The following is a 72,089-nucleotide window of genomic DNA, read 5'->3' as shown; positions in this document are numbered from 1 at the left end:
AGGGATTCTCTTGTGTCCTTTGATAAATTCCCAAAACACAATCAGCATAAATTTCTGAACTAACCTCTCGTGCTCTTCAATTTAATGAGCCCAACAGATATTGTGGAGAACCCCTGTTTTGACTGGCCCTTTCTTAGGACAGCCTGACCACAGTGTTGTCTATTTCTACTCCAGTGACCTTACGGAACGAAACACTGCCTGGTCCCGTGTCATCCTCACAACTATACTTAGGTTTGAGTTCATTAAATGCAGCCACGGTGCCAATCTATCTTGTTGGGGGTCTTCCTCATTTTTGCTGCCCCCCAGGAAGTGGTCTCTCCTGATTGTTGTTAGATGTCATTGAGTGGGTTTCTCTCATTGTTTGACTAGAGACACGAATCCAGAGACACTCAGGTAAGTGTATAGGAAAGAACCTTCTATCAAGAAGTACTTGTATACCAGTCTGGATCAGGTTCATAACTCCAATACTACTCCATGAGTTCAATACTCATCCATAAATCCCTCTTCAGATTCCTTCAGACACACACAATGATCCTGAATGTAGGAAGATCCCAGGCTGGTGGGTGCACAGTCTTGTTAATCCAATAGCTGTGGACGCATCTCCATAGCTCATGCAGGTCTCAGTGTGGCTGTGTCAACTCTCTGAGAGTCTCAACATCAGGCATATGCACAAATGTGCTGGATATAATTGATGTATGGATTGTTATAGGAGTGGAAGAGCCCCAGTAAAATGATTTTTAAAAAACATAAACAAAACAAAAAAGAGCAGGAAGCTGACGGCAGAAAGAGAGAGAGGAAGTTCCCAGTATCCTCTTTATAAGAAGGCCATGCCCACAAGGAAGCACCATCAGGTTGTAACTTGATTGACAGATTAGACTTTACTCACATCTTCTTAAGGGAGTCATGTAGGCACACACACACAAAAACACCAAACTATCACATCGCCCATAGCACCTGGATGGGAAAGGAATGAAGCACCCCCAGTCCTGTGTTGTCTTCACCATTGTTCCTTGCTTGAGCCCAGTGTTGAAGCCACTGTGTTAATCAATGTCCTTGAGGGTTTGCCTCTTTTTGGCTGTTCCTCTCCTTTACAAAACATGATGTCTTTCTCCAGGAACGGGCGCCTCTTGACATGTCTAAAGCATGTAGGAAGAACTCTAGCCATTCCTGCTCTGGCTGGACTTCTTCTGAGACAGATCGGTTTGTCTTTTTAGAAGGCCGTAGTCCTCAAAGTAGCATCCTGGCTTTTTAATACTCCAAAGAGGTCTTGTGCAGCAGATTTACCCAGTGCAATGTGTGTTTTTTTAATTTCTGGGCTGCTGCATTTATGAGCATTGATTTTGAGCCAAACAAGACAAAATCCTTGACAACTTCAACCTTTTATTCATTGATCAGATTACCGATGGGTCGAGCTGTGAAGATTTGGGTCTGCTTTACATTGACTCGCGAACCATACTCAAAGCTGCCATCGTTGGTCTTCGTCAGGTGCTTCACATCCTCCTTCCTTCAGTAAGCACGGGCGGTGTCATCTGCATGTCACAGGTTCTTAGTAAGCCTTCGACCAATCCTGATGCCACATTCTTCTACATATAATCCAGGTTCTCTGCTTGTTTGGTCATCATACAGTTTAAATAGTGTGATGAGAGTTACAACCTTCTCACACACTTTTCCCGATTTTAAATCGTGTTATGTTCTTTTGTTCTTTAGAAGGACTACCACTTGATCTGTGTACAGTATTGCATGTGCACAAGGAAATGTTGTATAATTCCCATTCTTGGTGTTACCCATAGTTCGTGATGATCCACACAATGTAGTGTCTTTGAAGAGTGAATAAGACACAAATAACATCTTTCTGGTATTCCTGGGTTTTAGCCAAGATCTCTCTGAAATCAGCCAAGATCCATCTAGCATCAGCAATGATAGCTCTTGTTCCACATCTTCTGAACCCAGTCTCAACTTCTGGCAGCTCCCTGTCAATGTATTGCTGCATCTGTTGCTGCATGCTCTTCAGCAAATTTTACTTGCAAGTAATACGATGTTCCTCTGTAATTTGCACATTCTGTTGGTCATCTTTCTTTGGAATGGCACAAATATGGATCTTTACACGTCCGTTTGCCAAGAGGGTGCCTATCACACTTCTTGGCATAGACAAGTGCTTGTCTGTATGTCTGTAATGATCTCTTACAACTCAGATGTGATTAGGTGTGGGGTTCACTCTACGCTGGTAGGCTCCCATTAATATAAGCCAAGAAAACACCTATCTTCAAACTCGATTATGCCCAGAGATTTCAAAGATAGGATTTCAACCTACATTCTCAGAGAGCATAATCCAATCTATAAAAAACAGATTACTGAAGTAGATTTGAACACGGCAACAAAAGAGGAACAAAAGACAAGTAGAAAATACATAGAAAGACAGTAAAATTAAACCCAATTCTTATGGATTGAGTCGAATGTTATGTATTGAATTGTAGCCCCCAAATAATGTCAATTAAGCTAGGCTATGATTCTCTGTGATATGTAATTATCCTTCATTTTGTGATGTGATGTAATTATTCTGTGTTGTAAATCCTAACCTCTATGTTGTTAATGAGGTAGGATTATTAGCAGTTACATGAATGGGGCAGGATGCAATCCATATTGTTAGGTTGTGGCTTGACTGCATCTCTTTTGAAATATAAAAGGGAAACTAGCAGAGAGTAGAGGGACCCACAATCGCTAAGAGGGAAAAGCTGGGATTGGAGCACAACCTAGACTCAAGGAAAGATTGTGACCAAGACCTCTGGAGATCGTCAAGGAATTCCTGGTCCATAGATGCTGATCAGAAACAAACATCATCCTCTTTATCTGCGAGTCAACAGAGAAAGCCTTCCTCTGCATGCTGAATCCAGACTTCTAGACTCCTAAACTGTGAGAAAATAAATTTCTGTTTGTTAATGTCACCCACTTTGGGTATTTGTTACCAAGCAGCACTAGATCATTAACACATCAACCTTATCAAACTTGACATTAATGTTAAAGAGCCATACCAGAAATAAAGAGCGGATTTTAGTCCTAGAATTGTTCATTCACTAGGAATACATAAGAATTCTAAAAGTATAGTCTCCCTTACAACAAATATTCAAAAAACACACAAAAATTAATGGACTGAAGAAGTACATATTAGAGTTTCCATAATTGTTTTTTGGTGACTAAATCTGCTTCACAGAATGTCTATAAAGTGTTGAAAAGCAAGGTTGTTACTTTGAGGACTAAGGTGTACCTGAACCACACCATGGTATTTTCAATCAACTCAGATGCATATGAAAGTTGGACACTGAATAAGGAAGACCAAAAACAAATGACATTACCAAGCACATCTGAATTAAGTGTATATTTTGGTTAATAATGATATAATTATATTTGTTCAATTATTTTGACAAACTGATCACACTGGGCAAAGGCTCATAGAGGAAACTAGCCATGGGGTATATAGGAACACTCTGTACTTTTTCCTTTAAATCTAAAACTATTCTAAAGTTAAAGTTTATTTATTTAATTTTTGCCATCTTCTTTTTTTGTAAATCATTTTATTGGGGACTCATACAACTTATCTGGGATTCAATTTAACCAACTCTAGAGAAAAATATAGCTTTAATTATAATATAATAATGTGTATATTAAGCTAACAAAAATTGAAATCAATGAACTTTTTATCAACCTTACGGAGCTAGATAAAGAACAAATTAACCCCCAGGTAAGAGGAATAGAGAAATACTTAAGGCAAATGTAGAAATCAAATTTTAAATTGGACAAATAAAAGAGGAATGAATCAAGTCAATGTGACAGTACCTAATACCACTACCAAATATTTAAAAGATAAATAATATTAATGTCACACAATTTTTTTCTCAGAAATTAGGATATCCATTTCCCAACTGATTTAGCTCAGCATGTATCTTTCATTTTAACATACTGTGGTGGCTTGCGTGTTACTATGACATGTCACCAATACTTCAAATAGTAGGGTAACCCGGTTTCAGCAGCGTTTTCAAACCAAGAACAGACTACAAAAGAGAAATAGGCTGTTCACATCGGAGGAATCAGCCACCAAGAACTGTATCAATATTACTTGAACACTGTTAGCGATAGCATTGGATGGTGAGCCCCAATGGATATAAGTCACTCAAAATAAGACTGGGCATGAGCTGCCACCTCAAAGTAGAGTGCACCTTCATGATGTGCATAAAGTTCCCCAGACCTTCCTTGGCTGATCGGGTATAAGTCAAAATGGAAGGAACCACTCAAATGCCCATTGATCACTGAATCATTGAACGCATGAATTATGAGTCAAAGAAAATTGAAACTTAAAAATCAGTATCCTAGGCACTCGTAAGATCAGATGCACTAGTATTAGCCAATCAGAATCAGAAAATCACATAGTTTACTGGAAGGACAAATTTAAAAGGAATGGCATCACATTTGTTGTCAAAACATGCATTTCTAGGCCTATCTAGAAACACGTGATAGAATAATTAATATTTATATCTCCACAAAGAAGCCCTGTTAATACAAGTATCTTCAAAATTACACACCAACCAATAAAGTCAGTGATGTAGAAAACAAATAATTCTACCAACATATTCAGTCTGAAATCAATCAAATGTACAATCAAGATATGTTTACAATAATTGATTATTGAAGTGTGAAAGTTGGGAACAAAAAAGAAGTAATAGTGGAAAAATATGACCTTGGTAATAGGAAGCTGGATATTGTATGATATAATTTACAAGACCAATGACTTCTTCATCACAAGTACCAATTTCAACAACATACAATTGTACATGTAGGCTTCATGGACTGTACTACACAGGAATCCAATTGACTATATCTTTGGGAAGACATGATGAAGTAGCTCAATATCATCAGCCACAATAAGCTGGGGGCAGACTGTGGAACCGATTATCAATTACTTATATCAGCGGTTCTCAACCTGTGGGTCACGACCCCTTTGGGGAATCAAATGACCCTTTCACAGGGGTCACCTAAAACCATTGGAAAATGCATATTTCCAATTGTCTTAGGAACCAAGGAACTGCTCCTCTATCCGTCTCAAGGTGGTCCGCCTACATACAGATATGCCCACATATAAGTATCAGGTGTGATGACATCATCGTGCCAACCCCATCACATACACCCCATACAAATACAAGTGTATGTGGCAGGGTTGGTGCCATAATGTATTTATACAGACCAGTCACACATGTGTAGAGAGCAGCTACTGTGTAGAAAGCAGCTGCTGTGTTGAAAGCAGCAGTATTGGAGGTTAAAACAACACTTCATGAATTATAATTACTGGGTAAATGTAAAATCATGTACTGTACAAATCAACTACTGCAAAAAAAATATCTGTACCATGGGAACTTCAGCTGTATGCTGATCGGTCTTGTTACATTGATCTGTGGTTGATGTGAATACTGCCCCTTCATGATAATAACAAATATGTTTAAAAAAACCCCATAGATAATGGTAAGTCACAGAAAACTTTAATTAACTGTATTGACTGAATTATACCATGTATCATCTTTTGTATTATTAAAGCTATTGTTATGTTTTATTTTCATTAGCAAACCATCCCATGATAATGGATCGTGTAGAGAAGAACGCTAAGAAAATATAATGAGGATTTTTTGCAGTATGGTTATACCTCAATAATTACAGCAGGACTTAAGAAACTGCAACGTGTTATTTGTTGTGAAATTCTATCAGCTGAATCTATGAAACCAAACAAACTGAAATGCCATTTCCATAGCAAGCTTCCAAGCCTTGCCGACAAGGATACCAACTATTTTAGAAGCAAAGCTGATGGACTCAAGAAAGCCAGACTAGACACTGGTGGCAAGCACCACAAACAAAACGAAGCAGCTATTGAAGCTTCTCAGAATCACCAGAGCTGTAAAACCTCACACCATTGCTGAGGATTGACTGTTGCCAGCGGCCAAAGACATTGTTTGAGTTATGATCAGAGACAAATTTGTTACTAAATGGAGTGCAATTTCCTTATCTAATGACACTGTCCACAGAATAGATGACATGTCTGCTGATATTCCTGATAGGTAATTCAGGAAATTGAATCTGTGCCACTTACAATATTAGCATCCAGTTTGATGAGTCTACAGACATTGCAAACTGTTCACAGTTACTGGTTTGCGTGAGGTGTATTAATGATGGCGACTTTAAAGATGAGTTTTTGTCCCAATGAACTCAATGTGTCAATTATTTTTATTTTTGTTCCATTAAAACACTTATATTGTACTTAAAAATAATTTAGAGAATTATAATATGTGATAGCTGCTTCTGTTGCTCTTGTTATTTCCTGTTCACTTTTCCCACTAACAAGTATTTCTTCCCCTTTATGTTTTACTTTTTAAAAAAAATCATTTCATCAGGGGCTCATACAGCTCTTAACACAATCCATACATACATCAATTGTATAAAGCACATTTGTACATTCCTTACCCTAATCATTCTCAAAATATTTGCTCTCCACATAGGCCCCTGACAGCGCCTCATTTTTTTATGAGTTTCTATTTTGCAAACCTCTTGAAATGACAACTACTGCATGTGATGTATTTGACACAGTTGGTTCTTATCTGAAAGAGCACAAGATCTCTTGGGAATAGGTTTGTGGTGTTTGCACAGATGGTGCTCCAGCTATGCTAGGATGTCAATCTGGATTTCAGCATTTTGTACTGAATGAGTCACCCAAAGTCATTGCAACTCACTGTATGATTCATCGGCAAATATTAGCAATGAAGACGCTGCCACAAGAGTTACAAGAAGTCATGAAAGCGTCATAAGTTCTGTCAATTTTGTAATGGCGCGCGCCTTAAACAGTTGACTGTTTTCACAACTGTGCAATGAGTTGGATGCGCCAAATAATGCTCTGATATTTCACACTAAAGTGCGATGATTGTCAAGAGGAAAGTTTTAAAATGTGCTTTTGAGCTTCGTGATGAACTCAAAACGTATTTTAATCAGAAAGCAAGACCGCAGTTCAAAGCACTTTTCAGCGATAAAAGTGAACTGCTGAAAATAGCTTACTTGGTTGACACCTTTGAATCTTGAATGAGTTAAATTTATCACTGCAAGGACCAAATGCAACATGTCTTGGTTTGTCTGAAAAGATCTGATCATTCCAAATTAAACTTCAACTTTGGCCAAAAAAAAGGATGAAACTAAAATTTACCCATTGCCTGCCTTTTCTGATTCCTTTGAGGACAAAAGAATTATGATGATAATTTCTGTGAAAGAACACTTGCACATGCTTGCAGATGAAATTTCATCATACTTTCCAAATCTCCCTGACACCCTATTTGTACTTGCCAGAATCCCACTCTCAGTCAAAGTTGAAGATGTTCCTGATACAGCACAAGAGGAGTTCATTGAACTTATTAACAGTGATGCAGCGAGTACTAATTTCTCTATAATGCCAGATACAAAATTCTGGATCAAGCGTTTACAGTCATATCCTGTTCTGCCTGAGACTGTGTTGTGCCTTCTTTTTCCATTTCCAACAATATATCTTTGTGAAACAGGGTTTTCCAACTCGTTGGTTATCAAGTCTAAGTACAGAAGTAGACTTGTTGTGGAAGATATCTTGATTGTGCTCTTGCAAAGTCTTCCCTGAGAATTTCTGGTCTTGTGAGAAAGAAGCTATCTCAACCTTCGCACTGATGTTGGATTTTTATCCATCTGGTCGCAAAATGTAGCAATGTAGTTTACTGTTATTCTTAAGACTGTTCCCCAAGCTACACCATGCTTCAAGACAAATTTTCATTTATTTGTGATTAGAAATAAATATTTCATGATATATAATTACATATTGTTTTTGTGATTAATCACAATGCCTTAATAATGTTCAATATGTAACCATGAAAATTCATCCTGCATATCAGATATTTACATTATGATTCACAACAGTAGCAAAATTACAGTTATGAAGTAACAACGAACATAATTTTATGATTGGGGGTTACCACAACATGAGGAAATGTGTTGAAGGATCACAGCATTAGGAAGGTTGAGAACCACTGCCTTATACTGAGATAAAATTAAATCAAGTACACAAGAGCCAAAATACAACCTAGAATACATAGTACTTGAATTTAGAGAACATTTCAAGAGCAGAATTGATACACTAAGGATAAAAGACCAGACAAACCCTGGGATGGCACCAAGAACACCATTCATGAAGAAAGAAAAAAATCAATTTAGAAGACAGTAAAGAGAGAAAAGAGTAAAGTGAGTGCCAGAAAATATCTGTAACCTGCTCTTGAACAATCTGTAACCTGCTCTTGAAAATAAATTAGCTAAAGCAAATGGAAGAAATGAGGCAGCAAAAGAATGAAACAGCAGATCACAAAGAGCGGCTTGAGAATACAAAACAGAATATTGTAGTGAAATGTGCAAAGATCCGGCATTAGAAAGCCAAAAAGGAAGAATATATTCAACATATCTCAAGCTGAAAAAATTTTTTTAAAAATTCAAGCCTCAAGTTTCAATATAAAAAATTCCAGGGACAAATTCTTAAAATACGAAGGAAGAATTGAAAAAAGATGGAAGGAATAATAAGAGTCACTTTACCCAACAGAATTGCTGTGTTCAATTCTTTCAAGAGGTAGCAGAAGATCACGACCCGGTGGTACTGAGGGAAGCCGTCCATGCTTCACTGAAGGCATTAGCTAAAACCAACGCTTCAGGAATAGCAATTGGAATGCTTCAACAAGCTGATGTAATACTAGAAGCACTCACTTGTCTCTGCCAAGAAATATGGAAGACAGTTAGTTGATCAACCAACTGGAAGAGATACTGTATTTGTGCCCCTGCCCATTATGGTAAACCAACAGAATAGGGAAATGATAAGACAATATCCTTCCTTCACATGCAAGTAAAATTTTGCTGAAGATCATTCAACAAGAGTTGCAGCATCACATCGACAGAGGGCTGCCAAATATTCAAGGCAGATTCAGAAGAGGAAGTGCTGATAATGAAATAATGAAAGATATCATTGCTGGGGCCAGAAGAATCTAGGGTGAAAGCAGAAAATACCAGAAAACTGTTTGTGTTTTAGTGACTGTGTAAAGGCATTCAATTGTGTGGATCATTACAAACTATGGATAGCATTGAAAGAAATGAACATTTCAGAGCACTTTGTTGTGCTTATGAGGAACCTGAACATAAACCAGGAGGCAGACGCTTGAACCGAATAAAGAGATGCTGCATCATTTGAAATCAGGAAAGGTGCACGTCAGCGTTGTGTGTTTTCACCATACTTATTCAATCTGTGTGTGGAGCAATCAATCCAAGATGCTACACTACATACATAAAGGCACGAAGGCGTATGAGCAATCTGTGATAAGCAGCTGACACGATCTTGCATTTTGAAAGCAAAAAGGGACTAAAAGATTTTGCTGAGGAAAAGGAAAGACTGTAGCTTCCATGAAATGTCGATGCAAGGAAAATGAAAATCTTCATAATCGGACCAATAGACAACATCATGATACATGAAGAAAAGATAACATTTGTCAAGGAATTCATTTTGCTTGGATACAAACCAACGCTCTTTGAAGCAGGAATCAGGGAATCAGATGATGTTTTGCATTGGATAAATCTGCTGCACAAGATACCTTTGAAGAGTACGAAAGCAAGGCTGTCAGTCTGAGGATGGCGGGGCGCCTGCCCTAGGCCAGGGTGTTTTCAGTGACCTCGTGTGCATGTAGGTAAAGATCTAATGCACTTGAATTCAGGTGCTGGTAGAGTGTACTGAAAGTACTGTGAATGGCCAGCATGTGATCATTAGATTTTGTGTCAACTTGGCTGGGCCAGGATCCTCATTAGTTTGCTACTAAGGCCTGTCCCACAGGATGTGGGGCACAGCCCAGAGATGTCTCCTTGGATGTGTGGTCTAATCTATATGTATGAGCACACTGGAGACCTAGCTCTCCCTTCTTCATCTTGCTGGCCTGGTTCCAGCGTCTGGTTCCTGGGAACCATGCAGCCTGCAGATGCTGCAACTGTCAGCTGACTGCCCTTTTGCCTGCTTCGGATTCCTTCAACTCTACCTTCACCGCCTGCGGTCTGCCTGGCTGCTTGTTTTTTCTCCCTGCTTCTGGGTTCATCAGCCAGCAGCTATGTGAGTCAGGAAATGCCATTAGGTTAGCATCTGACCCACAAATTTCAGTAGGGCTGGACTGCGGCCCTGTGGTTTTCGGAGCTGCTTTGGTGAGACAGCTAGAGGCAGACACCAGGGGTTGTCCCTCTGCATGCCAAGGCCTCTCTGGCCCTTACAGGAAGTTGGAAGCTGATAAAGGCTAGGGGGCTTGAGCAAAGTCAGGCCCTTGAGCCAGGAAACCAGTACACCTGGGTGGGCCCCCATCTAGGCCAGGTGGGCTTAATCCAGTCAATGGGATCAACTAATACTGTCAGCATGCCTCCCAGCGAGGGCCCTAAAAAGCCCACACCAGGTGCCCACTGTCCTCTTTTCCTTCTGTTCCTCGGCCTGCTGCGATTTCTCTGGCCTCAGCTCCCCAGATGGGGGTGTGAAGTGCCCCGAGGGCGCCTGTGTGAAACCAGAAACTTCTTCTGTCCTTTATAAGAACCCACTTAGATCACAAACCAGGCTTCAGCATGACTTTTTTCTCCCAAGGAGCCAAGGACCCATCCGAGGAATCTAACCCTTTCTTGATACAACTTGCTTTCTTGCTATAGATGTGTGGTCCGATACGTATATGAGCATCGTTGGTTTTGTTTCTCTAGAAAGCCTAGCCTAGCACACTTGGTGCCACAAGAATGGGATTCTAGGGAAATAAATCCTAAGGATTGGCAGCGGAGGCACGTCTGAGGGCAATCCTAGAGATGGTGTCTCCTTCTCCCTGTGTGGCCAGAGGAGCTCACATAGGACCTCTCTCACCTTTACTCATTTGGTGTCTGCACTGGGATTCACTGCAATGGCTCCAGGGCTTTTTTAAGATAAAGAAAGAAGGAGTTTGGAATGTGATTCTTTGATTGTCATTACCTGTGAGGACCCGAAAGGAATGTTTAAGATGTTAAAGTGCAGCTGAGGGGAGAAAAGCTGTTTACGATGTTCCTTGGGACAAAAGCCATGATGTTGAAACAAAAGGACCGATGGAACAGCAGGCCTGCTAGGGACACCCTGCCACAGGCCCAAGGCCAAATGGAAACGAATGGCCAAGTCTGGTGTGGGAAATAAAAGACTGAATTTCAGTGTTGTTTCCAAAAGGATTGTGTTTAGAAGTAGATTTTTAACATAATGTATTATGGATACTGTTTTCTCCTATCTACTACTATAAAATAAACTTATATGTGGTATCATTGAATATTGAGAATTATAGTTAGAGTGTTTTCCTATACTTAATTAGCATTAGAAATTTCCCAGAAGAACCAGGCTTTTGTTTTAAGCTCATGTAGGGAAAGAGTAAGGGGCTGAGCCTCACCCACAGCCTGGAATGTCAGGATATTCACATTTGAAAAGACATGCAGACCCTCCAGAACTGAAGACTGTAGGGAGAGGGTAGTGATTGTCCCATTTTTTAAAAATTTGAAGCCAGCAGTTTGGATTCACCTAGGTTGGAACAGCCTGTGCCCATCATAGAAAACTGTTTTTCTTTCTTTCTAGGATTGAAAGTTGAAGTGAGACAGCAACCAGCCTGGAATGCTTGCTAGGTGACCATGCAAGCTCAGTTGTCCAGTGGAAGTTGGGGGTTTGCAGCAATGAAGAAATGGTCTGAGTTTGGACATGTTACATTAAACTGTTCACCTGGTCCACAGACTAGAGGTGAAAGAGAAGGGAATGAGCTGGCTGGTCTGAAGTTGAAAATGTTTCTTAGAAGCTGAACCTATGAGCATGACCTAGTTTAAGAGGACTAGTGGTGAATAAAGAGTATCTGAAGGGGCTGGATGATCTATAGTGTAGGGAGGTGTGTGTGAACTCCTGAGCTTGCTACCAGTACCCAAGTGACCTAGTGGATGGCTAGGGTTGAGGTGGCCAGAATTCAACTGGAAGGAAGAAAGATGGTTGATCGTGTGAGCTGATATACTTTGCTGTGGTCTTGATGGATGGTCTTAGAATGGACTTTGTTTATGGATGCAGATGCTGAGAGTTCCCACTGGAATTAATATTGTTCAGATCAAAGAACTGGCGTGTTTTTCCAGAGTATTGGGCTTATCCAAAAAACAAAACCAAAAAACTCCAAACTCATTGTCATTAAGTTGACTGGGTTTGGAAGGATGAACAATGTAGAAATCGGATATCTAAAACAGGGAGTGATGACAGCACCAGGTGGCTGACTTAAAAACTTTCAGGGTGTGTTAGCCTCAAAATAAGTAGAACAAGGCAGCATCCCCAGGGAACAGTTTTCTCTTTTTCTGTTGGATCCTGGGGAAGAAAGAGTAAGGAAACAGTTGATGGGATTATAGGATTCTGATATATGTGTTAGTTTCCAGGATGCAATTTTTTAGGTATTAAATGTTTTGTTTTTGTGATAGGAATGGGGTTTGTGTGTTTTCATTTTTGTGAGTTTGTTGTAGCATGTTAGATAAAAGTGTGATTTTGTTATCGTCTTTGATTAAAGGTTATATATGATGAGATCTGTACAGGTATCCAGTTTATAAGGGCTGGACTGTAATAGGATTTGTGTCAGCTTGACGGGATCAGGACCTTTAGTACTTTGCTGTGAAAGCCCTCCCTCATAAAGTGAAAATCATAGTCTGTTGATATCTTTTTTGGGGAGGTGGCCTATTTCATATCTGTAAATAGAGTGAAGAACTGCTCTCTCTTCTCCATCCTGTTGCCTGGGATCTTGCATCTGGTTCTTTGGGAGTTGTGCTGCACGGGCACCATGTGGCCTGACAACCTTGGAAACTGTGGGTGGCTTGTCTGCTGTTGGTCTTGGATCCATTAGATTTTACCTTCATGAACCTGAGGTCTTCCTATCTCCTGACTCATCTTCCCACTTCCTGGTTGCAAAAATAGCTCAAGCTTTGGAGGCACGGATCTCAGAGAGAAACTTCATACATTCTGTTTGGCATAACTCTGTGCATGTAGGAACAGAAACCCTTATAGCAATGCTTTTTTACTTTCTCTCATATGAGCAACTCAGTAGATGCAGAAAAAACATTTGACAGTATCCAAGGCTATCTATGATCAAAATTCAAAGCTCGGTAACAAAAGAAATCTTCCTTTCGTTAATAACAGCAGCTCACAAATACACTACAAGTAACATTACACACAGTGATAAGTGCTTTCCCTTCCCCCTTTATATCAGAACAAAGCAAGGATTCTCCTTCTTATAACATACATGTTATATTGTTCTTGAGTTCTTAACCTCTGCAATAAAGCAAAAAACAAAATTAAAATTCATAAAGATTACAGAGAAAGCTGTATGCATTCTTATTTTCAGGTCTCATGAGTGTGTAAATAAAAATTCTAATACACAATCCTACTAGAGGTCACAAGCCAAATTAGGGCTGTGGGATACAGGTATGCAATCTACTGCCATATGCCAGCACTAAAAAATTAGAAAATTAAGTTTAAGCACAATAACATTTAAACGACACAAAGTATTAATTGCTTATGGATAATTTTTTAAATGTAAAATAATATTTGAAGACTAGGACAAGGCCAGGGGAGAGGAATAGCAGGGAGGGAACGGACAAGGCAGTAAGGAGGGTGAGTGGGTGAGAAAAGAAAAAAGAAGAAGGAGAAAAAGATGGAATGAATAAGAGGAAAAGAAGAGGAAGGAAAAAAAGAAGAGGAAGAGGAGGAGGAGAGAGAAGAAGAAAGAGACACATATGCAGGGATTTACTAGGATACTGTCACTGTTTTGATTCAAAGGGTTGGGCAACTACATAAAGCATGTTTTTCTTTATATATGCTATATTCTACAAATAAAAGGAAAATTATAATAAATTTATATATGTATATATATCCATCAAAATATTGTGGTGTCAAAGAAAAGAAGGTGTGGTAGTTACATAATCTGGTGTCAATTTGGGACTTGAGAGGATTAAGAATGAAGGGGTGGAGTCTAGTCTGTCAATTGGATCATAGCCAATGAGGCCTTTGGATCATAGCCAATGAGGCATGGCTTTTTCCTGAGAATTCTGGGAAATCTAGTTTTTCTACTTCCTGCAAGATATCCCTGAGGGAAAGCCACTGGGACCTACCCTGATGCAACTCTGAAAACTAGAGAAGCCACATCGATAACCCCGCCAGCACTGAAATGCTTACAACACCACTGGATCCAAAGACTTTCTACCCACTTGCCTGTGATTGTCCTGCATTACCATTGTTGCATGTGCTTCGTGAGTCTGAAGAGGACTTCATAGATTGGTATCAGACACATAGGCTAATATTGGATTTATGGGCTTGGACTGGATTGGGCTGGGATGCTTGCTCAATGTTCAATTACTCTTGTATATAAAGCTCTTCCTTATAAACATATGTGTGTCCATGTATTTGTTTCTCTAGTCCACCCAGACTAACACAGAAGGCATGAGTAAATTGGAACCTGTACTATATTAATGGATCAGAAGACTTAATTTTACTAAGATGGCAAATATGGCCAAGTTGATTTACAGGTTAACAAAATCTTAATACACATACCAGCAGTTTTTCTTGTAAAAATTGATAAAGTGATTCTAAAATCTATATAGAAATAGACCTGTGCATTTGGTCATGATGGAGTAGGATGGATCAGATTTTAATTAAAAAAATTTTTAATGTGTTTCTCAGACACTGCATATTAGGCAAAGAAAGAGAGTAATTCCTGAGACCTAAATGAAGTGAAGCATACAATTGCTACAGCTTATAGTTTTAAAATAATTTCCACTTTGTAGTGAACTCTGGCAAATGGCCCAACTTGCTTGTTGAAACATAAAAGGACCTGAAGCACTTACTGATAAAAATCTAAGATTGTGGCCTTCAGCATGGATCACAGTTCAACTTTGTAAGGACAACAATCCTTCCCACCTGGCCAACAGACAGCATGATGAACTGAGAAAAGATGGAAGCTATTGTTTGATTTTCCTTGGATCCATCATCACGACCCAAGGAAGCAGCAGCCAATAAATTAAAGGAAGTATTACACGGGACAAATGTCCTGAAAAGGACCTGTTTGAAGTGTGGAAGAGCAGACATCGCTTTGAGGACGAAGGTGCACCTGCTCCACGTAGTCACGGTGGTTTTCACTTCCTCAGGTGTATCAGACCATGAAAAGGAAATCCAGAGAAGAATGAGTGTATTTGGATTATGGCGATGGCAAAGAGTATCAAAAGAGCTAAGGACTGCCAAGAGGGCAAACTAATCCAATCTTGAAGCGCTGACAGCCAAAATGCTTCTTAGAAGTTAGGATGACAAGATTTTGGTTCAATGTACTTTGGGCATGTTATCAAGAGAGACCATGTTATCAAGAGGGAACAGACCCTGGAAAACGACATCCTGCTTGGTAACGTTGAGGGTCAATGGAAAAGAGGAGGACTCACGAAAAGGTGGATCGGCAGTGGCTTGCATAATGGGCTCCAACAGGGCACAGTTGTGAAGTTGGAACCATGCTTTGTTCTGTTGTTCTCATTGTCACTGTAAATCAGAGTCAACTGGATGCTACCTAACAACACACCTTGTCATCTAGGGGCATCTGAACACAGAGAGAAAGGCCTTCTAAATTGAAGATCTTGAGATAAGGGAAGTAGGGCAGCTGGAATTTGAAGAAAAGACACACAGAGGAGATATTAGCACAGAGATCCTAAAACGCTCCACCTCACTGCTATCCAGTCAATTCTGACTCATCATGACCCTATAGAGCAGGGTAGAACGGCCCCTAGGGTGTTCCAAGACTGTAGATATTCAAGGAGTAGGAAGTGTCATCTTTTCCTCAAACACAGAGATGTTCTTGTTAAGTGTCATTAAGTTGGTTCCAATGCCTAGTGATCTTATGCCCCAAAGAACAAAGCACTGTCTGGTCCTGCCCCATCCTCACAATTATCCTCAGCTAGAGTCCAGTGTTGCAGTCAGGGAGTCAATCCATCTCTTGGAGGGTCTTCTTCTTCTCCTTCTCCTTCTCCTTCTCCTCCTCCTCCTCCTCCTCCTTCTGCTGCTGCTGTCTTTCTACTTTACCACACATGATGTTCTTCTCCAGGGCCTGCTCTCTCCTGACATGTCCAAAGTCTGGAAGATGAAGCCTCACCTCTAAGAAACACCCTACATTGACTTCTTCCAAGACTGATGGGTCTGTTAGCAATCTGTGGTGCTTCCAATAGTCTTCTCCAGCACCACCATTCAAATACAACCCTAGAAACCTACAGAAGATTTCCCTCAAATATGTATCTCAGTACTTGGTCAGTGCATAGGTGTGAGAAAGCGACCCAAGGCTTGGGGGAAGACATTTGAGAGAAGTAGATACATTAGTAGCAAGTGTTTATGCAGGGTTAGGATTATTTCCTATTGTGATTGCTGGACTGGAACACCTCATAATTCACCGAGAACTTGCCACAGAGGTAGGGAATACTAGTGCCAATGGTTTATACTCGAAGTGTTTGGGTTGACTAGAGAAGCAAATTCAGTGACATACGTGTAAGAAAGAGCTTTTTATATCAAGAAGCTCTTATATCAGGAAAACATCCCAGCCCAGTCCAGCTCAAGTCCCTAAGTCTGATACTATATCCCTCTTCAGACTCAGGCAGTCATGTGTCATGATGCAAAAAGCAGGAATGTCACCAGCCTGTGGGTGCAAGGTTATCTGGATCCAATGGCAGTGGCCACATCACAGGACGCACAGCAACCAGGGTCTGCCAGCAGGTGAAGGCAAACACAGAGGGGCTGGGGTGGGGGGGGAGAGGTTCCTAGAGCCCTCCTTATAAGATGGCCATTTCCACAGTGAGTCACCATCCGGCTATGACCTGATTAACAGGCTAGACTCCACCACCACACTTTTATAAGTCAAATTGGCATTAAATTATGCAATTACCCCACTCAGCTACTATCCGAAAGGATGGCAGTTCAAATCTACCCAGGAGTGTTTTGGAAGAAAGTCCTGTCCATTGACTTCCATAAGATCACAGAAATGGGTGATCGTATAGCGGACACTTCAACTCTGACATGTGTAGGATCACCAGGAGTTGGAATCTACTCATTGGCAGTGGATTAGTCAGGGCTGGGGCTTGGGTGAAGAAAGTGACGCTGGGCACAGCATGCATTTGCATGACTCTGAGAACAAGTCCTATCTTAAATGTTGTGCCCTACACCCTCCACCCCCTGTTTTCTCACTATAATACCAGCCCTAGTTCTAGATTAAACACTGCTCTTATCTCACCTAACAAATCTTAAAAACAAGACTCAAAGGATCAAGCTGTTTCCAAGCAACTTAACTTCATCCCCGAACAAAACTAAGAGTATTCATAGCAATACAAAACCATTTCTCTGCCAACAAGATAAATTTTAAATTCTACAATGTGTGAAATCCATTCAAAGATTATTAGGCAAGTGAAGAAGCTGGAAATGTTCTAGAATGAGGAGAATCATCAATTCAACACCAAACCAGAACTGCCACACATGTTAGAATTTGGAGGCAGCTGGCATTAAAGCCGTGTTGCAAATGCATCCCATATGTTTAAAAAATTAACGACATCGAAACTAAACACACACAGTATTTAGAGTGGAAAACTAAACTATTTGTGGAGAACAATATACTGGGTGAGATTAACAGTGTATTAGACATTGCAGAAGAAAAGAAGTGTGAACTTGTAGGTAAGTCCATAGAACATATCTTAAATGAAACACATCGAAAAAACAATACATAGGAAGAACTCTGGAACAGAAAAACAATACATAGCACCCAATACACAGGGTGCTAGAGGATAACTTCAAGCGATAGAAAGATCATGGAATCGAGGTCCCTAAAAGAGTAAGTAATTCCTTTGGGGATTGTAAAGCTCAGTATTATTAACTTTAAAGGGACCTTGGTGAATCAGTTGTTAACCTATTGGCTGTTAACTGCAAGCTTGCTGGTTGATTCCTACCCACGCAGTGACTCTATGAGACAAAGATCTGCCTGCGAGGTGCTCCTATAAAGATTATAGTCTAAAAAATCTTATGGGATCAGTTAGGCTATCATATAATATTGCTATGACTTGACAGCACCTAACAGCAACAAAATCAATCGACAGATTCAATGACTTCCCATTAAAATCTCAACGAGCTTCTTGTTCGTTTGTTTTCTGTTTTGGTAGAACTTGAAGAACAGGTTCTAAAATTTATATGGAAATGTAGGGAAGCTGAGAGAACCAAACCAACCCTGGAACAGAAAATCCAAAGGAGGCAGGAAAGCTCAGCCTACTTGTCTTCAAGACTTATTAAAAGCTACAATGTGATTTGGGCTTGAGACTGGCAACAATGTCACTGCAGCCGAAAAGTACATTTTCAATTGGACCTACAAAGACCAAGAACTACTCATTTTAGACAAAAGTGAAACCACAATTTCCCGGGGGAATGGCTGTCTTTCCAGCCATTCCTCGGTGACTATTCATATCACATAAATTGAGCAGCAATATGGAATTGCCTATACATTTAACTAAAAATGGATTCTAGGCCCAAATGGAAAACCCCAAACTACAAATCATTTATAAGGGAACAGACAGGAAACTCTGAGTGACCTCGGTTCAGGTAAAAAAGTCCTTACATGTGTCACTAAAAGCATGATCCGTGGGTCATCCTGTCATCTACAGGATTACAATGAGTTGGAAGGCACTGGTGTAATCTAACCACCACATGAATGTTGCTGTTGGTAGTCGGTGCCTTCTTCATCAGTTACCATGCATGAAGACCCTGTGTACACCAGAAGGGAACCTTGCCTGATCCGGCGTCCTCCTCCCAAGGGTCGCTCTGTTGAGCCCTTTGTTGTCACCACCATGTCCACTCATCCTGTTGAGAGCCGTCTTCTTTTAGGACGACATTCTCTTTTCCTGAGCACGACGCCCTTTCCCGGGAATGGGTTCCTTCTAACATGTCTCAATTACCTGAACCAAGGTCTCCCATCATCTTTAAAGGAGCACTCTAGTCGTACTTCCTCCAAGACAGATGCTCCTGCTCCTGGCAGTCCAGAGTACTTTCAGTGTTATTTTCCAGCATCATAATTTGAATACACCAGTTCTGCCATCTATCTTACTCCTAGTCTACTTTTCATATACACATGAGACAATTGGGCCGACCAGGGTTTGGGTACCCAAAGTGTTATCTTTGGTCTCTAATACTTTAAAGAGGTCTTTTGTTTGTTTTTTAAGACATCCTTTGGTTTTATTTAATGCTGTTTCTATGGGCAGTAATTGTGGAAAAATCCATGACAACTTCTATTCTCCTCTGTTTATCATGCTAGTGTGTCTATTGGTCCACGTGTGAGGATCGATAGATTTATCATGATAAGCACAGCGTTGGAGCTTCATCAGACAGGCTTCCAGTGCAAGGTTGTGTCATCTGCATTTTGCACGTTATGGATGAGCCTTTCTCTTATGCTGATGCCACATTCTTCATATATTCCAGCTTCTCACATTCTTTGCTCAGCGAGCAGATTCAGGGTGGGGATAGGATATAACCTTAATATAACTCTATCCTGATTTTAAACCATGTAGTATCATTTTTTCTGTTTGAACACCCGCCTCTTGGTATATGTATAGGTTCTGCATAAGTACAATTCACTTCTGGAACTTTCTCTTTTCACAATGGTATCCAAAGTGTGTGTATGGATTAACTACATACATGAAGTGTGTGTTCTACTTGCATGAGGTCCTAATGCAGATGAAATGACATCATCTGGCACAGTGAGAATAGTAGCTGGAATGGGATCTCTGGTGTGATTTTAAAATGTCCCAAATCCATTGGGCCTCCACTCAAGTGCTCCCTCAATGCAAGAATACTTTCTTCTATTAAATTGGCATTCTTTGGTGCTCACCTTCCTGACACAACTGCTGAACACAAAGCCGGTGCATAAGCAAGTGTGGTGAAGAAAGCTGATGGTGCCCGGCTCTCAAAAGATATAGCGTCTGGGGTCATAAAGACTTGAAGGTAAACAAGTGGCCATCTAGCTCAGAAGCAACAAAGCCCACATGGAAGAAGCACACTAGTCTGTGGGATCACAAGGTGTTGAAGGGATCAGGTATCAGGCATCAAAGGAAAAAAAATCATATCATTGTGAATGAAGGGGGGGTGTGTGGCGTGGAGACCGAAAAGCCATTTGCAGACCAATGGAGATCCCCTTACAATGAGAAATACCTCTCTTACAACTTTATCCATTGACATATAAAGCAGCCAAAAATAAAGCAAAAATATAGGATATTGGAACCACATAATAAAATTCGGATTTATGGAAATTGAAATGGCAATAAAAGACATTCCCCTTGAAAAAAAATCCCAGATATTTTTGGATACGTGTTCTACAACATAATTAAGAATCAGATAAGTACTCTTAAGGAAGATGTCCCAGAAAATAGAATATGGGGGAAATCTGCGAAACTCATTTTAAGAGGTTAAAATAACTTTGGTCCTAAATTCAGATATAACAATTACAAGGGGTCCTCACAAAATCCATGAACAAAAATGGAATTAAAAGATAATGGGATTTTCCATAACTATTTGAAGCTCCCTCCAAACCAAAAAAACCTCATTGCCATCTGATTGGCTCTGACTCACAGAGACCCGTTGCTATAAGAAAGAAAGAAAGAAAGAAAGAAAGAAAGAAAGAAAGAAAGAGAGAGAGAGAGAGAGAGAGGGAGGGAGGGAGGGAGGGAGGGAGGGAGGGAGGGAGGGAGGGAGGAAGGAAGGAAGGATGAAAGAGCACACTGTCCTGATGAAATAGACACAAAGTTCCAGACAAACTGCTAGGTAAGTAACCCTGTAGTGTATTTTGAACAATGACTTAGTGGCATTTGTTCTAGAAGTGCTAGAACAGTTCAGGATCAGAAAATCGATTAATATTTGTTATAGATTTGTGTGTTCCCTTGTATTGAAGTCCTACCCCTATAATCTGTGGATGTGGTACCTCATCCCCAAAGGAAGGAGGGTATTTTGTCTTGTTCATTAGATCCTACGTCCACAGGGTGGGTTCTAAATCTAATCACTTCTGAGTTATAAGAAGAAAAGAATAGGCAACATACACATGCACAAGAAGAGGTAGGCAGATAGCGGAGAGGGATGTATATATAAGGCTTGCTAATGGTTATTGGACTAAACATGAATTTGGGCTTCAGACTTCCTGAACTGTGACTTCATCCTCTGCGCTGTTTGTGTTGTAGCAGTACTAGGTAGCTAAAACAATGCTGGAGCCCTGGTTGCATAATGGTTACATATTGGGCCGCTAATCATAAAGTCAACTGTTTGAAACCACCAGCTACTCCTTGGGATAAAGATGAGGCTTTCTGTTCTCGTCCAGAGTTACAGTCTCAGAAACGCACAGGAGCAGTTCTCCCCTCTCCTGCTGTGCGGAATGTACTTGGTGTCAGTGAGCGAGAAGACAATGCTACTTGGAGGAAGACTCTCAATAAGATGCATTGATAGCATGGCTGCAACAATGGGCTCAAACCTAACAAGACTTCTGAAAACAGCACAGGACCAGGCAATGCTTCATCCTGTTGTACCGAGGGTGGATGTGAGTTGGAACCTATTTGATACACCTAACAACAACAAGAAGACAATTTTGTCTTCTTGGAGAAAAGGAACAAATGACTCTCAATTGATGAAGCAAAGGATCTGATAGAGTTCAGTAGCTCTTTGTGATTTTAAGCAAGTCTCAGGAATTTCTGGATAGAAATGAGCATTCTGAATGTGGTAAAGGCTTTGCATATAAAATGCCGACAGCAAACCCAAAGCTCCAGAGATAAGTGTGAGAGCCATCCCTTTCGTGTTGAAAATGTGACAAGTGAAATACCACTGCTGTTCTCACTGATCCGAGTGGCTTTGGGTTATGTCGCAGACTGAGAAAATGAAAGGGTGGGGAGAGAAAGGGAAGAGACACAACTGTCAGTATTCCCAGATGACACATCATCTACACAGAAACCCAACAGAACGAACAGAAAATTGACTGGAACTAAAAACAGAACTAACCAGGATTGTTGAATTTAAGATCAACTCACTAAAATTAGTGGCTTTCCTCTACACCAGCATTAGCCAATTAGACATATAATAGAAAAAGAGATACATTCACAAGAGGAACAGAAACTAGGAGCTATCTAGAAATTCAGCCAGAAACACACGTAGAAAGCCTCTTCAGGGGGAAAAAAAAAGAGATTTTTTTATAAGTGTAAAAGAGACAAAAGAAGACTTTCTGCAGCTCAAGGAAAGCGAGATGAAATCTGAAACGCCTAAAAAACATTGAGGAAGTGTGCTTGACAATGTGCTGGACACAATGGATGGATGGATTGTGATAAGAGGTGTATGAGCCCCGAATGAAATTATTTTTAAAAATTGAGGAATACAAATAGAGTAAGGGATTGAACATGTTTAAAATTGTAGAAATGCTGGTCCCTTTACATTTATCCGTAATTTTCATGTTTTGATGAGATCAGATAGCTTTTTTTTTCACTTTGGCTTGATAACCTCATTTTGAAACGTACCTAAGCCACAATGACCACAAATTGCTAAATCTACTTTGCAAAAAGAAGAGCTTAGAGTGGGTGGGGGTGGGGTTTGAATAAATTTGTCTTGCCAACTATGGAACCATCCTTTCTAGCTATTGGATTAGTTGCCTGTTGTGATCGAATTGATCACCACAAACCTGAAGGCTTAAGACAATGCTCACATGCTCCTTTATAATTTGCAATTATATTGTAGCTAGATAGATCAGAGACCTGAAAGTGGTGTTGGCTGGGTCCTCTGTTCGGGATCTCGTACGAAAGAATGGCCACTCCATTTTCATCTGCAGGGCCTGGGGAAGAAACCAGTTTTAAGCTCATTAATGGTGGTGGTGGTGTTAAGTACCGAGTCAGTTCTAACCACGGTGACTCTGCACAACACATCATCCCGTCCTGCGCCATCCTCACAATTGTTCCCGTGCTTGAGCCCATTGTTGCAGCCACTGTGTCCGGTCATCTCCATGAGGGGTTCCTCTTTTTCACTGCCCCTCTCCTTTGCCAAGCATGATGCCCTTCTCCAGGGTCTGGCCTCTCCTGACAACATGCCCAAAGAATGTCAGAGGCAGCCTTGCCCTCCGTGCCTCTAAAGAGCACTCTGGCCGTACTTCTTCCAAGACAGATTGGTTTGTCCTTTTGGAAGTCCATGGTACATTCAGTATCCTCCAGCAGCACCAGAATCCAAATGCATTGATCTTTCTTATTCAATGTCTACTTTTCACAAGCACATGAGGTGACTGAAAATAACTATTTTTGGGTCAGGCACACCTTAGTCCTCAAAGTTACATAGTTGCTTTGCAATGCTTTAAAGATACAATGTGTCATTTGATTTCTTGATTGCTGCTTCCACCAACATTGATTGTGGAGCCAAACAAGACAAAATCCTTGACAACTTCAAACTTTTCTTCATTTATCATGATGTGACCCATTGGTCCAGTTGTGAGAATTTTGGTCTTTCTTACATTGGGTTGTCATCCATACTGAAGGCTGTAATCCTTGATCTCCATCATCAAGTCTTCGAAATCCTCCTGGCTTTCTGGAAGCAAGGTTGTGTCACCCACATATTGTAGGTTGTTAATAAGTCTTCCTCCAATCCTGATGCCACATTTTTCTTCATATAAGTCAGTTTCTTTGATTATTTGCTCATCATACTGATTGAAGAAGTATGGTCAGAGGATACAACCTTGAAGCACACCTGTGTTAGTCTGGGTACATTAGAGAAACAAATCCACAGAGACTCATATGTATAAGAGAGAGTTTTATATAAAGAATGAGTGCACATCAAGGAAACATCCCAACACAGTGCTGCCCAAGTCCACAAGTGCAACATTAACCCATATGTCCAACACCAATCCACCTATCTTCCATCTCACAAAAGACAAGCAATGATGCCAACTGCAGGAGGAAAGCCGAGTCAGTGAATGTGTAAACATCTCAGCACTGGCAGGGGTCTTCACACAGCTGCTCCAGCATCCAGGGCTGCATCAGGGTAGGTCCATGTGGCTTCTCCTTGGGGGTGTCTTGCAGGAAGTGAGCCTTGCAAGCTGAAGCAGGGAACTGGCTAAGGCAGCTGCCCCCTGGTCTGACCATCACAAAGCAAGAGATCTGAGAACTAGAAAGGCGAGGTTCACTGAGCCACTTAGCTGTCCACCCTTCAATTAACCTCACATGTGCTTATCGGCCAGGTTGACACAATAAACTAACTACCTCAACCCCTTTGCTGATTTTTAAACCATGCGATATTTCTCCCCTTGTTCTGGTCATACAACTGCCTTGTGATCCATGTACACATTCTTCATGAGCACAATGAAGTGTCCTGGAATCCTTGATCTTCTCAAGGTAATTTGCTACAATCCACCCAGTTGAATGTCATGGCATAGTCAATAAAACATGAGTAAACATCTTTCTGGTACTCTCTGCTTTCAGCCAAGATTCATCTGACTCAGCACTGATTTCCCTTGTTCCACACCCTCTTCTAAATCTGGCCTGAAACTTTGACTGCTCGCTGTCGATATACTGCTGTTGGGTGATCTTCACCAAAGTATACTTGTGCATCATATCAATGATATTGCTCTATGATTTGAGCATGCACTCAGATCACCTTTCTCTGGAGTGGGTACAAATATGGATCTCTTCCCATCAGTTGTCATGTAGCTGTTTTCCAGTATCCTGGTATACAGGAAATAAGTGCTTCCAGTGCTTCACCAGCTTATTGAAACAATTCCAATGGTGTTCTGTCAATTCCTGGAGCCTTGTTTTTAGCGAATGCTTTCAGTGCAGCTTGACCTTCTTCCTTCAGCACCATTGGACTTTGCTCATGTGCTGCCTCCTGAAATGGTGGAATGTCAACTGGTGCTTGTTGGTACAGTGATGGTCATTGATACCTGTAGCAACATGCATTGTTTTGCATCACATAACTGAGAGCTCCATTTACTTATTGCGTGTCCTTCTGAGGTCAGTTCAGCTCCTGGAGGACACAAGCATTACATGCTTTGCCAGGCGGAGCCCCATCTTCAAAGCCAGTAATGGAGAGAATATTCCTTGCACCAAATCCCTCTCACCCTTCAAACATCTCTTTCAGAAAGTTAATTTTTTTTCTATGAGCCACCTAATCAGATCATGCCCATCATGAAAATCTTTTCTACTAACTGCAAGATCTCTAATCCCAGGTATGAAATCTCATCACACAGGTTCCACTCTCATCCAGGCCAGGTGGGGATAATCTAAACTGCATACACTAGGAATCTTGATGGTCATCCACGACTTCTGTCTGCCATACCATAATAATAAAACCAGAACATTGTTGCTAGGGGCCATCAGGTTAGTTCCAACTCATAGCAACTCCCCAGATAAGAGAACAGAACATTGCCTGATCTTCAGCCATCCTCCCAACGATTGCTGAGGTTGAGTCCAGCGCAATAGCCTCGCTATCAATCCACCTTGCTGAGGGTCTTCCTCTTTTTCATTTGCCCTCTGAGTTACCAAGATGATGTCCTTCTCCAGGAATCGGTCCTTCCTAATAACTTATCCAAAGCAAGTGGTACTTTTGAGGCTGCCCAGTAATTGGCAACTTAAGAAACCATACACCTGCTGCATCTGTGCTTTCTTTGCTGTTAGGGTCTCGTCCAGCGAACGAGGGCAGGGGCAACGAACCTGGATGGAAGAAAGACACAGAGACATGGGGCAAGGCAAGTGCTGATCAAGCCCCTTTATTTTGCCAAAACTCTGGGTATATATTCACAACAGAGAAGGAAATGGGAGGCATATATTCCAATGAAGCACACTGTGTAACAACCGCACACTGTACAACAACCAATCAGCCACATGTTCCTAATAAGGTACAAAGGGTGTGCAACAGTTCTCAAAGATGTCCGTGGTGACGTCCGCATGCAAATTAAGGCTTACCGGGTGAACTTATCACTATGTTCCTAATATGGTATATCTGCAGTTCAATGGGTGCTCAGTACTTTGACTAATGGCAACAAGGTCAGTTATCGCAACTGCCCATGCTACTGAGCACATAGCTTGGAATGTGGGGGCGAAGTTGGGCAGGAAAAAAAGCCTTGCTGTTAGAAAGCGGCCAAGTTTCTGCTACGTGTCTGAGGCCAAGGTCTTAATGGCTATCGGCTCCCAACACTTTGCTTTCTGCAACATGCCTTAGTCTTGCAGCTATTATTTTGCCTTAGCGAATGAGCACGGCTGAGAATTCCCCTTGTGTCTAACCATCGCTGCTTTCTTAAACAGCACTCAGTTCCTTAAATTTTCAACTCATGTGCTTTAGTCTAAAAAGATTTCCCACATATTTCCCTTCTCTCGATTGTACTTTAAAATCTACACCATTGGCTAGATAATGATACTGTTATCAGAATTACTGAATGCCTCATGGAATTTCCTTAAATTCTCAACAAGCTGATAATGCTGTCCCTAAAGTGGACCAGGGATATAGATATATATAGATAAACTTTCTATATCCAAATGGATTTTGAGCTCACCCTCAGCCATAAGCCCTAATCTAAGAACAATTAGTTCTTATGGATGTGGTCCTGCTCAATATTTGCCCTTATGGTGTGATCGCTGAAGACATGGATGCTATAGCAAAATGTTATGGAAAATCAGCTAGTACTTGGCTATCAGAAAGAATAGCCTCTGGGTTCTTAAAAGTTTGTCTGAAAGCAAGCAGCCTCTAAGTAAGGTGTCAGCTAAATCCACACAGAAGGAGTACAGCATCCCACTTGAGTCAAGGCTTGTAAATAACAAAATACAATACCAGAAGAGGGACTGGCATTGGAGCTTAAACTCCGAGAACCTGGTTTGCAGCATGCTATCGGTGCTAGTGAAAGCCCCAATCGACTGACAGAGGCTCCACATAGAGTGACCCTCCATTGGACATGCTCGGATCATTAACCGGGGGGTGCACGTCGTCTGATTCTCAGACAGAGTGCATCGGAAAGTGGATTACCAGAGGCATAGTTCGGTACAAATTAACATATTATCCATTGTCTTCTGTTTTGACTCATTTTTAATTTGTTCTTATTTCTATTATCTTCTGCTTTCTTTTTGTATTGTTTTGTTGTTGTCCTTCTTAGGGGTTTTTTTGGCTATGATTTTCTGTATATGAAATCCAGTAGGTAATTCATAGACACAGTAACTAGATTAATCGTCCCTTAGGGTTATGGCAGGGGAGGTTGTGGGTAATGGGGAGCTAATAATAATGGGTTCCAGAATGAAGAACGCATTCTAAAGTTCATTGTGGTGAGGATTGAATAATTATTTTTAATGTATGTGGACCATTGAATTGGGTGGGACGTGCGTTATATGACAACAGAACTATTGCAGGTCCTGTGACAATAGGTCTTGTTGCGGGTCTGACTCTTTACCAAGCAAGATGTCCTCCCGAGACTGGTCTCTCCTGATAACAAAGTGCATGAGATAACGTCTGCCATCTTTGACTCGAAGGAATATTCTGACTGTGCTTCTTCCGAGACAGATTTGTTTGTCCTTTTAGCGGTCCGTGTACTTTTGATACCCTTCACCGCAATTCAACTGCCTTGGTTCCTCTTCAGCTTCCCTGATTCAAAGCCAAGTTTTCCCTTGCATATGCAGTGATTGGAAATGGCTTGGGTTACATGCACCTTAGTCTTCAAAGTAACCTCCTTGCTTTTCAACACTTTAAAGAGGTCTTGCGCAGCAGATTGACTCAATGTGATGGATCATTCGATCTCCTGACTGCTGCTTCCATGAGCCTTGGTTGGATTTCCAAGCAAGAAAACTGATTGACAATGTCAATATTTTCTCCACTTACCATGATGTTACCTATTGGCCCAGTTGTGAGGATGTTGATCTTCTTGACATTGAGTTGTACTCCCTTCTGAAGGCTGCAATCCCTGATCCTCAACAGCAAGTCTTTCACATCTTCCTCATTTTCAGTAAGCAGGGTTGTTTTCTTTCACAGACAACTAAATAACTAAGACTGAATAGCACTATATAGCCTAGCCAAGTTGACAATAAAAATGACCAATTACACCCAATAACGCATACGCTATGTTTAGTAAGTACACCTAAGTAGATTCGATAGAAATAGATTAAAATACTGTACGTGGGAAGGAACACTGAAAAATTCATTTCTAAATATGGATAGAATGCCCTTGTGGCCCTGGATTTGGAAGACTTCTTAAATAAGCTGCTTTACCAAATTGATGACAGATCTGTTATCAAAATTAATGGTGACCAGGTGTCCATCAGTGGAAAATATACTCAAACTTTACAATGAGTGATACGCAATAATATAATATTTACACATTGAAATTGATAAAGGGATACTATCTAGCACACACAAGGGACTCTTGCATTCAACAAGAAAAAGACGGGAAATTCAATAGAAAAAAATAGGGAAAGAATATGGACAAGTAACTCGAGACAGGAAAAACCTGCAAAGCTAACTCGTGTGTGAAGAGACACTCCCAAATGACAAGTTTCACTAGCAGTTGGGCGGGTAGGAGATGCAAAAATGAAGATGCTAGTTGTTCATGAAAAATAAGTTGGGTAATGCAAAATGTTGGTAGAGATGCGAAAGAACAGACCTTCATGTGCCCTGATGGGCCTCCTGGGGCTGCCACCCATGAAAGTGCTCAATTGCTAGTTCGAGCTCTGGAGGGTCTGGCTCCCCAGAGGCACCGAGGAGGTGAAGCTTGGGAACCTACTTCTCACAAAGCAGACCTGGGCTATGCTATGGGACACAGTTCTCTTCTGAGACACAGCGGGCCACCATGATTTGGGGTCGACTCTTGAGCCAATGTCCTGTGGTTAGGAGTGCAAGGTAGGGCGGGCAGTCTGGAGAACCGTCTAGAAGTACTTATCAAATTACATAGGTGTCATCTGTGGCTCCACCGTATTGCTTCTTAATAAACTCCCTAGAGAAAGACTTGCAGGTTTAAGAACTTGGGGGCATTTAATAGATGTTTGTTGCAACTTTGTTGTGGAGAAGACAACCTAAGTGTCTTTCCCAGTGCAATGGCTGAAGACAATAAAGATGCCTGGCCCCGAATTTGATGCTCCTGACCCTAATGATGAACTTTTCAATGACCCCATAAAGAGATGCAGGAGAGAAAGGCGAGGCTTTCTACTCAAGGGAAGACTCACAACCTAGGAAACCCACAACGGCAGTTGTGCCCTCTCCTACAGCGTGTCCAGGAGTTAGAATAGACTCGGGGGCAGATCGCGAGAATAAAAATATGACAGTGGAAGAGTAAAGGGGCAAAAAGGAGTTGGCCAAGGCTATTGAATATAGCTGGTTGACCAGAAGAACAAACAAGCCGATTTAGAGGAAATCCCACCAGATACTCAGTAGCAGAAAATATGGTGATGCAAAAATTTTATCAAGCTGGCAAGGAAGTGAGGAGATTGGAACTCTCATTCACTGCTGGGATTACAAAATGGCACCAACACAGGGAAATGGGACGGTACTTTCTAAAAAAGTTAGAAATCGATCTACCATATGATTCAATAATCCCACTATTAGGCATATATCCTAGAGAAATAAGAACGGTGCCACAAATAGATTTTGCACATCCACACTCGTTGCTGCATTACTCGCAATAGCAACAAGATAGAAACAACCTAATTGCCCATCAGCAAATGAATGGACAGGAAATTACCTAACTATGAGACATATCTGCGATGGAGTACTGCATTATATTAAATAATAGCAATGAATCCTTGAACCATCTCATAACACCGAGGCATTATGCTGAGCGAAATAAGCCAATCACAAAAGGGCAAATATTGGACGAGACCTCTATTATATATAATGAAGAAAATAATTATGTGCAGAAAGAAAAATGCTTTAGTGATTACCAGGGATGGGAAGCAGAGGGAGGGACAGTCACGAACTAGAGAGTAGACATTTATTAATGTGGGCGAAGGGAAAGCACTATCCAATACAAAGGCGTTCAGCACAGCACGACCAAGGCAGAGCAAGACAATGGGACATGCCCAAGAGGTAGCGACAATGATGGTAAACACTATCCTGTAATAATATTAACAATGGACAATAAGTTGTGGGTCTGTAAATGATCAGGTGCGGGATGATGTATGTAGGGCACATAGGTTTGGCAGAAATAATTTCTACATACACATCTGTATCTGCTTCAAACATATCCAGGTTTATAGTAAGCATCGGGGAACAAAGCTATGCGACTTCTTAGTCATACACCTTGAGGGACTGAGTCACGGGGTCTGAGGGCTTAGGGTCACACTCTCAGGGGACTGCATCAGTTGGCTTAACCTATGTTATAAAGACGGTGTTTTACTCTCTCTGGGATCATAAAAGCCTGCTAGTTGCCACCTAACACACAGCCATTGGTCTTGTAAAGAAAATACAATACTCAGGCAACAGCCTCTATTCCCTGAAACCTTCCAGCTCCTCTGGCCGGGATCATAAAGGGAAGCCTTTTCAGAAGGAAGAGAAAGAGTAGCAGGAACTCAAGATCATACAAGAGACTAGAGTTATTGGTCTGATAGAAACTGGTGGCACCCCTGAGACAATGGCCCTCAGAAAGCCTTCAGAATGGGGAACTCAACTCACCCTCAGAGCCAAGACAACAGGCAGGCCTACAATGCAGAGAACACCACCTGCGAGGCTCTGTGTCTTTAGAATCACCAGCTCCACAAGATCAACAGCGCAGTGTTTGCCCCAAAACCCAGGTGAGAAGGCCGGAAGGGGCAGGAAAGGAAGCCAGTGGGGAAGTGGGAAGAGTAATATTTCATTGAGAGGATTGCGAAGTGCACCTAATGTGTGTATGACGTGTTGAATGGGGCACTGATGTGCTCTGTAAGCTTTCACACAATAAAATGTTCAAAAAACAAAAAGGACCCAGGATGATGAGATTTCAGCTTGATGACTTGGGCCATATCATCAGGAAAGACCAATTGCTGGCAAAGGGCAACATGGTCGGTAGAGCAGAGGGCCAGGAAACACGGGGGGAATGCTCAATGCGACGGAACGGCTCAAGAGATTCCAACAGTGAACTCAGGCCTCTCAAAGATCACGGCGTTGGGACAGGGTTGGGCAATGGGACATTCTGTTACACGTGAGGATGCCCCAAGCCTGCTCCATGGATACCGACAACATAGAATTCTATGAAATTGTCGAAAGCACTGAGCTAGAAGTATGTACAGCAAAAGCAACAGGGACAGATTTTTAAGGCATATTGTTGAATAAAAAAGTAAGAAACAGGAGCTCAATAGCACAACAAAACGAACTCACATTAAACACTAAAAACACAACAGCTACATGTTTTTCAAAGTTAAATATGTTGTTGTTAGGTGCCTTCCGCTGGGTTCTGCTTCACAGGGACCCTGTGCACAGCAGAGCAAAACACAGCCCAGCCCCACACCATCTTCACAATCGTTGTGTCTGAGCCCATTGCTGCAGCGACTCTGTCAAGCCATCTCACAGAGGGGCTTCCTTTTTCTCTACTTGACTCTCTACCAAACATGAGATCCTTTTCCAGGGACTGGTGTCTTCTGAAAACATGCCCAAAGTCCCTGAGATGTAATTTCACCCTCCCCTTCTCTAAGGAGCATTCGGCTGTGTTTCTTTCCAAAGAGATTTGCTTGTTCTTCTGGTGATCCACTTTCAATATGGCTTGCCAACACTGTAATTCAAGTGCATTATTCTCCAGTTTTCTTTGTTTATTGCCCACCAATTGCATGCATGCAAGGTGACTTGCTGAAGATATTCAGCAATGGTAGCAGCAGTACATCAACAGAGAGCTTCCAGAAATTCCAGCCAGATTCACAAGAGGACAGGGCAGAAGGAGTATCATTTCCAACATCAGATGGATTTTGGCTAACAACAAAGCATTGCAGAGGGATGCTTACTTCTGTTTTATTGAGTATGCAAAAACATTTGACTGTGTAGATCATAACAAACTATGGATAACATTGAGAAGGGTAAGAACTTCAGAACACTTAATTGTGCTCATTCTGAATCTGCACAGGGACCAAGAGGCAATCGTTCAAACAGAATAAGAGGATATTGTGTAGCTTAAAAATCAGGAAAGGTGTGTTTCAGGGTTTTATCTTTCCCCCATACTTATTCAATCTGTATGCTAAGCAACTAATCCAAGAATGTTAGACTAAGAAGAATGTGGCATTAGTATTGGAAGAAAACTCCTTAATAATCTGCCATATGTAAATGATAAAGCCTTCCTTGCTGCAAGGAAAGGCCGGAAGGAATTACTGATGAAAACCAGGGACTTCAGACATCAGTATGGATTACATCTCAATGTAAGGAAGACCAAAATCCTCACAACTGGACCAATAGAAAACATCACAGTAAAAGGGGAAAAGATAGAAGTTATCAAGGATTTAATTTTCCTCGGATCTGCAATAAATCATGATGGAATTAGCAGTCAAGAAATCAAAAGACATATTAATTGTGCCTATCTGCTGCACAAGACATCTAGGGAGTATTGAAAATCAAGGAGGTTACTTTGAGCACTAAGGTGCGACTGATCCAAGCAATGGTATTTTCCGTCACCGCATTTGTATGTGGAAGTTGGGCAATGAACAAAGAACAAATTATTCTGAACAAATAATTGTATAACAAATAATGAAGAAGCGTGTGGTCCCCGGAATGGAGGAGGACGCTGGCAATATGTGGATGACACAAGCTTGCTTGCTGAAAGCAAAGACGGGAGGTATGTGCTGATGATAGAGACTGCAGTATTCTCAACGTGAAGGGAACAAGAAGTCCTCCCAATGGGCCAATAAGCAATGTCATGGGGAAAGTGAGAAGACGGACGTTGTCAAGAATTTCGTTTTACTCGGATCTAGGATCAGCACCTAGGGAAGCAGCAGTCAGGAAATCAACGGGCATTTTACATTGGGTAAATATGGTGAAAAAGACTTCTGAAAGTGTTAAAAAAATGAAACCACAGATGTCATTTTAAGTATCAAGGTGGGCCTGACGCAGGCCACGGTATTTCCAGTGACCACATAGGCAGGCAAGAGCTAGGAAACGAATGCAGACAACCACAGAACGGGTGCCTTGCATGATGCTGTGGAGGAAGAGCAGGCGCAGGGGCCAACAGGAGAATGAACACTTCTGTTTGGGGAGGATGCACAGCCAGGATGCTGTTCACAGGCCTGGATGGCATTTTGCACAATTAATCCAAGGGACCGGGCCCTGGAGAAGGACATCAGGCATAGCAACAAGAGGCCATCATTCAGTGAAAAAGAGAAAGCGCCCCAGCCAGATGGACTGACCCGGCGGAGGCAGCGAGGCACCCAAACAGAGCAATGACGGTGAGGATTGATGCGGGAGCAGGAAGCCTTCGTTCTGTTGAGCGTAGTAGGCTCACTATGCCTTGGAGCCCGCTTCATGGCACCCAAGCACAACGAAAGCCATGCTCACATGCCATGGAGTAAGGAGACGGAGCTTTTAAACGTATTGTTTTAGTTTCCTTGGGCTGCCATCACAAAACAACAACAACAACAGATGCCTTTGAAGAACATGAATTTATTGCTTCAGAGTTCCGAAGACTTTAGCGCAGGGTGTCTGTCCACAGGGGTCGACAGTCTGCGGACTCTGAGGATCCTTTCTTGTCTCTTTCAGCTTCCGGCAGCCCCGAGCATTCCTTGGCTTGTAGGTACATCCTCATACGGTGTCTTCCCCCTGTGTGTCTCCGCTTCCGTTTTCCCTTTTATCAGACACCACTCCGGAAGGACTCGTATGAGCGCCCACCCTGCTCTAGAAGGCCCTCTTTAACGGATGGCATCTGTAAAGACAACCCAAACAAGGGCACTTCTATAGGGTAAGGCATAAGGACCCCAACATACTGTTTTGAGGAGACACAATTTAATCCAGAACATATAAGGAAATTATGAAAGACACACCATGCTGAGGTTGGACCCTATAGTCTCTACAGATGTTCCTAGCTGCAGTGACCTTTCCCAAGGACGCATTCCTGACTCCCCAAGGTTTGCCCATTTATTCTTGAGCCTTACTCAAGGCTGACTCCCGTCTGTCCGTCGAGTCTTTGTAGAGAAGGAGCATTAGGGAGGAGGAGGAGGAAGGTGGTCTAGTGTGCTTAGAATGTGAGGCCCATTGCTATGTTGTTCACAATATGTGCTGCCGCCTCCAACTGGGGGATGATGTCCTGTACTCCACTAATGCCCCGGGGGACTACATGTCCTTTCTAGCATGCATCACTTCCCAGAGGGAGTTTTATGTGCTAGTGGCTTTTTCTCCATGACCCAAAAGCCAGCAGCTCTCACACTGGGACTTGACTAGCCACCTGGGTTCCAGGACAAATGCAGCATGCTGAGAGCCACGTGTACATGACCAGAACATGAGAAATCAGTGTGTGTGGCTGGAAGTCAATGACAGGCGAGGGTCACTTGTTTCTAGAGCTTAAAAACCACCTGCCACTGAGTCCATTCTGACTCCTGGGACTGCTCGTGTGTCAGAGTAGAGATGTGCTCCACGGGGATTCCGATGCCTACTTCTCAGAAGTTCATTATCTTCCACTATCTGCCAAGTGTGCCTAGGTTTCTAATCTCCTGTCTCCCTTTTGCTTTTCCCTACAAGTTTTGAAAGTCCTACTACTTGAAGGAGCCCCCGTGAGTTCCTTGTTGGACTGCTTGCTACAAGGTCAGCTGTTCAAAACCACCCATGGAAGAAAGACGGGGCTTTCTTACCCATAAAGATTTACAGGCTCAGAAACCAAAAGGGACAGTTTTACTCAGTTCTACAGGGTCACTAGGGGTCAGAATTAACTCAGTGGCAGTGAGTTTTTGCAAGAGTTGATCATGGTTAGCGGGATGAGAAGGATTTCGTGAAACTTTCCCACTTGGGCTGCGGTGAATCAGCTCATCACTGGCCACTCAAGGAGGCTGCTAATTAACCACTGTGGGGCAGTGACAGCTCCCACTGACTCTCAAGTAGGTGGCTGTCAGATCCCGGCCTCTCTGGACATGAACAAGAGCCTCTGAGTGCCCACAGTGATGGCGTCCATTACAATGGAGGGCCAAGGAGGCGCGGAAGGGAATCAGAGCCGGATGAGGTGATGACTCAGATCCTCCCACCTGGGCAGCAATGATTTAATTTTCCTGGAAACCCAGCGCCATTGTAAGTACTTGGCTGATTTCAAGGCAGATGAATGCCCTTGATGTGAAGTATTTTCCCGCTATCCCTCGGCATGGGCTGCTGAAAGCGCCTCTGATTAACCACCCAGGCTTGGACATCCTTGTCAAGCGGGTTCGCCCACAATTTCCTGCCCACACAGACCAAAGGAATGGTCAGGGAGAAAGGGGTGCTTTGAAACTTTAGGATCCCTGTTCCTCACTTTCAATTTCTTTAGGCGTAGGCTTCACCTCCTGTTCAGCATACTCTAATAGTTCCACGGACCCCAGTTCACCCCTAGAGACCTCCTTTACCTACCCCAACTTCTATGCTGCAAGTCACTGCCCGCTTCGTAACTACGGGCTGGCCGCCTGGGGAACCTTTCTTTCTTCTGGAAGCAGCTGCTTCACCTCCGTAGGTCACTGGTCATGATGGCATCTCAGATGGACTCTATGTCCACCCAGACACACGTCACACCACACCACTTCTACCTCCTTCCTTTGCTCTTGTTGACTGCAGCCGAGAAGACCTAAGCCGAAAGGGGCTTGTAAGGATTGAATTATTCAAAATAAGAAGAAGATGGGGTACAAGGAGGGATGGTGTGGGCAGGAAACAAATTAGGAACGGCTTCTTTGGCTCCTGGTGAGATGGAAGCTGGTGGGTTGCCTCCTGCCATCAGCAAATACCACAGAGTGGGTGGCTTGTAAGAACAGGAATTTATTGCCTCACAGCTCTGGAGGCCGAGAGCGCTCAGTCAGAGTGACGCCAGGGCCACATTCTTTTCAAGGCTCCGGGGAAGAGCCTCCCTTGTCTCGTCCAGCTTCTAGTAGCCCCGGGCATTCCTTGGCTTGAAGTTGCAGCATAACTCCAATCGCTGTCTCCATCTTCAATGGCAGGTCCTCCCTCTGTCTCTGTGTCTCTTCTCTTTCTCAAGGACTCCGCGCATCCTGGAAGATACCGTTGGAGACGGTGTTTCCAAACAAGGTCCTGCCCACAGGTACCAGGTGAGGATTTCTGCCTCGATTTTGAGGGGCGGGGCATCATTCAATCCAAAGAGCTCTGCTGGCTGCTAAACAGAAGAGGAGCAAAAACGACAACCAATTTTGAACGTGATGGTGGTAGCAGTGTACACTACTGCTTGATCTGATTGAACTATGGAATGAGATATCTGTATTAACTCTCAATGAAATGTTCTTTTGGGAGGAAAATTACACTCAAGAAAACCCTTTGGGGCAGTTCTACTCTGTCACCCGAGGTTGTTATGAAGCAGAATTGATTCCAACAAGGCACCCAACGAGGGCAATCAGTCCGATGAAGTTCCAATTTTGGTGGGGCTAGGGGGGACTCTGCATGCAGAGTCTGGTCCTCACTTGCCTTCAATGGCTTGGAGGTGGCTCTAGGGCCAAGCTCACCAAATCAGGTTCCTCAGTGGGTGTGTTCTATGATAAGCAGAGACTGTGTGTGACTTGACTCCAATAGGAGCGTCCTTTCTGCAGCCAGACACTGCGGGAAGACAAGATGTGACCAAGCGTCTAGTTGGCATGGAGGCAGAGCAGAGATGGTAAGGCAGTGGAAGGTAAGCATGCTGGTGTTGGGCAGAGGCACACCCGGGGCCCTGTGTGCTCCACAGCCTGGGAGTGTCCAGAACCGCAGACTGACCTTCGCACTGGCCTTGCCCTCGAGTCTATGTTGATGTGGCTGTGTCCCCCTGAGCGGATTCCCACTTATAACAAGCCTACAGGGCAGCGAAGGAGAGGAAGGCCCTTGACAAAATGGAGTGACACAGCGGTTTTGACTTAAGACCAACTGTGAAGGTGGTATTTCACCTGACAACAACATAGGGCAGAGTGGGACTTCCCCATGGGGGGGTGGTCTTAGGCTGAGACCGTCACGGGTGCAGATAGCCAGGTCTTTTCTCCTGTGAGCAACTGGGGGTTAGAATCAGCTGAGCTTTCTGTTAACAACCCAACACCTACCAGACAGTGTCAGCAGGGCTCCAGCCCCAGAAATTCATAGGTCAGATTCCCCAAGGAGCGCTGAGAGAGAGAGAGAGAGAGAGAGAGAGAGAGAGAGAGAGACCCTTAGCCCCAGCTCCCACCTTCAGGGCTTCCCTAGGCAGCCGGGGCTTTTTAACAATGGTCTTCTCTGCTCTGATTGGACCGATCATTCTCGGGAGGAGATGGGGAGATATTGCTCTTGAGCCCAGAGCACAGGGGTGGGGGTGGGGGTGGGGAAGAGGCTGGACTGATGGGTTTCAGGGTGAGCTGTGACCTGAGTCTACAGCGGTGTCTCTCCATTTGCACTGGGCAGCTCGGCCACCATGAGGCCATCAAGCGTGGGTGGTGTGTCCTGTCACAGGAGATTCAGGAATCCTGAGCATCGAGGAGTGTTGTGGGTCATTCATGTCTGCTGCCCGTCCCCAGCCCCGCATCTCGGCTCCAGAGATATGGTTCATTCCTAACCCTGGAACCTGTGAATGCGACTTTGCTTGGACGTAGGCTCTTTGCTGTTTTAATTAGTTAACAGGAAGTCACACTAGAGTGTCCTTAGAACAGCTGCGGGTCCACCTGTGGGTTGTAACCCCTTTGGGGGTCGAGTGATTCTTTCAGGGGTCGCCTGATTCATAACAGTAGGAAACTACAGTGATGAAGTAGCAACAAAATTAATTTTATGGTTGGGGGGGTCACCACAATACATGGAACTGTATGAAAGGGTTGCAGCATTAGGAAGGTTGAGAACCACTGCCTTATAAGAAGAGAAGAAGCGGCAGAGAGGCAGTGCAGAGGCAAGATGGCCAGGTGATGACAGAGGCAAAGAGTGGAGAAAGGCCACCACAAGCCAAGGAATGTCTGAGACCACCACAAGCTGGGAGGATCCTGCTCTGAGACACTGATTTCAGAGTCCCAGTCTGCAGATCCATGAGAACACATTCCTATTGTCAGCCTGGCCCCAGCCATACTATGTGGTCCCAGGACACTCCTGTCAGTACACACCAGAGAGGCCCATCTGGAGACATTCTGGACCACGAAGGTTAGTTCTGGCCATGCCGTCTCCCCTCCTTGGCTCTTGAATCCCGTGAGGGTGGGGAACAGAGTGCTGCATTGTCCACTGCAACGTCATGGGCACACAGACTTAGGGACATGGCCAGAGCATTGTGGAGAGAGGTTGGGCAGGACTTTCAGCAGCAGGAGCAATCACAGGGATCCATCGATTCTTCCCACGGACACCATGCACCTCCAGCCCTCCGCCTTACAGGAGGAGACACAGACACAGCATGATACAAGCCAAGGTGACGCCAGCACCAGGGCCTGTGACTCTGGGCCATGGCTCGTCAGTAACAGGTGGGCGGCTGTGATCTGGGCCAACACGCTCTTCGTTAAGGGGACATTTGGGGAAAGGAGGGGAAGGACATCTCTGAAAATGCTTCACCCTTACTGGACAAGTGTGGACACACGTCATGAGTGCTAGGCTGGCTGCAGAGACACAATGAGGGACCGTGGGGGCTGAGGATGGGGCATTTGTTCATCTGCTAAGCTACAAGTTTATGTCCACGATCACCCAGCGGCACCTCCAAAGACAGGCAATATACTTCTGAACAACAACAAAAAAAATCTGCCCTGAAAACACCAGCGAGCCTTCCATTCTGCGATGCATGAGGGTCACTGTGAAGTAGATTAATCAGCCTGGCAGAACCTGGTTTGAGTTTTGGTTGGGGGTGCGGTGGGGCGGGGTGGGCTGTGTGAACTTCAGTAGCAACACTTCCTAGGGTTGGACTTGGCATCCTTCTGCGCCGCATGTCACCAAGAGCGGAGCTGGTCACTGCAGGGGTCTTAGGCACGAGCACCGAGTTTGGATCCACAATCACCGCTCAAGGGAGCAGCAGTCAAGAAGTGGCCAACAGGACGTATCCGGCAAATCTGCTGTCCAAGACCTCTTTCACGTGAGGAAGGGCAAGCGCAAGGGTGCCACTACTAAGGTGTGCGAGATCCGAGCTGGGGTGTGTTCAGTCACAGTGGGACTGGGAATAAGGCAGACTGGAGAAGACAGCTGCCTTTGGATCACGGTCTTGGGGAGGCCTCCTGAACATGCCCTGGATAGCCAGAAGGACAAGAAACGCTTTCTTGGAAGAACTAGAGCCAGCAAAGTCCCTAAAAGAGCCAGTGGTAAGAATTCTTCTCACACGTAGGACATGTTGTCAGGAGAGACCAGTCCTTATAAAGGCTCTCCTGCTAGGTGAAGTGGGTGGTCAGTAAAAGAGGAAGATCCCCTGGGGCAGGGGTTCTCAACCTTCCTAGTGCCGTGACCCTTTCATACAGTTCCTCATGTGGTGGGGACTCCCCAACCATCAAATTATGTTTGTTGCTACTTCATCGCTGTCATTTTGCTCCTGTTATGAATCAGGCGACCCCTGTCGTTTGAGCCCCCAAAGGGGTCGTGACCCACAGGTTGAGAACCGCAGGCTCGAGGAGCTGGATTGACGCAGTGGCTGTAACACTGAGCATGGCCCAGGACTGGGCAGTGTTTTGTTCTGTTGTGATTGGGCCACTGGCTTAATGACTCTTCACAACAACGGGCATGAACAGCCATGACTCTGTCTTCTTCTTTGGGGACTTTCCCAAAGTCTAATCCCCTGCTCCTCCAGAAACCCATAGCCCAAGCTCCCCGGTCCCCAACACCTAGAGTGGTCACCTGTGGAGAGAGGCAGGTCACACTTTCTGGAGATGGGAGCCAGCTGAGTCACCACACAGCCTGGGCCGCCCCAGAGTCCAGCCTTGGCTCTGCTCCAGGATAACTATGCCTTCCCCATGGTTACTCAACTGCCCTGAGACTCAGAGCCGGGCGTCACCCAGGAGCTCTGTGGAGCAAAGGCTGAGCTCACTGTTCTACAAGCCAAGGCAGGGTACAGACCACAAACTGAAGCACCAACCCAGTGCTAAGAGTTGGCTCTGACTCATGGCAACTTGAGGTCTCACAGAGTAGTGCTGTATTGTGTAGGGGGACTTCTTGGCTGTCAGCTTTCCCTTTGTAAACTGTTTACTGTAAACTAGCTGAAGGTTGATTGGGCAGGCCATCAGCTTTACAGATAACAGTTCATGCTGCTTTTTGTGCCAACTCATCCATTACAATCCCCTCAGTGCTCCATCATGGTGTCCTGCTTCCTCCCTGTGTTTGCTGTTTCCATCCCTCCTCCTTTCCTAACCCTCGGGGCATTGGCCTTGGGGGGAGGGGGCGCTTGGCCTTGGGTAAATGCTGCCCATTTGAATAGGACTGTACTCTTGATCCCCCAGCCCAGGAGCTCAAGGTGTTTGGCTGTATCTCAGAAACTTTTACAACTTTGCCTCATGACCATAATTTGAATGAAAACAAATCGTCAGAACTTTCTTACGTTGGACTGGTGGGTGGGTTTAAGCTGCCAGCTTGGTAGTTGCTCACAAACTGATTCAACCGCCTGGAGACCTGGAGGTTCAGATCAGGGCACAACACAGAGTTCGATGGGGATGAGAGTTCGTGCAACAGAGGCAAGATTGAGTGTGCTGTCTCCGCTCTCCCTGCTTCCTCTTCGTCCCGCTCCAGTGGGACTCCTCCCGTCACCCCCACTGATGGAGAGCTTGTGGGCAGAGTTTCTGAGGTCACCAGGTATCACGCTCAGGTGACCTGCTCTTTCACGTCTCTGCAGCGACTACTCTTTCTTTCTTAGTGGGTCATCCTTTGGTCCTGACCGTCTGGCCTACAAGCTGCTATGGGCTACCACCCTCCAGATGGCTCTGAAAGCTGGACTTTGAGAAGCCTAGTCCTGGGTCCTCCTCCCACATCTCTGCAGGCCCCAGAGTGGCCTCCCTTCTAGGGCTTGACCACCCTCTGAATGTGAGCATCTCCTGTCTAGATCAGATCTGACCTCTCAACTTTCCACACAACTCTCTGCCAACTAAGCATGTCTTTAGGTGCCCAGTGCTCCTGTCCCTAAAGTGACCATCAGTGGGTGTCTTTAAAGAACACAAATGCATTGCCTCTCCATTCAGGAGGCTAGAAGTCCCAATGCCTGGTGTGATTCTAGAGGAAGATCCGACTTGGCTGTGTTCAGCTCGTTGCTGTTGCTTGCTGATGTGCCCACATGAGTCCATGCTGACTTATGGTGCCCTTGTGTACAAAAGGACAACACATGCCTAGGTCATCTCCGTGATCATAGGCACCCTCAAGTCCACTGCTGCAAAGGTGACCCTTTTCTCTGATCCTCGACTTTACCAAACGTGATGTCTTCTTCTAGGGGTTCGTCTTTCTGGGTGATGTGCCCCAAATAAGCAAACTGGTGTCTTGCCACCCTTGCTTCTAAGGGGCATTCAGATTGGATTAGCTACCAGCAATCCCTGGTGCTCCTGGGCTGATCATTGTATTTGCTGTGTGTGTGTGTGTCTTAGGGAACGTCTTGTGTGTGTGCGGGCCTGTGTATCTGTTGTGCTCTTATGATAACCCAGGAGGGAGTCAGTGAAGGACGTATTCCCCCTTTGGTATGGACTCCTTACATAACAAAGAAACCCCCTATTCCTGAACAGAATCACACCCGCAAGTAGAAGGACTTGAAGGGGGGGTTTGGGAGGACTTGACTCGGTCTACCATGGGGAACTCCACAGTGGAGCTGGGACCAGCTTGCTCGTCTTGTGAGTGCAGTTTCATGCGCCTGGTCACCCTAGGGGCCCTCTGCCCTGCTCTGGAAATGCCTTCCCTCACCATGCCTCTTCTCCATGCTCCAGGGGCCAAGGGGCAATCAAAGTGAAGTTGGAGTTGAACGACAGCCACTCTTTATCCATCATCCTTTGTCTTTCCTGGGAGAGGAACCCCAGGGTGGCCTCTGGACCTCATCCTGGAAACACCTCTCTGTAGCTCCTCCACCCTTTAAAGGCAGGTTCACTCTGTAATACTTTTCAACATCCAGCTTATACCAGCTGGTTCTTGGAGGCTCCCTCCCAGCATTCCCTTCTGCATGCCTGCCTGACCTTGGACTTGGTGTTGAGCCTCTTCTCTGGATCTCCTTGTGTCCTGGTCTTCTCCTGGCCTATTTGCTGCTGCCACCCATTCTACTTGGCTGGCTACCACCCTCCAACTGGCTCTGAAAGTTGGATTGGAGGAGCCATATCCTGGGTCCTCCTCCCACATCTCTGCAGCCCCTACTCCCCACTGGTCACCTTCTGGTTCCCTGGGTGGCGCATGCCTCCTACACTACACCATGAGCACCTGGAGTTTGGCATCAGGTTCGCCTGTCTGTGTAGCTCACACCTGCTCAGAACATGGTGTATGAAAGGTGCTTAGTGAAAGTTAACTTTTCATACCCATGTGCCCGTGGACTAGGATGGAGCCAGCCATCAGAAGTAGCTTGTATCTCAAAATCACACTTTTCTACCATCCAACCTAGCTAGGGCCAGGACCCCAGGTCACAAACGCAGGATCCACTCAGATGCCTGCTGCTACCTAGTGACCTAGTGTGAGAGTGGAGTTGCCCTTGTAGGGAGCCAGCCCCTCCCGCAGCATGGCTCAGGGCTACCCAGACAGGGGGAGCCGACCACCTCTGGTCTTGCCTCCTCTGCCTTGTTCTGTGGTTGAGCAAACCAGGGCTTTAAAGGGAATTTATTTTTCCAAATTGCAGAACAGAGAACACAATGTTTAGGAGGAAAGCACACTGCTTACATTTGAAAAAAATTAGCAGCATTATATAATGAACGGAGCTTAAAAGGGCTGACTCACCCCGGGCTGGCATCCATCTTTGACTCGTTTTCGAGTTGCTCATAAAATTACATCCTGTTAATTTAAGGTTTCTTATGCTAATGTTCAGTCAATTTTATTTGCCAGAGAAATTTATTGGTGGCCTCCAGGGTAACAGCCGTGTTTGATCCAATTATGTGGGATCCTTGTTAAAACACCATGCAAGGAACGTACAACAGATTGCCGTGTTAGGGCCCACAGGGTGGGGAGCACCGTGTTCGCTCGGTTCAGGCGAGGGCGGGTGGACTTCCCATGGCCCTACCAAGGCTCTTCTTTCAAAGGGAACCAGGACAGTGCGAGGGACCCCAGTGACCCCAGTGGCCATCGAGTTGACTGATGGCCACTCCCTCTGTGTCCAAGCAGGACTGTACACCTTAGGGTTTTCAGTAGGGAATTTTCTGGAAGGAGATCACCAGGCTTCCCTTCTGGTGAATTCAAGTCCTCGACCTTTTGGTGACCCTCAGAGCGTTGCCAACCATCTGGGCCACCCAGGAAGTCTTGTGGGCTCCATGGCGCCCACTCAAGTCTGGCTCCTAGAGACCCGATGGAAAAAGGTACTTCTACCCCCGCAGGGTTCCTAAGACCGTGACCTTGATGGAAGTGGGCTGCCACATCTTTCTTCCGTGGAGCGGGTGGTAGGTTCATCTGCCAGGCTGCCAGTGGGCAGCCAAGGGCTTTCACCACAGAGCTACCAGGGCCCTCTGTGGGTTCCACAAACTCAAATGCCAAAGTCGCTGCCTTCAAGTCAATTTCAGCGCACAGGGACCCTGTTGAATGGGTAGAACCACCCCGTGGGTTTTCATGACTGTAACATTACAGGAGTAGAAAGCCTCATCTGTCTCCTTCCGAGAGGCTGGTGGTTTCAAACTGCTAAACTTGCGCTGGGTTAACAGCCCAACGCACAAACCATGAACCCTGGTGTCTCATGGGTTACACAGTTCTCATAAAATCCGACTGTTTGGCCTGAGAGACAGCAGGCTCAGTACACCCCACCCCACCAGGGGCCCAGAGGCTGCTGTTTATCCTCGGAGAACTACCAAGGGTGGGTGGATCAGGAATTGGAGCTGGACAAACAAGCAGTTGCCATGTTCGCGGTGACTCACGGTCAACCCGTGTATGTCCAAGTAGAACTGGGCACTCCATAGTACTTTCCATGAGTGACTTTTCTGAGCTTCCTTCAGAGGCACTGCGGGGCAGAGTGGAGCATCCCACCTTTGGGGTTACAGGCTGATTCGTGCGTTCGCCATTGCCACTACCCAAGTGCCTGACCTAGAGCCTCGCTGCACAGCTGAGGGAGTGGAGGCACAGACGAGTCTCCATGGTCTGACTGCTCAGTGCTCCCCACCTTGGGAGCATTACACCTTGAGCGCCATTGCAGAAGAAGGCGGCTCAGGTGAGTCAAAGGCATGGTCACAAGATGGCGTTGGATGCAATTTTATATCTGAGCTCTGAGCTAGGTGGGCTGCCTGCGCTGGGAGACGTGGGTCCTCCCACAGAGCCGCACACTTAAAGGACTCAGTCATGGTTAATGCTCCATGGCCGCCATCTTGAAATTCTTAAAAAGGCGCTCTCATCTTCATTTCATTCCCGGTTGAGGGAGTCCAGAAGCTGTTGAATCTGCCCAGTGGCTGGGGGTAACAGAGAAGAGTGAGGGGCCTGCTAAAGCTCTTCACCACTTTCTCCTGATCTGCTGGGGCCTGTGGGTTGGTCATGTCCATTGGCTCTTTTCCAAAGGGAGGACCCCGCCCCTGTGGCACTTGCTTTCTGGGGCAACCACCGGGCTGTGGCCTGGCTCTGAGCCCTGGGAACCCTCTAGAAGTGAGGGCCAAGGCACCTGGAGCAGCATTGACCGCAGCTTCATCCCTAATGACCATGGGGGAGACGGAGAGTGGATGGCTCCTAGCCGTGGCCTCCTCCTCCCCACCTTTAAACCCAAGTGAATTCCAAATGTGAAAATTGATGCACACTCATTGCAGTCAAACCACAGCCATTACTGGCCAGGCCAGGTGCCTGCTGGGAACAGGTCCCAGAAAACGCAGGACATGGTCCCCTGCACAGCCCACAGTGGAGAGCATGGGCAGGCAGCATCTGTGCCAACCCTCCCGACCTGGGTCCAGATGTCCATCCCTGCCCTTCCTTGCACACAGACTCCCTGGACATGGGCACCACATAGCAGTCTAGGGTGCTCCCTAGGGCTGAAGTCGTTGAAAGGAGTGGACCTAGCTAGGAGGCACAAACAGTGGTTTAGATCCGCCCTGGGGGCGCTGGTGGTGGGAGTGTGCAGGATGACACCTTGGGGCACAGAAGTCCTCTGGGAGGGATGCTGCTTTGCAGAGTCTTCTGCTAGTGAACAGATGTACCGGAGCAATGTCAGCATCGCAGGTGCAGCGTCACCCAGCACTGGCCTGGCCTGGAGGACCGCCTCTTTTGCCCGTACTGATGGGAACCTGGTCCTCTGCATTCTGTCCATGCAGGCAGGCCCCCTTCCCTCCACTCTCTGGATGACTGCGGCCGTGCATCAGACTCTGAGCTGTGCGTTAGGAAAAAATGGGGAATACCGCCTCTCTTGGAAGCATTCAGTGAGCACTTATTTCTCCAGGCCTGGTGAAGCCTCTGTGCCCGATCTTAGGGATCCGCTTGCCCTGAGAGATTGTGCTGGGAATCTCACCTTGATGATCTCCAGTTTGCAACCCCAGCACTTGTTTTGTACCTTGAGCTGGAATCTGCTTTAATTGAATGGCTTGTGCTGCATCCATCCTCCAATTACTCTTGAACTTGAGTTGGTCTATCAACTAGCTTGCTTGTTTGCCTATTTATTCATCAGTCTACCTAGCCATCCATTCTTCCCCCCATTCTTCCTTTGTATTCATTCAAGCATCCATTCACCTACGTGCCTTTCCTTCCTCCCTTCTTCTTGTCACCCATCTATGTATGCGTCCCTCCATCCACCCTCTCTCTTTCTTGTCATCATCATGTTCCGAGTCCCTTCTTCCTGCGGAGACATGTAAAGAAGACTCAGTTCTTAACACCCGGAGCCCAAACCTCTCACTTGCAGAGAGGGCAGGGATCTGTCCTCATGTACCCTAGCGTGTCCTTCAGGAGACGGACATTAAGTAAGCAATTACTAGGCATAAGTGATACCCTGCTGGGGTGGGGACGGAGGTTCCCCTGGGACAGAACAGAGACAATAAGTGACCAGAAAGATTAGGAGAAGCTTCTCCAGAACAACAGAAACCTCTGGAGTATGTTTCACGAGAGGACGTCAAAGGTGCTTTGTTTCTAGGTGGGCAAAGGCTTGGTCACAGGGCATTGTGTAGCCAGGCATGATGCTTTGTCGTGGGTAGTGTCTCATCAGATGACACGACCAGGTATGTTGTTATCGTTATAAGATAGAGAATGGCCTAGAGGAGAGCAAGATGGAAGTTACCTGGGCGAGAAGTCCCAGGTAGAGGCTGTAGTTAGCTGGGAGGAGAAGAGAGAGTGGTGGACACATTCAGGGGAGCTTATACGACGGAGGGGGCAGTGGCGGTTCAGGGATGGCATTGCATCTTCCCACGTCGGAGACCCAGGTTCCATTGCCAGCCGATGGGCCTCCCGTGCAGCTACGACACGTGTGTCACTGGAGTCTGACGTGTGGCTGGGGCTGGATACGGGTCAGCAGAGCTTCTGGGCTAAGACAGACTAGAAAACCAATCCTGTGATCTATTTCTGAAGAATGACCCATGGACACCAGCACTTCTACCTGCAACTACTTGTGGAGCTAGTGGGAGACTGGGCAGCGGTTTAATCCATTGTGCCTTGGGTCGGTCCCAATGAGTTAGGGGCTGAAGCAGTGGCAGTGAATGACAAAATATCAAGTGACGGAAACACAGCCTGGTGCTGAATTAGCTGTCCAGAGGCCAAGGAAAGAGACAATGAAGGTTGGTGCCCATGCTGAGCAGCAGTGACATTGTCACTCACTGACAGGGCCCTAAAGGATGAGTAGGTTGGGTTGGTGGGGAGGGGTGGTTGTGAGCATGGGAGGAAGGAGATGGGGGTCAGTGATGATGACATGTGATGTTGAGAGGCCCGTGGAATGCTCCACCGGGCAGGGGAGTGTGTGTGTGTGTGTGTGTGTGTGTGTGTGTGTGTATCAATTTAGAATTTGGAGAACTCAAATTCCAGTGCCCAAGACCTTCAGACTGCTCTTCTATGGTGCCAAGTGAATCTCCAAGAGGAAGAGAAGATAAAAGGACTTCAGGAGGCTCAATGACCATGGAGTGAACTGATGTGAAAGGAGAGCCTGTTGAGCTTGGCAGTTGGGCGCGTGAGAAATGCCGAGCGAGCATGCTGGGACAGAAAGCTGATAAAGATAGTGGGGGGCCTGAAACGATGAACTCCGAGGAGACCGGTACAAGGTATAGGAGAAGGGCCTGATTGGAAACGGCCCCTGGAGGTGAGGAGGTCAAGGGTGAGAAAGCCAAGGTGCTGTGAGCATGGTCCTCTCCTCAGGGTGGCCCATGTCAAGAAGCGGTGATTAGGGAATGAGGGTGGTTAGGTCAATCAATGCACCCAGGAGTGGACACAGTGGAGGTACCTGATGGGAAAGTGGCTGGTGGGACAGGGAGGACACAGGCTCTGTGTGACTCTCATGAGGTGGTAGAGGCCAGTCTCTCTTCAAAGAGGTGCGAGAAATGGTCAGTGAACTGGTTCAGAGGCACGAGATGGAGTCCAGAGGCCCCAGAGACCAGGTGGGGGAGGTTAAATGTAGACTCTGGAATGGGGGCCATGGAAGATCCTGCTCTCAAAGTCAGGGAGAGAGAAAAGAAACGGTGCTGGAGGGCATCAGAATGAACTGCGCCTCTAACTCCCCAATGTCAAAACCTGGGACAGCCCAAACAGCCTGCTGCTAATGTAACAGTAGACATGTAGACCCATTATTGAGACCCCAGAAACAAATCCATCCACCCACAAACAGCCAACCTTTGACAGAGGGTAAAAATACATAAATTGGGAAATAGATAGTCTCTTGAACAGATAGTGCTGACAAAATTGGATTTCCATTTGCAGAAGGATAGAACCTATACCTCATCCCATACACAAATATGAACTCAAGATGGATGAAAGACCTACACGTAAATCCTAGAACTGTAATGACCACCGATGAGGAAAATAGGGGCACATTCTAGGCCTTAAAACAGGGAATATGCACACTAGCAACAAAAAGTAACACACACACAGCAGGAGACAAACGATATGACTCTGACCTTTTAGAAATAAGACACGTGTGCATCAAATGCCTTCATCAAAAGAATCGAAAGAGTATCCACAGTTGGGAAAACCTTTCAGCAATGACCCATCATAGAAGGAATTAATTCCAAAAATTTTTAGAAAACTGCAACACCTCAACAAGAAAAAAGATGAATAATCCAATTATAAAGTGGGCAGAAGACATGAAGAGACATTTCCCCAAAGAAGACATGCAGGCAGCCAACAAACATGTGAGCAGATGCTGTGATCACTAGCCATCTGAGAGACGCGAAGCAAAACAATGACGAGATACCACCATATCCTGGCATTGAGAGCAAAGTGTAAGGAAGAGAAAGTACTAAATTCTGGAGAGGCTGTGGAGAAATTGGAACCCTTGTATTCTGTTTATGGGGCCGTGGACATGTGTAACCATTGGTAGAAAGCGATATGGAGCTTCTTCAAGAAAATGGGAATAGAAATATCATACGACCTAGCAACCCCTTTGCTGGGTATATGCATATACCCCAAAGAAGTAAAAGCCCAAAGCACGAACAGGTATATGCACACCTGCGTTCATCACAGCACTGTTCACAATAGCAGGGCAGTGGGAACAAGCTAAACACCATCAGTGGAAGCATGAATAAACAGACATTGGTCCATATACACAATGGGATACATCTCTGAAGATTAATGATGAAAGTATGAAGCACCTCATAACATGGATGTACTTGGAGAACAGTATTTGAGTGAAGTTAGTCAATTACCAAAGAACAAATATGGTGTGAGACCATTGTTATGAAGGAAAACCAAGATGAGAGTTTCTATACCAAAAGAAAAAACTTGATGGTTACCGGTGCAGGGTTAGGGGAAGTAGACCGTAGGCTAGAGGGTACACAGGTGGTAGCTTTAGTGAAAGGGAAGATAACATGTTAATGTTCTGTCAGAGAGGGGTCATCAAAGGGGGAAGGGGGCAAGCTACTGAGAGTTTGGTAATTGTTTTAAGTTATTGAATAAAAAGTTGATTCTCTGACATGTAAGCTCTCACCTCATTCATAATGGAAACTTTTTTTTTAAGAAAGTGAACCTCAACCCACACCTCACACCTTATATAGAAATGAACTGCAAATGGAGCACAGATTTCAGAGTCAAATTAGAAAACTTTCATGGAAAAATATAGGAGGAAATCTTTGGGACCTAAATCCAGGTGAAGTATTCTTGGATATGAAATCAAAAGTATAATCCATAAAAGAAAAAAAAGATAGTTTGGACTTAATCAATCAATAAATAAACTTTTGCTTTCTCAAAGATTCTACTATGATGAAAAAAAACAAGCTACAGACTTTGAAAGAATATCTGAAAACCATACATTGCCCAGAGGCCTGTAGCTAGAATAGTTAAGGATTTTAAATTTAACAGTAAAAAGACAAATAATTCGGTTAGAAAATGGGCCAAATGCATGAACAGACACTTCACCAAGGAGAACAGACAGCAAATAAGCACATGAAAGGATACTCACCATCGTTTGCTGTGACAGCAAATTAAACCTGGATAAGAGAGCACATTAAAAGAGCACATGAGATAGCACCACAGTCCCAATGCAATCCCCGTAAAATTCCAACAGCCTATTTTTGCACATAAGGAAAAGCCAATCCTTAAGTGTATAGGAAACTGAAAGGGGCCTTAAACAGCTAACACAATCTTGGAAAAGAAAAACCAAGTAGACGGGCTCACGTATCCCAATCTCAAACAGTTCTACCATCTTACAGTAATCAGTCCGATACTGGTATCATGATAGCCATGGACCAATGGAATAGAATTGACAGTCCTGAAATCAACCCATACGTTTATGGTCAGTTGATTTGGACAAAGGTGCTGAGTCTATTCAATGGGGAGGAGGCATGAGGGTGAGGAATATCCTCTTCAACAAATGATGCTGAGCCAACTAGATTTCCATGTGCAAAACAACAAGGTTGAACTCATATGTCCGACGCACTCATATATTTTAACATCCTATATGAAATTTAACTCAAAATGGATCAAGGACCTAAATCTATGAATTAAAACCATGAAGCCCTTAAAAGAAAATATCTTATAACCTAATTTTTCAACAATGAACTCTTAGATATGACGCCAGGCAGCAAAATTCAAAATGGGTGCTTTGGATATCACCAACCTCGAAACATCAAAGCAAAAACTTTGGTTGGTAGCAACAAGCTGAAGAGATGACCTACCAATTGGGAGACAATCTGGGGGACCACATTCATTTATGAGATAAGGGCTAAATACCCAGATTATATACAGACTCCATGCAATTTACCATCCAAGAATGAGATAATCCAATCAAACAGAGACATTTTGAATAGACATGTCATCAAAGAAGATTCACAGGACAAGAATATGGAACGGTGGGGCTCAACATCCTTCTCCCAAACCAAGCTCACTGCCCTCCGGTTGACTTTGAGGATCCCCACAGGTATCACATTGGTTTGACTCAAGGTGACCCGGGTGTTCCCAAGAATGCATAGCATTTTCTTGACTGTCATCAGAGTGTTTGCTCAGTAGATGGATTCAGTAAGTACGTGAAAGGACACAGTTGGGACACTCACCATACCTGATTTTAAATCACACCGTGTCCCACAATAGTAACCTCTTGGTTCATGGACAGGTTCCTCTGCAGAGTCAACAAAACGCAAGTGGGCATCTTTCTAGTATTCTCTCCTTTCAGTCAGGATTCATTGGGCATCAGCCATGGTAGCCCTCCTTTTACATTCTCATTCCATCTGCCTTGTGTATCTGGCAATCCCTTGTCGGCCTTCTGAGCCAGCCACTTTTGCAGCAGTGTTAGCACAGCTTGACCTGCAGGTGATATTAATGAGATTGCTGGATAATCTCTGCATTCGTAGGATCGCCTTTCTTTGGAATGGGCACCTTTGGAATGGAATGGGCGCAGATGCCTTGAGCATAACCAGTAGGGATCTGGGCATAGATGAGTTTCCAGTGTCCCCTCCGTTTGTTGCGATGTCTCATCTGGCACTTAGTCAATTCCTGGAGCCTTGCTTTTCTGTGAGGACTTCCATGCAGCTTGGATTTCTTCTTTCAGTTCCGCCAGTGCTTCATCACACGCTCCCTCTCGAAATGCTTGCATGTTGACTAATTCATTTTGATCCAGGGGCTGTGTCTTCCTTCCACCTTCCCTCGTGCTTCCTGTATTGCTTGATATTTTGTTCATAGAATTATTCAATGTTGCAACTTGAGGCTTGTGGTTTTTCATCTGCTCCTTCAGCTGGAGGGATGCTGAGCATGCTCTTCCCCATTGGTTTTCTACCCCCAGGTCTCAGCTCATTTCTTTGTGAGACTTTACTTTGTGTTCTTGAGCTGCCCTTTGAAACCTGCTTTGAAATTCTTTCACTTGATCTTGTCATCCATTCACAGTAGGTACTCTAGGCAGTGATGTTAAAAATGGGAAATAGCAAATATTGGTGGGGATGTGGAGAGACTGGCGATGAGAATGCAGGGCGTTAGAGCCTCTGTGGAAAATAGGTTGGGGGTTCCTCAGAAATTCACATCTGGAATTACCATCTGGGAAAACTACTCTTCTTTCAGGCATGTGCTCAAAGAGCTGAAAACAGGAACAGGACTAAAAGTTCCTACACCAAGGCTCATCGCAGCACTTCCACAATCGTTAAACGGTGAAAACCACCCAAAAGCCCACTGGCAGGGGCCAAGATAAAGAAACGGTGAGCTGCACATCCAATGGGCTGCCAATCGGCCATCGAGTGAAATGCAATCACGGTAATGCTGTAGCCCCGATGAACCTTGAGAAAATTATGCCGAGTGAACAAGTTGGTCAGAAAACGACAAACCTTGCATGCATATGAGATATCTAAAATGAGCAAATGCAGAGAGACTGAAGTTTGTTAGTGGTCGCGAGTGTCAGGGGGACTAGAAAGAGGGAGACAGTGCTTAGGGGGCACTCGGGCTTTGCTAAGGGTGTTGGGGAAAATTGGAAATAGATAGCGGTGATGCTTACATAACATGATTAATGTGTAAATGTCACAATGTGTTCGGGATGGTTATATTGGAAATAATTTTGTTACCTATGTAAGTATTCTTAGCAAAATCTAAGCAAAGAGTGGAACCTTTGAAAAGAACAATGTCACTAAATTGAGAAAAATTCTACTAGATAGATAGATGGATGGATGGATGGATAGATAGATAGATAGATAGATAGATAGATAGATAGATAGATAGATAGATAGATGAATGGATAGAAGGATGGATGGATAGACAGACAGGTGCCCTCAAGTCAGTTCTTTTCTTATTTTTTAAAAACCATTTTATCGGGGGCTCATACAACTCTCATCACAATCCATACATGCATCCAATGTGCTGAGCCATTTGTACATTTGTTGCCATCATCGTTCTCAAAACATTTGCTTTCTACTTGAGCCCTTGGTATCAAATCCTCATTTTTTCCCTCCATCCCTGCCCACCTTCACTCACTCACGCTTGGTAATTTATAAATTATTATTATTTTGTCATATCTTACACTGTCAGATGTGTCCCTTCACCCACTTTTCTGTTGTCTGTCCCCCAGGGAGAGGGTTATATGTAGATCCTTTTAATCAGTTCCCCCTTTCTCCCTCACCTTCCCCCCACCCTCCCGGTATTGCCACTCTCACCACTGGTCCTGAGAGGTATATCTGTTCTGGATTCCCTGTTTCTAGTTTCTTTCTGTACCAGAGTACATCCTCTGGTCTAGCCAGATTTGTAAGGTAGAATTGATATTGAGGGGGAGGAAGGGTTCAAGAACTAGAGGAAAGTTGTATGTTTCATCGTTGCTGCACTGCACCCTGACTGGCTCGTCTCCTCCCTGAGACCCTACTGTAAGTGGATTTCTAGTTGCCTACAGATGGGCTTTGGGTCCCCACTTCACACTCCCCCTCATTCACAATGATATGATTTTTTGTTCACTGGTGCCTGATACCTGATCCCATTGACACCTTGTGATCACACAGGCTGGTGTGCTTCTTCCATGTGGGCTTTGTTGCTTCTCAGCTAGATGGCCGCTTGTTTATCTTCAAGCCTTTAAGACCCCAGATGCTATATATTTTCATAGCTGAGCATCATCAGCTTTCTTGACCACATTTGCTTATACACCCACTTTGTCTTCCGAGATTGCGTTGGTAAGGTGAGCATCATGGAATGCCAGGTTAATAGAGGAAAGTGTTCTTGCATTGAGGGAGTATCAATGAGTTCTGACTCATGGCTACCCTGTATACATCAGAATGAAGCACTGCCCGGTCCGGCCTCTTCCTCACATTTGTGATGTTTGATCCCATCATTGCAACCACTGGGTCAATCCATCTTGTCGATGGCCTTTCTCTTGTGTGCTGCCCTGCACTTTACCAAGCATGGTACCTTCCTCTATACCTCCAAACGCTGGCCAGAATTTGGAGAGAATGGATTTCTCATGCATTGTTGGTGGGAATGTAAAGTGGCACCACCAATTTGGAAAAGTTTGGCACATTTGTCATCCAACTCTACCAAAAGACCTCCTTTACGTGCTAAAAAAATCCAATCAAATAAAGCACAAGTCCTTCTGGGGATGTAGGCCAAAGAAATGAAAACTTATGCTCAATCAAAGCCAGATATCCCTGGTGCTCATAGCAGCTTTATCTGCAACAGCCTGGAACTTGGAAACACCCCAAATGTCCCTCCGTGGGTAAATGGCATGGTCACCTCCTGGAATACTAGTCAGAATTACAAAGAAAGGAACTGTTGCTACGGGCAACCACTTGGAAGGAGCTCAAGGGCATTACACTGAGTGAACAGAGCCCCTCTCAAAAGGTTGCATATGACATTTTCAAAATGACAAAATTAGAGATGGGGGACCTAGGGTTGCCAGGGGTCCCAGATAAAAAGAGTATAACTGAGTGTGTGTCTACAGAAGGCTGCAAGAAGAACCTTCCAGATGATGGGACAGCTCCGTGTCCGACTGTGGTGGTGATGACATGAATCTGCCCATGTGATGGAATTGAATACAACCGCAAACACACATGATACACCAAGAAAGTATCGAAGTTGTCAAGGATCTCATTTCATTGGATACGCAACCAATTCCCACGAAAGCAGCCATCAAGAAATCAAATGGCATATTACATGGGGAAAATCTGCTCCAAGAGATCTCTTTGAAGGGTTAAAAAGCCATGGTGCCCCTTTGAGAATGAGGATGTATCTGACCCAGATATCCCTTAAAGACTGAGAACAGATATCCCTTAAAGACTGAGAACTATGGGTTACACTGTTAACCCAAAGGTCGGCAGCTCAGAACCACCAGCCTCTCCGTGGGAGAAAGATGAGACTTTCTACTCCCCTAATCCACAGGGGCAGTTCTACTCTGTCCTACAGGACCACGAGGGGGTTGGAGTCAACTCGATGGCATGAGCGTGTGAGTGAGATGCGTATGTAAGAGTGGTGTGGTATGACAAGGCAGCTGATGGCAAACATCACAGTGGGAGGGGAACGGTGGTCACAAGTGCCAAAAAGATGAGCAGCGTACCAACAGTTTGGAGGATGGTGCAGGGCCGAGTAGTGCTCCTTCCTGTTAGACACGGGGTCACTCTGTCATCATCTAGCAATAGATACATGTGAAAGTTGGGCAAAGGATAAAAATAGACTAAATAATTGATGTCTTTGAATGACGGGGCTGGCAAAGAATACTGAAGCTACCATGGCCTGTCAGAAGAACAGACAGATCTGTTTGGGAAGAAAGACAGCCAGGATCCTTCCTAGAAGAGAGAATGAAGTGTTATCAGCTCATGAACTTTGGACATGCCATCAGGAGAGAGTCGGTCCCTGGTGAAGGTCATCGCATTTGGTGAAGTGGTCAACCCTCCACCAGGTGGGATGACAGCATGGTTGCAACAACGGGCTCACAGAGAGCCATGGGGGTGAGGATGTCGCAAGACCAGGTGATGTTTTGTTCTGTCGTTCAGGAGGTTACATTGCGTGGGAACCGATTCGATGGCACCTGAGAACAATAACAATAACAGCAACACACACACACACACACACACACGTTAGCTGAAAACTAAACCAAACCAGTTTCTGCAGAGCAGTCTTCCACTCATAGCAACCCGGATGGACGGAGTCGGGCTGTCCCATAGGGGTCCCAAGGCTGTTTGTGTCAGGAAAGCAGACGACCACATCCATTTCAAACTACCAACCTCTTGGCTAGCAACAAGTGCTTGACGTCTGCGCCACCAGGGATTTTGGGGTGCACGTTATACGGGGGGGAGTTTGAATATGACATGGGGGTGATATTGTTGTTGCTGTTGGCTGCCCTCCACTTGGCTGCCCATCCTGTGGTCCCCACAGACGTACGTCGACTGGAAGGAAACACTGCTCCATAACTGGCTCTGGATTGTGATTATATCACTAGGCCTTTCGTCTGAGTCCAGAAGCTCTGCCCACAGCAACGTCCAAGCTTCCACTGACACAGATGAGGGGTGTTGGCCGAGAAGTGAACACAGGTCTGCTGCACGGGAGGCAAGAATTGAGTTACAGAAACATTGTCCGTAGATTATACCCAATGCCATCCCGCCAATCCACACTGATGCGAAAGGGCAGGGCAGAGCCACCCCAAAGCGTGGCCAGAGCTGAGGTTTTCACAAGAGCACACCGAACGCCCACGTCTTTCTCTGCAGAGAGGCTGGTGGGTTCAACTCCAGACATTTGGGGAGCAGCTGACTGCTTAACCAGTGAGCCACTAGGACTCTCTAGATCCAGGTCAACATTGGGGGAACTGGGTGCATGGTTCACCCGACTACGTGGCGCTTTCTTTTAAACTTCCTGTGACCCTATCAAGATTTTGCAAAACAAGTCAGGGAGAAGGCAGACACCCTGAGACTGACCTCTGGGCAAAGGGCGAGCATAGCAGGAAGGACAAAAGGTATGTGGAGAGTAGCTCCTTTTTTAAAAAATTAAATCCTTTTATTGGGGGCCCTTACATCTCTTATCATGATCCATACATTCATCCAGTGTGTCGAGCACATTTGCACATTTGCCGCCATCATCATTTTCAAAGCATTCTCTTTCCACTTGAGCCCCTGATATCAGCTCCCCATTTCTTCCTCCTCCCCCTCTTACCCGCCCTCTCTCACGAACTCTTGATAAGTTATAGATTATTATTTTCATATCTTACATCATCTTCTGTCACCTCTCACCCACTTTTCCATAGTTCACCTGCCTGAGAGGGGGTTATAGGTTGATCCTTGTGATTGATTCCCTCTTTCTCCCCCCACTCACCCCTAATCCTCCTGGTATCTCTACTCTCATTTCTGGCCCTGGGGGTTTTATCTATCCTGGATTCCCTGTGTTGTTCGCTTTTGACTGTAGCATTGTTCATGTTCTGGTCTCATCCTATTTGTAAGATCAAATTGAGGTCATGACAGTGGGGAAAGGAAGCACCAAAGAACTAGAGGACAGTTGTGTGTTTCATCGGTGCTATGCTGCACCCTAACTGGCTCATTTCTTCCTGTGACCCCTCTGTAGGGGGATGTCCAATGGCCTATAGATGGGCATTAGGTCTCCACTCCATGCCACACACACCCCAATTCACCTTGGGTATGATTTTGTTCTGGGTCTTAGATGCCTGGTACCTGATCCCATTGTTACCTCATGATCACACAGGCTGGTGTGGTCCTTCCGTGTGGGCTTTATTGATTCTCAGCTAGATGGCCACTTGTTTATCTTCAAGCCTTTAGGACCCCAGAACTATAACTTTTGATAGCCCGGCACCATCAGCTTTCTTCACCACATTTACTAATGCACCCATTTTTGTCTTCAATAATCGTGTTGGGAAGGTGAGCATCGCAGAATGCCAGATTATTAGAATAAAGTGTTCTTGTGTTGAGGGAGTACTTGAGTCGAGGCCCAATGACCATCTGCAACCTTAATTCTTGACATATAGATATGAGTACACAGTTCTAATACCCCCTCGTTACACACACACACACACACACACACACACACACACACACCCCTGTATTTAGACCTCTATAAATGTCCTTTGCCTCCTGGTTCTTTCCTCTATTTCCTTTGACTTTCCTCCTGTCCCACCATCATGTTCAGCCTTCATTCTGGTTTAGTAATTCCTCGTTGCTACAACCTTTGATTAAGCCCCATTAGGCATCCTATGCCCTTCTCTCTATTGATTGTAGTTCACTTGTTGTTCCCTTGCCCCTGGGTTGGTTTCCCACCCCCATTCCTTTCTCCCACCCCCTTTCTCCCATATCCCCCAGAACCATTGGTCCTGTTATTTTCATCTCTGAGTTGTTTATCCCGCCGATCTTATCTAGATAGACATGCAGACACATTAATAAGTGCAAAGACCCAGTAAAGTCAAACAAAACAACAAAGGAAGTCAAGACCAACAAAACAATAACAATAACAACAAAAAGAAAGCCACTGACAAAAATGGAAAGGCCTATAAATAGTTCAAGGTCCATTTGTTGGCCTCTATGAGTACTTTGCAATTGACTCTGATGGGGTGACACGCGCTGTCTCCAAAGTCTAATTTGGTATTCCCCAGGGATTTTATCACTTTGATCCCCTTGCTGCTCTGTTGCATGCCCGCAGTGTTTTACCCCAGAGTGATGGGGTCAGACTGTGTACAATTCCCACACTGTGTCTCCAGTATTGTCCCTCGCAATGCTATAGTTTAGTGAGAGATGTCACATCTCTTGGTGGGGCCAGCCCTATGGTCCTCTCTGTGCATTGTCTACTCTGAGCAGGAACATCGTCCTCGGGCTTGGTGGGCCAGGATGTCCTCCCTCCTTCTCTATCCCTTTTCATTTCTCCTGTGTGCTCTAATCAGACACGCCCCTCTCCCCAAGCTATAGCTCTAGTGCTATCCTCTGAAGAGCATTCTTCTGAGAGGGTGAGAGGGGGGGCGGTATCCACATAGTGGGGATTAGATTCAGCCCTGCAGACCTCTCTATTGGTTCCCTGGTACATGCTGGTATGTTGTATTCACAACTTGGTAGATCGGGTTGAAGCCTGGGCTCTCTCTCCCTCTCCTGTGGAGATATAAACAGTACCCTCCCCTTGGGTGGGTTAGTGGCCGAGAAGCCTCCTTTCAAAGGAAGTCTGGCCAGCACAGAGTCTGGGAGGGCCACTGGGATGAAGCAGAAGGAAGTCCCCAAAGACTGCTGGGCATAGGCTGGGACCTCTTATGCCCAGGTGTTATAGAGGGTTACCTGTTGTGCTGTTCACCCCAAGGTCAGCCGTTCAAAACCACCAGCCACTCTGCTGGGGAAAGATGAGCCTATCTGTTTCCAGAAAGGGTTACAGCCTTGAAAACCCTCAGGGGAAGTTCTAGTCTTCCCCAGTGGGCCACTCACTATGGGTCAAAATCCCTGGATGGCATTGGGTTGGATGGGCTTGGTCAACACCTGGACAGACGCGGCTGTCTTCTCCTCTGCTCTATGCTGTATGTGCGACAGGTGGGGAGGGGGCAGCCAGGACTTGCGCCCTGCTGGGGTGGGTCCCCAGTGTTTGCTGCTGGAGCAAGGACAGTGCTCTCGGACTCTGGTTTCCCGGACCCACAGCTCTGCAGAACGAAGGCGCCGCCTTGCTTTGCACGTTAGGAATGCGCTGCAGCCCACTCGCCTAAGTTACATGAGGACACAATTTATCTTTAGCCTGAAGCCACCTGCTGAGTAATCTGCTTCTGTGCCCGACTGATCCCACCATCCTTACATTAACTGGAAGCACACAGACGGTATTTAAAGCGGTTGGGTTGACATGGACGAGCTGGGAGAGGGGGGTGGGCAGCGGGTGCGTGTCCAGCGGCGGCGGTGGCTGCAGACTCCAGACCATCCTGCCTGGACCAGGCTGGGAAGAGACTTCCAGATCCTGAGGCTCCAGCTTCCCACTGGCTGTGGGTGGAGAGTGGATTCCCCCCGCCCCTACCAGTCCTCAATTCCACCTCTTCCTTTCCACAGTTTGGTCTGGCTTCTGGACCAATGTCAAACTGGTTAGTGAGCATTATGCCGGGAGATCTATGTTGTTTGCTTGGTGCCTTAATGGCAATGCTTGTGAGGTCAAAGGCCAAGGAGAACCCTGGTGTTGGGTTGATTGAACCCTTCCCAGCCGCACCCTCTCGGCTGGCCAGACACCATCTGCACAGGTACCCGTGTCGCCTCCTGACCTTCCACTTGCTCTGCTCTCCTTACAGGACCCTAAGGAGTCCGCAGGGCAGTACAAATGGTTCACACTCAACTATTGGGCAAAAGACTGGCGTTTTGAGCACCTCCTAACCTAGCGGTATTTGGAATAAAGGCCTGGCGATCTGCAGCCATAAGCTCACAGCCTGGAACACTCTGTGGAGCAGCTGAACTCTGCACATGCCAGGCCACCGTGAGTTGAATTGACTCGATAGCAACTGACCTTATCAATAATCATAAACTGGAAAAATAAACCAACTCACTGCCATTCAGTCTGTGCCGACTCATACTGACCCTATAGGGCAGGGTAGAAGTGCCCCCGTGAGTTTCTGAGACTGTAACTCTTCACGGGAGTACAAAGCCCCCTCTTTCTCTCTTGGGGTGGCTGATGGTTTTGAACTATTGACCTTTCTGGCTCAAGGCCAGCAACACGTTATCACTACACCACCAGGGTCCAGCGCTCATGGGTCTCTCCAAAGTCTCACTGCCATGCGGTCAATTCTGACTCACAGGGACCCTACAGGACAGGGTAGGGCTGCCCCCGAGGGTTTAGAGACTGACTCCTGATGGGAGTAGAAACCTCGTCTTTCTCCCTTGGAGCATCTAGTGGTTTCCAACTGCTGACCTTGGGTTAGCCACCCCATGAGTAATTGACTACGCCAAAAGGGCTCCTGTCATGCGTGTGTTGGGGCCAATTCTTCGTTTCCACCGCTGTCGCAGCCCATGGCTGTGAGAACGATGCGCCCTCAGCCTCCTTGTCTAAGGGAGACAGGAGGTTCCGGGCTGTCTCCAGCTCACAGAGACTGCCTCTGCTGGTGGCCCTCCCTCTATCTGCAAAGCCAGCACTGTTGCCCCTCAGTGGTCCTTCTTGGCCTGCATGGCTCCCTCTGACCACAGCTGGGGAAGGGTCTCAGCTTTCAAGGGCCCCGAACTTAGCCTGGACCATCAGACTAATCACCTCTCCATCAGGTTCTGTCCCGTGTCAGGTGGTCCAGTCCCAGGCTCCAGGGTTAGACATCTTTGGGGGTGGGGTCATCTGCCAACCAAGGATCCCCACTAGTGCCTTGAGTTAAGCGTTGAGCTGCTGCCCTCAAGTCAGGCAGTTCAAAGTCACTGACATTGTCAAAGGATAAAGATGAGACTCTCTGCTCTTGTAGAGAGTTCCAGGCTCAGAAACCCCAAGGAGCAGTTCTGTTCTGTCCTATAGGGTCGTTGTGATTGGAATCAGCCTGAGGACCATGGGTGGGGTTTTATCTGCTGGCTCCCCGAGGCCCTTGGCCTGTTTACAACTGTTTTCTAGAGGCAAAGACAGTCAGGTTCCAAGGTTCTCCCCAGTTCTTGTAGCCAGGGAATTGACACAGTGGGAACTTGAGTATCTGGCTTAGTAACTGGGGAGCCCTGATGGCAGAGCTGTCATGAGTTGGGCTGCTGACTATAAGGTCAGCAGTTTGAAACCAGCAGTCCATTCACTGGAGAAAGACAGGGCTTTCTACTCCTCGTCAAGAGTTGTCTTTGAAACCCACAGGGGCTGTTCTACTCTGTCCAATTGGTTCGCTGAGAGTCGATATCCACTCAATGGCAGTAAGTGAGGGTTTTTCTGTTTTTTTTTTTAGTTCTCCTTGGAGCACCTTATCCTGACTGGATGCTCGGCAAGATGTTCCCACTCGTGTCCCACTGGCTCCTGACCAGGGAGCTGAGTATAAGGCCATCATCTCACAGGTGAGGGATCCGTAATTCAGAGAAGCTAAGTGGCTTCTCATAGAGCTTTTGGGTCCCAGACCACGGTGCAGGGCCGCAGCTCTGATGGGGGGCTTCCTGGCCAGCCACAGTCCAGCACAGGCTTATCCTGGGGGTCCCATCACCTGCCCGTCAAGTGTCTTTGTCTTCAGGTGTGTCTTCATCTTCACCCTCCTTCAGCAAGTATGGGCTGAGCCCCATGGAAGTGCCGGTGGGTAGAGTGTTGGTGAGAAATGGGCCCTGCCCTCCCCAAGTGCCCAGGACCGGGACACAAGTGTGTGACCAGGAACCTTCCCTTGATGTCGTTCATTCTCTCCTTCCTTCACCGAGCACTTGTCTGAGCACCAAGAACCGAGGAACATGCTCACCTGCCAAGAGTGCACACGTGGTGGTCAGAATGTCCACTGTTGCCTTGTGGAGAGGCCGCAAGACATGCACATTTTGGATCAGTGTGGAAACAGCTTGTGTTAGCCCGGATGACTAGAGAAACAAATTCACTGACACTCATGTGTGGAAGAGAGAGTTTTTTATATCCAAGAGTAATTGTGTATTAAGAAAACAGCCTGGCCCAGTCCAGATCAAGCACAGAAGTTCAGTATTAGCCCATAAGTCCTATATTAGCCATATGTCTGATACTAGTGCATAAATTCTTCTACAGCCTCATGCAGCACTTGCAATGATGTCCAAAGCAGGAAGATCACAGGCCAGTGGGTGAAAAGTCTTGCGGAAGCATCTTAGCACTGGCGTGGGTCTCCACGTGGCTCCTCCAGCCCCAGGGGCTCTGCCTGCCATCAGTGTGTCTCCATGTGGCTTGTCACCAGGAATGTGAAGCAGAGAGAGAGTGTGTCTCGACCTCCAGGGAGGAATTACCAAAGTTCCCAGAATCCTCAGGAGAAGGCCATGCCCACACAGAGGCCTCATTGACTCTGACCTGATTGATAGGCTAGCTTCCACCCCTTCACTTAAGTTGACAGGAGATGATGTCACTGCCACACAGCTCCTCAAGATTACGGGGCGATGGCACTGCATACACCCTCAAAGCTCAAGCTGACAGTCATTGAATTCATTCTGACTCACAGCCACCCTATAGGACAGAGGAGCACTGCCCCTGTGGGCTTCCAAGGCTGAAACTCTTGATGGGAATAAACAGCCTCCTCTTCCTCCGTGGAGCAACTGGTAGGTTTGAACCGCTGACCTTGTGATTATCAGCTCAATGTGTAGCCCATGAGTCCACAGCCACCTTGGCCAGGACTATTTACCATAGTAGTCCTCCACCTCATGTGTGGTGACCCCAACCATAAAATTATTTTCATTGCTACTTCATCACTGGCATTTTACTACTGTGATGAATTGGGCGAGACCCCCTCCCCCCCTAACGGGTCAACACCCACAGGTTGAGAACCGCTGATTTAACACGTCACATTTGAGAAGCGCTTCAAAGATGTGTCAGGGGGTAAATGTCTTTCCCAGAGTCTCTAGTTCCCTGACCACTCACCCTGTACCTGCCATGCTACCTGCTGGAACTCGCACGGGGACAAAACACAGCCCCGGCATCCACCACTCAGGATCAGGTTAGGACCTGGGAGATCCTGTCTCACCCCACCTCTGTAGGTGGGTGTAGCCTCACGTGGCTCTAATGTTGGTGGGAACCTGGCAGGGCGTCAGCAGCTCTCAGGGCCGCCAGCAAGCAGCAAGATCGAGGCAGAGGGCGGGAGAGGTTCCCAGGGCTCTCCCTGTGAGGTCAGCCTGTGACCTGATCGACAGGTTGATTACCGCCCCGACCCTTTCTCTACCTGCCCTTTGACACAAAATAATGTACCCACTACGCATGCCTAGGGAGAGTCGGGGAGCCCGTGGGCTGTCCGGGACCTGAGTTCACCAGGTGGGACAGCCCGGGATCGGCGCTACTGGACCGGAACCGCTGTGACTTTCACCTGGGTCCTTCCTGCCGAGTCCAGCTTTTGCCGGATCTGAAGCGTCCACCCGTCTTTTGCTGAGCTCAAGCCTCACCACAGGGCCCGCTTCCCACATCCGGCGTCTGACACCCACTCGTCCAGGAGCGCGTCTTTATCTCTGCGTCCGTTAAGACAGCCTGCAGCCTGGCTTGCCTCTGCTGGTTGCTGCAAACCTGGCAAAGGGCTGAGCGTTGGAGGCTGACTGGTGGCTGGCCCTGGGGGCCCCTGTGTTCACCACACAAACCCAGCCTTACCCACCCCCTTCACCAGCTCCTTGCTGCTCGTGGCTTGGAAAGTCCCTGGCCTGAAGGGGCCAGGACAAGTACTGTGTGGTGGGGTCTGTGGCCATGGGGGGTTGGGGGGTGGGGGACAAAGGAGCACACGGAGGTCCAGTGCCTGAATCAGGAAAAGGTTTCGATTGAGGTGACATTCAAGAAAGTACAAGTTTCCCGGTCATCAACAGTGTGGTGTGCACCTTCCTGCAAGCCTCCTCCAAAGACTCGGGAAAACCCACTCTGAAGCGATACGGGGTCTTGGGGCAGGGACATGGCTCGGTCCCCCTGTAGTACCCAGCCTGGAGCTGGGTTCTAGAAGGCTGGACACTGTCCTCTCCTGCTCCCGCCTTCCCTTCCAAATCCTGTCCCATTTGTGTAGGTCAGGCCTTGGGTAGCAGCTGCCCCTCCCATTGTGGTTGTGAGGTGCTCTCAAGTCCGTCGCAGCCCATCATGACCCTGTGGACAACATAGTGCCCTGTCCTGCGTCATCGCCATCATTCCTAGGGGTGAGCCCAAGGTTGCAGCCATGGTGTTAATCCATCTCGTGCGGGGCCTTAGTCTTTGACGCTGCCCCTCCACTTTACCAGCACGATGCCCTTCTGCAGGGGTTGGTCTCTTCTAACCACACGTCCAAAGTCTGTGAGGTGAAGTCTCGCCATCTTCGCCTCTAAGGAGCACGCTGCCACACTTTCTCCACAACAGATAGGTTTTATCCTTTTTTCCAGTCCATGGTACTTTCAATATTCTTTGTCAGCACAATTCAAAGACATCGATTCTTCTACGCCTTCCCTATTGAATGTTCACATTTCATATGCATATGAGGCACCTGAAAATGCCATGGCTTGGGTCAGGCACACCTTAGTCCTCAAAGTAACATCTTTGCTGTTCAATACACTAAAGAGGTCTTGTGCAGGGGATTTACCCAACACAACCCATCCTTTGATCTCTTGACTGTTGTATCTATGAGCATTGATTGTGGATCCAAGCAAGACAAAATACTCGGCAGCGATTGTCCATTTATCGTGCTGTTACTTATTGGTCCACATTGTGAGCTTTCTGGTCTTCTTTATAGCCAGTCCCTGGCCATTGTTAATAAAGTTTTATTGACACACAGCCACACTCACATGTTTCTATATCTTTGGCAGAGATGTGGTCCAGGAGAGCTGGGACAGAGGCCATCAGAATGGAAAGGGTTTGCTCTCTGGCCTTCCCTGGGGTGCTGCTGGACCAGGTCCCCTCTCCTTCCCCCAATCCTGCTTTCCCACCACAAGATCTCAAACACCTAATCTCCCCTCCTGTGTCCTATGGGCCTGGTGTCCAGCCCTGGTCCAGCCTGCCTCAGCTTGGAAGTGGACTGCCGTTGTGATAGTGAGGTTTTATGTCAACCTGGCTGGGAGGATTCTCTCATGATCAGATTTAACTTGGTGAGATCAATGCCACAATGGGATCTGCTGTGAAGGAGTCAAGTAATGAGTCTAGTCATGGGCTCAATGCCGCTGAAGGAGTTTTCATGCAGAGTGTGGCTGCTTCTTAGTACAGACTGGCAGTGTACGGAAGCCAGCTCACTCCTGCTGCTGGATCTGGGCCCTGCAACCAGTTGACTCACCTCCTGCCAACCTCAGATTCATTCAGCTCAGCATCCACCCGCCTGTGCTCTTCCTGCTTCATCTTCCTGTGCCCTGATCGTCAGCCCCTGCAATAAAGAGTCAGGAGAAGCCTCCAGCTGACATCTGACCCATGGTCTTGAACCAGACTGGACTTACCCACTTTTACAATGGTGTGAGCCATTTTTTTATTTAACTCTCTTCACACACACACACACACACATCACAGGTTTTACTTCTCTAGAGAACCCAGCCTAACACACCAGTGTTCATTCGAAGCACTGCCATGTCTAAGTGCTCATTGTCCTGAACACTTACTGTAGGGGACTGGGGGCTCGAGCTCTCTTCTCTGGGAGCTCCTTCACCATATGGGAAAGGCTCGAGGGGCCTTGCTCGCTGGTGTCCCATCTGATGCTGATTGGGGGGTGGAATTTCCAACTGGACCTGGAGCAATCTTGAAGGTCCCCTTATGGAGGAATTTTGATGGGTAACCCCTCTGCGTGGTCAGCCCTTGAGGCCCTGTGCTCACCATGTGCCCGGGCTGAAGGAGCCTGCCAGGATCCAGGCTGGACCTAAGAGAGTCTGGGTAGCTGTATCTGAGGGGCGGACCACCTTCCCTTGCCCCCTGGCAGTAGGAGTAACCACCAAGGATGGTGGAGTCCGCTGGGAAGGCGGTGAGCCCCATCTTGGAGAGGCTGGTGGTTGGTCTTGAGCAGAAGGTCCGCCACGTTCCTCCAACGAGCTGGAGGGTGGAGGCCCCTCCCTACTAGAGTAGGACTTCCCAGCCAACTCTCTGTCCAGTCCAGCCCCAGGCCCTTGGGTGCTGAGGATGACCACTTGGGGGCAGTGCGAGCCAGGAGACCTGGCAGAGATCCACCAAGAGGCTTAGAGGCTGGAGGCAGCAGGGGAGGGAGACAGGCTGCATGGACAAGCCAGGCAGTCACTGAACCCCGCTCTCCTGCCCAAAGACACTGGGCACCTCCTCCCAGGACCAACTACACCCCTTCTCACACACACATGCACACATACAAGTACAGGCCCACAGACACAATGGTCCACCATCACACACCTGTACACATCACACTCACACACACACGTAAACCCACACACTTACACTCACACGTGTGCACACACACATACAGGACACAACGATTGCCACACATGTGCACATATATTTTCATATACATGTAGACACGCACAAACACATACACTTGCACAGGTACACACACACGCACGCACACACACACCCTGTTAAGGTGTGAGGGGATTCAAGTCTGAGCTTTTGGGGTCTGTTTTTCCTTCCTGATGCAGGGCTTCTGGTTCAGGGGAGAGACAAGACCCACACCCACACCTCACCCCATGAGGGGACCCTCCCTTCCATTCTGCTTCCTCGGCCCTGGCTCTGGGCACAACCTCTAGCCCCTCTAGGCTTCCAGAGCCATCACCCCTGTGGTCCTCCCTGAACCCCTCTTCTTATGGACACTGCACTCCCTCCACTGATGGGGCGACCTGGACGGAGCTGTTCAGTGTCTGAAATGGTCCTTCTAGATCTCCCTCCACTGCCAGCCCCTCATGTCCCCTCCACATTCCCCACCCCGATCAGGTAAATGGCAAGCCTGAGTCCAGAGACAGGGAGGGCCTTCTGTCCTGTGCATCTGTCTGGATGTCCCAGTGCGAGGGGCATCAGACAGTCCACTCCTGTAGGAGGATGGAGGTAGCCTTGTGTACAGCTGAGCACAGCACCACTCAGTACCCTCTGAGGCCCTGCTGGTGACCAGTGCTGCTTCATCTCTGGGAGGGTCCCTCTTGTTGTCCCAGGGAGTCTGCAGCCCTGGGAGCTCCCCCAAACCAGCCTGTCCTCCAGCCCAAGCATGGGGAGCATATCCAGGCATGGCCCCTCTCCCCAGTGCAGGCGATTGGCTCTCTGAGTTCCCCTCCTGCCTGCCCTGCCTGCTGGTTTCCCACAGCCAGTTTGGAGGGAGGTGGTCGGGTTCCCCACCCACCTGGAGGGGGTCATCAGCAGAGCCACCAACTCATCCTGTGTCTGCCGGACCAGGTTTCACACGCCCACAGCACCAGGTGCTGACAGAACCTGCTGCCTGGCCGGCTTGGGGTGCCGGGTAGCCTGGGGCTGGCAGGCTGCAGGAACATCCTACATTCCAGTCACCTGGATGGCCCTTCCAGGCGGGCTTGGCTGTAAGGGGCGGGTGTCTGGTTGGTGAGGTCTGCGGCCCCATGGTTGGGGCTCTTCTTCTCCTGTAATAGGGTGGCATGCCACCACCTCCCGGAGCAGACCCCATAAGAAGCAGAGGCACGGGCAGTGTCAGGGGGACCAAGACCCCGGGCGCCCTGTGCTAGCTGCCTAAGAAGCCCCACCCTGGCCACCATCATTTAGGGAATGACCCAGGCTCGTGTTCGCTTCCAGGATGCCCCTCTGAGTTTTGCTGTCCTGAGATGCTGCTGGATGAGACGCTGGCCATGTCCCCAGCCTCTACCTGAGGGCCCCCTCAAAGCTCTGCTCCTTGGCCATCCACTTTGGTCACCAGTCCCTGCCTGGGTGGGTTTGGGGCAGAGATGGGGGTGGGGGGAGGCTGTCACTTGGCACAGATGTGACAGGATAGGCCAGGCACAGGTCCCAGGTACTCCACAAGCAGCCTCTCTGGCCCCACCAGGCCACCTCAAGGTGAGTCTGCACGCATGCGTCCTGGAGGTGCGTGCCTGGTACTCTCCAGTGCTGCAGAAGAGCTGGGACGAGCCGCAGCCCTCCGGACCTTGCAAGCTCTGCTCCAGCTGCCAACAGTTTTTGACAGTGAGATAGATGCAGCCAAGACCAGCAGCCAGCACTTACGGGTGGCTTCGCCCGGGCCTTAAAGTGCACACAGGGCTGCGGGAGGATGCCTGTAAGAACTGGGACCTGGGTGGATTGGGGCCACCATTAGGCTGTGGCCTTGGTTTTCCTGTGTGCATGCATCTGTAACACATGTGAGTGTTCATGTTGTATGTGCATGTACATGCATACCAGAGTATATGTGTATGAGTGTATGCCTTGCAGGTGTCGTGTGCACATGTGTGCATGTGGAAGTGTCTGCACATGTGTGTCTGAATGCATGCAAACTCATGTCTATACATGGGAGCCCATGGGCATGTGAATGTACACATGCATGTGGGTGAACATGTGTCCCTGTGGGCGTGTCTGCGCAGGGTGAGTTATGTGCATGGGTGCATGGGCACGAGTGCTTTATTTGAGCATGCAGATGTGTGCACATGAGTGTGTATGCATGGATGAATGCACACGTGTGTCCACATACGGGAGTCCGTGCATGTGTGAGTGTTTGGGGCCTGTGTGTGTGAGCGTGTCACGCATACTTTGGGTCTGTCGCAAGGACAGAAGAGTCCCTGGAGAAGGACACTGTTTTGGTGGAGTCAAGGGGCAGCACCGAAACAGAGGACGTCCCTCAGGGAGATGGACGGGCACCGCGGCTGCAGTCACGGGCTCACACACAGACATACTTGTGAGGGCGGTGCAGGACCGGGCGGGGTTCCACTCTGCTGTGCATCAGGTTTCTAAGTCAGAACCGACTTGTTGATAGCCCCTCAGCACACCATGTGAGCATGTGTGTGCTCGTGTGTGTGCGGGTGAGATTGCGCGGATGCGTGTGCATGGTGTGTGGGGGTGTGCGCATGCTGGTTTGCATCACAGAATCCCCTTATTGCCTGAACCATGTGGGGAGGCTCCAGCAAGCACTGCCTGGACGCTCGGACCCTGTCTGCCCAGCCTGAGCCGGGCTGTCTGTGGAGCGGTGGCCGCCTCTCCCCTGCGGGCGGCCCTGGCAGCAGTGCTGCCCGATCCTGTGGCGAGCCTGGTGGGAGGGCTGTTTCCCACATCGCTGAAAGGTGTGGTGGGTAAAGCGTCCTGTTATCTTCAGCCCTCCTCTTGCTCCCAAACCCTCCAGCCAATGTGGCTGTCACTCATTCAACAAAAATAAATTCACCTCATGTTTGTGTGGAATCTTCCACCCAAGAGGCAGAGGAAGCCAGGGGTGGTCTAGCTGGCATGTGCCTTGTGTGGGTGGAAGCCGAGAGAGCTACCTTGGGTCATGTCACTCAGCCTTGATGGGTATCAGGGACCCTGCCTCTATGTGCCTGTTACTTAGAAGCAAGACCCAGCACCACCAGTCCCTCTGGGGACTCACCAAAGACACTCAGTTTCAGAGTGGCTCCCGGAGCCCTCGATGCCTGAAGCCTCCAGCACCCATGGCCAGACCCCAGGAGGAGAAGCTTGAGGGACTTCTAGGCTCTACCTACAGGCCCAGTGTGGTTCTGAGGGTGGGCAGCGACTGTTTCTTGCCTGCATGTGCAAGCATGATTTAACCTTGTCTTATTCACGAAGGATGATTTCAACCTACGTACAATACCTAACAGACAGTGAGAAGCACGTAAAAGCACCTAAGCCACCAGGCCAGAGCAGATGGCCAGAGCAAACAGGAAGGGAACAATGAAAACAGAACCCAGGTGTGCCAGCCTCAGGGTCCTATAGGCCACTTTGATTGGAATAGTGAGTTGGGCTCTGAGGTTCCTGGCAGCCAGAGGGAAAAGAGAAAGGGGATCTGTTCCATGGCCTTTCCTGTCCTTTAGGGTGGGGCTTCTCAACTGTCTTCCCATCAGGCTCTGGGGTGGGGGTGGGGTAATCTGTGAGAGCCTGTGAGACTGTGGGGAAGGCAGAAGGACTTGCTCCTGGGGTCTGAAGACAACGCCCCACTGGCTGCATGAACTGCATCTTCGCACCCCTGGGCAAAGGAAGGCTGGCCTTTCCTCATTGCGTGGGGAAGGACGACGCTTTCTCCAAGCCTTGGCTCAGGGGGCCCCGTCGAGGTGGCCCTGACACGGAACAGGGGGACTGCCTCCAGGTCTCAGGGCTCTTCTTGTAGCAGCCCACGGGGGACGCAGAGGGCATGTTGCAAGGCAGGAGACAGCACGCTCCGGGCAAACCTGGCTGGATGCAACATCCACTGGAAGGACACTGCACTAGTCTTTACTGAGCACCTACTGTGTGCCCAGCCCCAGATAGATTTCCATCAGAGTCCCGTGGAATCCTCTGGAGACTGAGCCCAGGTGACTTGGAAGGCCTGCAGGAGCGTGGTGGGAGCTAAAGCCCTGGGACCGCTCTTTGGGAGGAGAAGGAGGGAGGGAAGGCGGCACAGGAGAAGCAGAAAAGGAAGGTGAAGGGTCCTGGGGCCCAGAGGTGATAGAAGGATGCTGAGAGGGAGAGAGCTTCAGCCAGAGAAAGGGGACCGAATTGGGATGGAAACAGCATCCTTTAGGGCTCCTACTACCTGCAAGATGAGTACTTCGAAACCACCAGCCACACCACTTTCTGCTTCAGTAAAGAGTTCCGGTCTCAGAAACTCATGGGGGCAGTTGGCCTCTGTCCCACAGGGTCATTAGGAGTCCGCATGGACTGGACACGGGGAGTTTGTTTCCTTTTGAAGGACGGGAGTGAGGTGGCTGCACTTCAGTGGCTGCGCCTCTCCACCGAGCCTTGTCCACTTGTGGCTTCTGCTCAGGTGACACTCCTGTGCCAAATCCTTGGACCAGAAACTGACACAGGTCCTGGGCCATGTGACTCCAGAGTTGAACGATACTTTGAGTTGTAAGACACTCCTCTCTGTGTTTCTCTGACAGGGCTACACAGATCCCTGGGGTTCCTCCAGGATGCTCTCAGAGTCCCCTGAGGGATCGTGTTTGCAGACGTCCTGCTGTCAGCTGGAGGGGCAGGTGGGGATGCTACTCCGCTGAAGGTTGGTTGCCTGCGGTCCAGGAACTAGCTTCCCACATTCCACTTTCTCTGCAGCAGCAGTTCTCGACCTGTGGGTCACGACCTCTTTGGGGTAGAAAGACCCTTCCACAGGGGTCACCTGCTTCATAACAGTAGCAAAATGACAGTGATGAAGCAGTACAAAAATAATTTTAATGGCTGGGGGGCTCCACACAACATGAGGAACTGTATGAAAGGGCCACAGCATGAGGAAGGTTGAGAACCACTGCTCTACAGGCTGCACACTAAGAGGATACCACTGAAGCGAGCACTGAGCCCCCTCCTCAAATACCAGCCTCACCCAGCACTGAGCCCCCTCCTCAAATACCAGCCTCACCCAACACTGAGCCCCCTCCTCAAATACCAGCCTCACTCAGCACTGAGCCCCCTCCTTAATTACCAGTCCCTCCCAGCACTGAGCCCCTCTTCAAAAACCACCCTTACCAGCACTGAACCCCCACCTCAAATACCAGCCTGGATCATGGACCCCAGGACAGGTTCTGACACCACCTTATATCTCCTCCCGGTCCCCACAATGAGAACCTCTCTTTGTGTGGGTGCTCCCATTAAGGCTATACCTGGAGGTTGGTCTAACCAAGTCCCTTTCCCTGGAGGCATCCCAGGCAGTGGTCACAATTTTCACGCTAGAGGTGCCCGGCCTGGCTGTGCCCCTGTGCAGGCACACTCCTCTCCTGCTCCCACTGGGTACCCCACACCTGTCCTTCCAGGCCAGCTGAAACATCACCTCCCCCAGGAAGCCTCCTGGCTTAGCAGCTCACACTGCCTGCTGGGAACACTCCTGGCATTCGGCAGAGACCAGCCATAGGTCCTGTGGTCAGTTTCTCGGACACTGTTCTCCCTCACAATGAGGTCGAGGCCCAGATGCCAGGCCCCACTCAGCGCTGGGTGGCCTGAGGCCCCACTGTGGACCCGGGTCTGCTCCATGCCACCCTCTGTATCTGGGAGCCAGGGGCCTAGGCTGTCAGAGTCATAGGTCAGTTAGCAGTGTCAGGGCCTCGGGGACCAGAAAGTGGTGGTGTCCACAAATGGGGGATGTAGGGACAGTGGTAGCAATCTAGGGTGGCCAGCTTCCTCCTGCCCCCCACCCCATCCCAGGCTGCCCACCCTAAGACCTTTCGGCAGGTCTACCCAGCCCAGTACTTACCGGAGGTAAAGGAGACCACCCCTT

General features: G+C 46.7%; 1 long non-coding RNA gene across 4 annotated transcripts; it reads left to right on the top strand.

Moving 5' to 3' along the window:
* The first annotated feature begins 36,097 nt into the window (after positions 1-36,097).
* On the top strand, positions 36,098-64,584 carry LOC142426082 (uncharacterized). 4 transcript variants are annotated; one of them, XR_012779722.1, is made up of 4 exons: positions 36,098-36,303; positions 36,779-36,860; positions 59,526-59,707; positions 61,128-64,584. It is a non-coding gene; the product is annotated as an uncharacterized LOC142426082 (long non-coding RNA). The 4 variants fall into 4 exon arrangements; XR_012779721.1 differs by having other exon boundaries at positions 36,779-36,875; XR_012779720.1 differs by lacking the exon at positions 36,779-36,860.
* The last annotated feature ends 7,505 nt before the right edge of the window (positions 64,585-72,089 follow it).

Source organism: Tenrec ecaudatus, chromosome 14 (genome assembly GCF_050624435.1).
Source record: "Tenrec ecaudatus isolate mTenEca1 chromosome 14, mTenEca1.hap1, whole genome shotgun sequence".
Lineage (NCBI taxonomy): Eukaryota > Metazoa > Chordata > Mammalia > Afrosoricida > Tenrecidae > Tenrec > Tenrec ecaudatus.
Note: the sequence above shows the minus strand (reverse complement) of the source record. Positions and strands in the feature narration are given on the sequence as shown.